This window comes from Pistacia vera, unplaced genomic scaffold, assembly GCF_008641045.1.
Source record: "Pistacia vera cultivar Batoury unplaced genomic scaffold, PisVer_v2 Contig78, whole genome shotgun sequence".
NCBI classification, from domain to species: Eukaryota; Viridiplantae; Streptophyta; class Magnoliopsida; order Sapindales; family Anacardiaceae; genus Pistacia; species Pistacia vera.
The window spans coordinates 2,064,795-2,136,883 of NW_022196645.1; the positions used below are offsets into that span (position 1 = coordinate 2,064,795).

Consider the following 72,089-nt stretch of genomic DNA (forward strand, 5'->3'; position numbering starts at 1 on the left):
AAAAAAAAACTAAACAACATCTACGGTGAAGAGACTCCGATTTGCCAGACACCAAACTCTAGAAATCCCCAAAATTTACTCCTGCAAGCGAAGAACAAAATGAATCTGAGCCTCCCAGATTGATGCCATTGACAACGTTAAAACAACAAAAGTGGTAAGCAATGGAAGGGATTTGAAACAGTCTGATGAGCTTGTCAGTGAAGAATATCAAGAATATTTACATGGGTCATTGGCCAAGTTTATCAAAAATTGAATGAAAAGTGAAAAACTTCTGAAGATGCAATAAGAGCAGAGTAAAAGAATTGCTATATTTGATCCGTATTCAAAAAAAAAAAAAAAAAAGTGTTTGTCATTGTTTCCTGAAAATGAATTTACGTTTTTTCAGTCATAAAATATTTTCTTTTAACTGCTTTTTTTTTTAAAAAACTTTTGCAAAGGAAATGAGAAAACTGTTAATAATAGATTTCATAGTGTTGAAAGATTTTTTTTTTTTTTTTTTTTTTTTTTTTGGGTATTTTCATTAATCTTTAACTAGTAAATAAAAATACGAATAAAAAATTATTAGTAACAAATGTCTAAGAGTAACTCTTTTATTATCATCCAAATAAATTTTATATCTATAAATTATGTAAAGTGAATGAATGAATACATATTAAAAATTAATTTATTAAATGCAGATAAATGGTGTATCAATAAAAGAATAGTACCATGTCAGCTTCTATATTTATTTTGTATGTAATATTACTATTATCATATTGTTTTCAGGAAAAAAAAAAAAGAAAATTTAAGAATCTTGAAAATAAAAAAAAATCAATTCTCTGTAATCAGTTCCCCAATTCATTTACAATTTTAGATAAAATATTCAAGGCGTGACTGCAGGTTCTAATAATTAAATTGCATTGCAGGCCTGTTANCAGTTAGATTTAATGGTAAAAGTTTACGCCAAGGGAGGTAATTTGACAATTCGCATAACCAAGGGACCAACGGTAATTTCAGAAACTACAGGGAAGGTAAATGTTATAAATCCAAGAAAATAATGTAAATTTCTTTGAATTTTCATAATATTTTCACATCTTAGTTTACAACTTCTGCATTTTTCACTATCCTCAATGCCTCATCCTTTATTTTTCTTGGAAATTTATTGAAATTTAGTTTGGTAATTTAACTAAAACAATTAAGGTTCTCCTGGTAATTAAACAGAATATGATAATTGAAACATTGCAAGAATTCATCAAATTCTTTTAGTTCTCTGGCTTTGTGAAACACGTGAATTGTTAACATTGCTTTAAGGATGCAACTTTTCTCTTTTATTATATTAAAGTACAGCATAATATTCTTTGTTTATTTTATTTTTATCGATTCCTTTCTTAGAATGTAATTCATTGTTTATTCATGAATTCTTTGTTAAGAAAAGAATAACATTGCTTTATGGTTTTTCTTCACACTAAGCCATAAATTTGTCCTACACCAATGCTTGAAGTCCTACGCGTAATCCTTATTCAACAATTACAAACACAGAGAAAATGGACAGCCTGTTCGGTGCAGCATCCCATCGGCTTGGTTACAAGCGCCATTACATGGACAACATTGAAGAATTAATAAAGCAAACTGAGGAACTCAAAGCTACTAGAGATGGATTACAGCAAAAGGTTGACGCCGCTAAAAGAAATGGAGAACTTATCCCACGTGGTGTTCAACACTGGATTGCAGAAGTTGATAAAATTACTGCAGAAGTTGATAAAATTAATGTTTTGGAAGATGAAGCCAAAGCAAAGATGTGCCTCAATATCAGTTCACGTTACAAACTGAGTAAGGAGGCGACAAAAAAGGCTCTCGGGATTTTCCAACTCCAAGAGGTGGGAAAACTTGTAGTTGGAAAATTCGATAATCTGTCTCTCCTTACTCCTCCTCAACCTCAATCATTACAAGGTTCCATGCCTAGCCACAATGATCCTCAAAGCGAGGAGGTAAAATCACTCTTCTTATTTTATAGCTTATTTATTCATTTAACACTTGGATACATATTAGTTCTACTTAGTACTTATAATTCGTTAAACATATGTGATGTGTTTATTTTCTAAATTGATGATGTCTAAATAGGCATAATTTGCAAATCCCCAAGGGATTGGTGCCTACTAGTTTAAAAAATTGGATCTTAACCCTTATTTTGTTAAACTTTACTGTTTTAGTAGTAAAACAGTAAAGTTTAATGGAATGCTATTATTTACCTTTTGCATTCATTAGAAAACCCTTGTCTTTTTTATCTTGTTCTTGCTTTCTTCTTTCATTTTTTCCCTTTTCACCCTTTCCTTCTTCCCCACCATTTCTGTTACCAAATCTGGCCTCTTCCAGCTATGATGAAGCAAGATCTAGCCATACTGGTTGGGATGAGGCCGAACAAGGCCTCTTTGCAGTTGCCCAAGGCTAAAAACAACCTCCTCGCAACTATCAAAGGCTAGAAATGACCTCTTACAACCGCAATGAGGCTGGATTGGCCATCTAAACCTCTTACACCCGCAATGAGGTTAGACTGGCCTTTGATGGATTCAAATAGCCCAAAACTAGGGGTCACCCAATTTTTTTTTCTTCTTTTTTTTCTTACTCTTTTTTTCCTTATTTTTCTTCTCCCCCACCATTTTTGTTACCAAATCTGGCCTCTTACAACTGTGATAATGCAAGATTTGGCCATGCTTGTTGTGACAAGGCTGAACAAGGCCTCTCCATAGTTGCCAAGGCTAGAAATGACCTCTTACAATTGCGATGAAGCCGGACTAGCCGTCTAAACCTCTTACAACCACAATTAGGTTAAGATGGCCTTTGATGGCCACATACAACCAGAAATTGAGGTTAATTACATTTAGTCTATGTGGTCTTGGTTCACTAATTTGGGGTTAATTACGTTTAGTCTATGTGGTTTTGGTCCACTAATTAGGGGTTGATTACATTTAGTATATGTGGCTTTGGTTAACCAATTAGCGGTTAATTACATTTACTCTATGTGGTTTTGGTTCACTAATTAGGAGTTAATTACATTTAGTCTATGGTTTTGGTTCACTAACAGTGAACATCCCATTAATTTTTTACTTTCAAATTCGTCACTTGATAAACATTGGTCTAAAATAAATGGGTAAGGGGTAAATGTGTCTTGTCAACGATAAATAGAATAAATATTGCCCTCTTTGGGGCCAGGCCCTCATGGGTTTGTTTTTGGGTTTCACGCAAGTGTCCTTTACTCAAAACGCCTCCTGATAGTTAAGGAACTTACAAGTTATATAACTAGCTTTTACCCCTCTTTTCTAGGTGATATGGGGTGTCACAATATTTTTACACCTTGGCCCACTGTCAAGATATTGTCCACTTTGAGCCTAGGCTTGCACGGTTTGCTTTTGGCTTTCATGAAGACATCCAGCACTCAAAATGCTTCTTGATAGATTAGGAGATCATAGGTGATGTGGGACGTCACAATTCATCCCTTTCAGATCTAGGGTATTCCTTTATCGGCTACTCTAAATTATCCTCACATTTTCGGTTGGTTGATTTTGACTTTGATACCAGTTGTTGCACTCTAATCCATTGTCAAGATATTATCCGTTTTGGGCCTAGATCCGCACAGGTTTACCTTTGTGCTTCGTCATTGTTCTTCATCCAAAATGCTTCTCCTTAGTAATGAGAACCCAAGCCTTATAAATTGAACCCAAGGTTCATTCGCTAAGTAATGTGGGATGTGACAAACTCCCATTCTATTAGGTAGTGAACTAGCTTTGATACCTTGTCAAATCATGGGTCCAACTAAGTAGAAATTGTTCGCTTTGGGCCTAAGCCCGTATGAGTTTGCTTTTGGGATTCTCATGAGCGTTCTACACCTAAAACATGTCTACTTAGTAATGTAGACCCAAGCATTATGCTCTCCGAGGGACTCAAACCTGTGACAAGGCTTTGACATTGTTAGGATTTAATCAAAGAAATAGGCAGTAGAAAACAAAAATTTATCGATTAAAACCCTAGAAGCCCCAAAATCCATATATGAGAGTTACGATATTTACATGCTTTAAATCATCCAAAACTCATACAAGGTTCAGATTCTTACACATGTTTGGAGGCTCCATCGTTTTTCTATCCGAAGAAAACGCTCACACTCCAAGGATAGGAGTGAACCAACAATATCCACACAAAGGCAAGAATCAACCCACAATTAATATACTAGTTTGATTTGTGAGGTTTAAAGAAGATAGTGTAAGTGAGAAAGTTGAGAGAAAAAATTCTCTCAATGAATTTCTCTTGGGCGGCCAAATGAGCTCTTTTAAAGAATTTAAGGAAAAGTGCCATTTTATAGGCACACCCTAATATCCCTTGACTAATATATTTAAAATATACCCTTCCACTAATTATTCAATTAGTATTCATGATTTCCTAACAAAATCCTAAGTATTAGGCCATTATTATTTTAATATTCTAATAATGATTTTACAACATTTAAAACATATATACACTAATATATATATATTTAAATAATGACGGTTTATTTATTTACTATATATACGACAATATACATATTTAAATAAATAACTAATCTTACATATTAAATCCAATACAGGATTGGATCTAGGCAAAAACCTTTCCAGCAAATTTAATTGCTCCATTAGATTTACCAAAATACCCCTTTGTCAACAAATGATGAAAATGCCCCTCACTAGTTATCTTCTTTAAATTGTCTTTTCTATGTGTGACCTAAAGGCTCCTCATCATGTTGGTAGTGAGTAATATTGCGATCAACACTATTAATCATCTCATTAGACACAGAACAAGATTGACTTCTAGTAAGGCATCATAGCTACCTGACATATTTGGATTTAGCGTATTTGCTACCTGTCAACAGTATCGTTATCGTGCAATCAAATCATTTCATCTTCTATTATCTCATCAAGGTTTAAAGCATAAAAGTAATGTCAGCTTCAAGTATAAACCTCCTTGACATATTCAAATTCAGTTATCAGGCCAATCGACCAACTGAGCATCAACTCAATTCCACTGTGGCCATAAATTCCAAAGTCGTTATCCTTTACCACAATCTCACAAAGATAATTTCTTCTGAACCCAGGAGTAATGAATACTCTGTTGAAGCACCATAGTCATGATGTACTTCTCAATGTAGCAAATCACTGTCATACTGATAACCCTATCAAGATTACGTTTGGCTATTGTCAAACTATACCAATAGGTACACACGACACTCCGATGATCTCAAGTCTAAGAACCACATGCACCACCATCTGTTAAAGGATGTATTCCATGAACATAGGGGTTACCATCTATATGGAATCCTTTGATGGGCCAGTCTGGTGAACTCATGAATAACAAGCACCTATGCATCGCACCAAGTTGTCACCAAACAATCTTGACATATGAGATCTGTCATTACCTTTCGATATGGTCGTTCAACGCTATAATAGTCTTATCGTATTATCTATGCCATAGGTCATGATAATACTAGGGCTATAGACATTTCTAGAATGGTCACCATAAGTGATCATAGAGATCTCACAATCAAGACTTATCACTACTTGATTCCCTCGTCACGGTTCAATCACTCTAAGGGCATATATTAATACATACATATGAAATATGCTTTACATAATATAAACGATGGCTTTCATATATTAAATAATCATGATCCATGGAGTCAACATACAATAATATGATTGGCTCAGGGGAACCTATTCTGAAAGATACCACTTGTTAGGATCAAGTGCTTACCACCAAGCCAAAAGATATAACTTGTAGTAGAGATGCAACTCTATGCTCTTATACCATCAGCCTTACACTTACGACTTAAGGTGATTCGGCTTACCGACCTCCGCCATGGTAGGATGTTGGGCCACCTAACCAAAACAAGCCTTACAAACTAAATCCCAATCTCATTCGCTAGGTGATATGGGATGTGACATGTAAACATATCACATTTGATTATGCTAGACCATACTAGACTTGATAATTTAACATACTGATTAAACATGCTGAACCATGGTAGACTTAGTAGTTTAGTACATTCTGACTACTTTTGTACCTGTTATTTTTTATTCAGGACAATTACGTTAACTCACGTGATTTTATGGCTAAAACTGTCTTTAAAACAAAATCTTTGCATTTTGAAAACTATAATTATTGATAAGACTATACAAAGGCACTTCTTATAAATATATATCAATCAGCTCTCATTTAATATTCACATAGATATATATTTATCATATAAAATGAGGATATTTTAGGTAAATTAATTTAAGAGTTAATTAAATTTAGAGTTTAGATATAGTTATGTAGTTTAACTTTTCCTATTCAATGTTTTTTTATTTGAAAATAAGTGTAATTTGGCAAAAGAACGTTGAAGTTTTAATAAAATGTGGAATGGTTCAAACCAATGTTCTAAAACCCAACCCGGCCCGACTAGTTGAACCGGTTCAAGTGGGACTTGGGGCTTTCACCGGGTCGGGTTACCAATTTCCCTATTCACCCAAAACCTTATAAGTTGGTATGATGATCGGCGAACAATTGAAGGTCGGGATATTGGGGCTTTTGAAGAGGAAGGGCTGATGAGTGTAATGGTGGTGACGGAGGTGACTTCCGATGAGTGAATCGACTAGAAATCGAAAAAAACTGGCGACAGCAACAATTGACTTTTGCTGGCGATTGGCGATGTAAATGGGGTTGGGGTCAAATGGGTTTTGGTCGGGTGCATGAGACAGTATTTTTGTGGTGATGGGGAGGGTTGTCGACGTCGACAGTGGTGAGATCTGGCTGAAATCGGTCGACGCCAGCATTGGTCAAATCTGGCCGAAATTAATCGATTTCGACCATATCTTGGGTAGATTGTTTTACGGAATGGACTCAAGGATTGATTGAGATTGCATTTGGTGTGTCGCCGTCGCCAACCAATCGACGGCCAATTTGTAATTGGGGTGTTGTTTGCTAAATTTCAAACCTCTAGGAACTTAACTGTAATTTTTAGGGGTGTATTCGTTTAGTGAAACCAGGACTCGAAAATTTTGCTGGGTTTTACCTCGGTTATTAAAACATTAGTTCAAACTTCAAAGATGTATATGTTGAAAAGGCAGTTTAATGATGTATAGGGTTATTATCCCTCACCTCCACTAAGGTTTCAGATTCAGTTACTGACACCCAGAGGTATACAAAATTCTTCCTAAGCTCCCTTCACGTTTCATAAATTATCTAATGCCTCTGCCTAGAGTTAGGGGGCCAAACCGAGTATTTGTTGGCTCGAGCTCAGCTCGTGAGCTACAATTTCGAGTTCGAGATCGAGCTTGAACTCGACACCCAAAATGTATAATTGAGCTCGAGCCTGCTGAAACTCGTGAGGTGCTCGTGTATGGAGGAGCTCCAGATGAAGATGGTTGGAACTTGGGGGAATACCGCTATACAAATTCATTTTCAGAGCAAATTCGAACACCAGGCTGTCCAAATTACCTACCGTATGTCTCTCTCTGTCTTCTTCCCCTTTCTTCACTTCCTGCATAACTGCTTGTTATGCTAACCCTTATTTCTTCTTCTTCTTTTTTCCTTTTTCCAAAATAATCGAAAAAATAAGACTCTCTAGTCTCTGCACACTCCTGGAAACAAAATAAAGGCAACTCAAAATCTGGATTTCTTTCTATTCTTAGTAGTCACCATGTTTCCAACAGAGATTAGAGATTAATAACTGTTCCTCAAGATGTTTGTAGAAATGATCGAATGAAATTTGAAACTTCATCTTCAACTATGGTTGTTCCATCATCTCTAACACTGACTAAACCTTCAATAACTTCTTGTTCAGCATCTTCTTCGTCCACTAAATCCCAATGAAAGAGGAGAAATAAGGGGAAAAAAAAGAAGAAGAGAACGGGGAGAAAAATGAAGAAGAAGAGATTCTCTTTTCACGATGAAGAAGAGGGACAAAAGAGAGAAAGAAGAGATATGGCCCATATGGGGGAGGGAAAAAAAAAATATATTTATTTTATGTTTTTTGACGACTCGGCTCGGCTCGTGAGCTTGATGAGCCGAGTATTTGGAACATCGAGACTCGGCTTGTCTATTGAGCAGAGTAACGCGAGCTTTCCTCGTGAGCTGATCGGCTTGGCTATCACCTCAGCTTAGAGCTGTTTGTTTATGCCCTGATGGTAAGGTTCACAGGGAATGCAACATTATATATTTGCCCTCTATTAACCTTCATAAATGGCAATTACCATTTGGCCCTTAATCAGGCATCTCCTCAGACGACGAAATGGTGTCATTCAACATATCTGAATGGTGATAACCATGATTCGTTGGCGTTTTTCGCCAGAGTTCCATTATTGTTCGGCTTATAAGTTGCGATCGGCAGCTCATTTGGCGACAAAACTAGCATCGGTTATCAAATTCAAACGTGGAGACTTTAGAGCTGGTGGCGGTACGCTGACGCTTGTAAAAAAAAAAATCGAAGAAGTTACTTTGCAATTCAGCTTTTAGGCGGTGGGTTAGGCTGTTTCCGGTCATATTTTTCGTCGGAGATGGTGTTTATTAACTTTACGACATCGCTTACATCTCTTACTCACGGAGGTGAGATGAATAGAGGCGGTGAATATGGCAGAGCACTATGGCATGCGACTGATTCTACGGTAGTGCACCATGGGTTGCAGCTTCTCTCCTCTTGGAAATTTTACGCACTCGTTTGACCGTCACTTAATGGCTTTGAGGGAAGGTATTAGGTAATTTCTGAAATGTGAAGGGAAATTAGAGAATTTTTTTATACCACTGCGGTGTGAGTGACTAGGAATTTTGTCAAACACTTTATAGACAAATCGTACTTCTTTGAGATACTCATATCACCCAACAGGTGTAATATCATTTTCTTTTTATATTCTCCTTCATTTTCTTTCTTTATCACGTCAAATTTTCAATGTAAAAATCAAAATTCACTTTTTTGTTTTTTCTGTGTTAATATCTTCTATACGCATGTACAAAAGATTCTATTGGCTCTTTCGAATATGAATTTCTTTGTCAATGTTAGTTCCAACACAATTCTTTGTTTTTTAGTACACTACAAAGCAAGAAAAGGACTTGCAATTTTTTTGTACAAAATTTGGAAACTATAGTTTGAAATCATTTGTATTATAAAATTTTAGTTTACTCGCAGATTTAATACAACTTTTGTCAAACTTAATGAAATTAATCTTGTTGTGTTTTAATTGGTGTGTCTCATCCTTCTCTTCTACAGGGATCATCTTTGGAATTTTCAGACACTTTGGAATCAAGACGATCAATAATGAAGGAAATTGTGAGGTCCTTGAATGATGATAACGTCAGCATAATTGGAATATATGGGATAGGAGGCGTGGGTAAGACCACGATGGTCAAAGAAATTGGCAAACAAGCAAAAGAAAGGAAGTTATATGATGCAGTAGTGATGGCAGTTGTGACTAAGACCTCAAGTATTCTTAATATTCAAGGGAATATTGCTCGCATGTTAGGTTTTAAAATTTCGAATAACAATGCCACATCATCAAGAGCACATTCCCTGAAGAAAAGAATCATGGAAGAGAATAAAATCCTTGTTATATTGGATAACATTTGGGGAAGAATTGAATTGGATGAGATTGGTATTCCTTTTGGGAGTAACCATAGAGGTTGTAAAATTATACTCACCTCACGAAGCAGAAATGTTTGTGATGAAATGGTTTGTCAAAAGACATTTTCTGTTGAAAGCTTACCAAATCAGGAATCATGGGACCTGTTCAAGAGCATTGTTGGCTTGGATGTTGTAAATTCTGATATCAACCAATTTGCTAAAGAGATAGTTCATGAATGTAAGGGTTGGCCAATTGCAATTGTAACTTTAGCAAGAGCATTGAAAAATAAGAACAAGCATTTGTGGAGCGATGCAGCACAACAACTTAAAATGTTCTCCCCAACAAAGATTGAAGGGATTAATGAAAAAATAGTTACAGCTCTGGAGTTAAGCTACAACTATCTAGAATGTGAGGAAGCAAAATCAATGTTCTTATTCTGCAGCGTATTCCCAGAGGATTTCCAAATTCCAGTTGAAGATTTAGTTAGCTATGGGATGGGTCTACGGTGGTTCAAAGATACGATGATGGTGGATGTCAAAGTCAAAACACATAATGTTGTAAGTACCCTCACCTCATCTTTTCTTTTGATCAATGACAATGAATGTGTTGAAGAAAGTGTAAAAATGCATGATGTTGTTCGCGTTATTGCATTAACATTAGCACATAAATACAATCACACATTCATGGTGAAAGATGGCATTATACTAAAAGAATGGCCCAGCAGAGACACAAATAAAGATCTTATGGGTATGTCACTGATATCACATGATATTCAAGAAGTACCTGAGGAGTTGGAATGTCCAAACTTGCAAGCCTTATTATTGCAGCAAAACTCTAAATTGGTGGTCTCCAACAATTTCTTTCAAAGAATGAAAGATCTAAAAATTCTAGACTTGAGTCAAACCTCGATTTTTTTGCTGCCTAAGTCACTTTCTTTACTTGTAAATCTTAGAACATTATATCTTAAGTTTTGCAAGTTGGGTGACTTATCTGTAATCGGAGAGCTGAGGAACCTGGAGATTCTTAGTTTTTTTGGTTCTAATGTTAAAGTGGTCCCTACATCCTTTAAACGATTATGTAATCTGAGGTTGCTAGATCTGAGACAGTGTAGAGAGCTAACACTAATATCACATGGTGTCCTATCTTGTCTTCATAAATTAGAAGAGTTGTACATGATTAAAGGTTTTAGGCACAACAATTTTCAGGGTTCCAGAAGAGTTTCCGCTAAGCTTGATGAGTTCAGGGCCTTGTCTCATCTAACAAGCTTGCAAATTTTTATGCCAAATCCCATTTTGTTGCCTGATAAAATGCCGTTCCAAAACTTATCTAGCTTTATCTTAGAGATAGGTCTGGAAGACGATTATTGGGATGCAGATAAGTACTCAAGAAATTTGATGCTCTCACACATGAAGAATGTTGACAAATTTGATTGGATTAAAAGTTTGCTAAAAAGAAGTGAGAATTTATTTTTTAGTGAAATTTCCAATTTCGATACAGTCTTCCGTGACCTAGCTAAAGAAGGCCTCAATGAATTGAAGTCTCTTGCTATCAAATCTTGTGAGGTAGAAAGCCTGCAAAATACACTGGAATGCGCAGGAAATTTAACTTTCCACAATTTGGAGGAATTGCATATCAATAAAATTCCCAAATTGGTTGAAATATGTCATGGTCCATTGCCAACAGACTCCTTTAGTAAATTAAAATTTTTGGAGGTGAAATGGTGCGATCTGATAGTAAACATTGTTGCAAGTCATTTGTTACAGAGGTTACAAAATCTGGAAACTTTCAAGGCATGTGCCTGTAAATCAGTGTTAAATATATTTGATTTTGAAGGGCTTGAGAATGCAACTGGAGAAACAAAGTTGTTCTCATCATTGAAGGATCTAGAATTAATCTTACTGCCTAAGATGACACATATCTGGAAGGGTGACATTCAAAATGTAAGCTTGCATAGCTTGAAGAGAATAAATTTGGAACATTGCCAGAAGTTGGTAAAACTATTTTCACCAGCTCTATTGCAAACCCTTGGTTGTTTGGAAAAATTGGAGATAAGTTATTGCTGTAACTTGGAGGACATCTTTGGAACAAATGATCAAGCCACAACCTCTCCAAGTTTGGGAAACCTGACATGCGTTGCCATAAGTTATTGCAAGAAACTGAAAAGGCTTTTCGATCCCCCCATTGTCAAAAGCCTAGTAAAGCTCAGAAAACTGAGACTATCACATTGCTCAGCAATAGAAAAAATAGTCACAGATGAAGGAGAAAAAGGCGGATCAACAAGGAAGATTGTGTTTTGTCGTTTGTATTGCATGGAACTTGAAGATCTGGACAGCCTCACTTGTTTCTACTCAGGGGTCAATGCTATTGAGTTCTTAGCTTTGGAAATATTAATCATCTGTCGATGTCCAAAAATGAAGACTTTTGGTTGCGGAAACCAGGTGACACCCAAGCTCCAGAAAGTACATGTGAAGAACGTTGGATTAAGAATTTCAGCAGAATCCGTTATTTCTTCAATGGACAGGTATGTGAAGTATTGTTTAAAAGTTACCATCACTTTAAATTCTTGAATTGTTTACATCAATCTCTTGTTTTCTTTTTCTGCGCTTAATTTTTCATCAGAATTTAAACTACTATTATTTTTAAAATTAATTTTTTTTTTTTTTAAACAATATCATGTTAGTTTTGAACCTTAACCCTGATAATCAATTTCTCTTACAATTCAATGCATCTTTATTAGGCATGAAATTTTTTGATAATATTTAAAGGTAATTCACAGTTTTCTTTTGTCTTCCTTTATTAATTCTTTTGGTATATATCCAAAATCGATCATTTTGTGAATTTGTATATGTTGAATACGGATTGTTGATGAGCTGGCATTTATGAAATTTAATTTGTAAAGGTAATTATCTATTGGGAAACTGTTCTCTGTTCTCCAGCAAGTGTTTTATGCAAGGCAGCTTGAATCTTCAATTTGATATTTTGTGATTGTGAAATGCACTCTAATCAAACGCTGAAACCAAGATAATATTTTTGTAGAGATGCTTATGAGGATGCTGATGCTAATGCTGATTATGAAAGCATGGAGATGCAGGATACTGGTATGATCTGTCTTTCTTACGTGTTTATAGAAAGTTAAAATGATTTTTGTTTCTCTTTTTTGTTAATTTAAATGGCTTTTCAACTCCAAAAAAACTTTTTTTGAAACCATTCTAATATCTATATCTTGATAAACAATTGGCAGAAAAACAATTCAAGTACGTGATCCTTGGTGGTGGTGTGGCTGCTGGATATGCAGCTAGAGAGTTTGTTAAGCAAGGTGTTAAGAGAGGAGAGCTTGCAATTATCTCCAAAGAAGCAGTGGCTCCATATGAACGTCTCACACTTAGCAAGGAATATCTTCTCCCTGAGCGACCTGCTAGACTTCCAGATTTCCATGTGTGTGTTGGAAGTGGAGGAGAGAGACAGCTTCCTGAGTGGTACATAGAGAAAGGAATAGAATTGATCCTTAGCACAGAAATTGTTGAAGTAAAGCTTACTTCCAGGGATCTTGTTAGTGCATATGGCGAAGTCTTCAGGTATCAAACATTGATAATTGCAACTGGTTCCACACTAGTAAAGTTGAAAGATTTTGGTGTACAAGGAACTGATGCAAAAAATATCTTCTACATGAGAGACATTGATGATGCTAACATATTGGTTGATGCGATTGAGGAGAAGAAAAATGGGAAGGCTGTGATAATTGGAGGAGGATACATAGGTCTTGAAGTCAGTGCAGCTTTGAGAATCAACGGTTTTGATGTTACTATGGTTTATTCTGAGCCATGGTGTGGGCCTTGGTTCTTCACTGCTGGTATTGCTACTTTCTATGAGGGTTATTATGCCAATAAAGGAATCAAAATTATTAAGGGAACAGTTGCTGCTGGATTCACAATTGACTCCGAGGGAGACGTCAAAGAAGTGACACTAAAGGATGGCAGGGTGCTAGAAGCTGACATTGTTTTTGTTGATGTAGAAGCTAGACCTTTGACATCATTATTCAAGGGGCAGGTTGAAGAGGCGGAGGGTGGAATAAAGACTGATGCATTTTTCCGGACAAGTGTTCCTAATGTTTATGCTGTGGGAGATGTTGCTACTTTCCCTTTGAAATTGTACAATGAGATGAGAAGATTTGAGCATGTTGACCATGCCTACAAATCAGCTGAGCAGGCTGTGAAGGCTATCAAGGCAAGTGAGAGAGGCAAAACAATTGAGGAATATGACTATCTCCCTTACCTTTTTTCTCGTTCTTTTGATCTCTCGTGGAAGTTCTATGGTAGCAATTTTGGAAGGAGTTTACTGGTTGGAGACACTGATCTCGCAGCAGGAAATCATAAGTTTGGAACGTTTTGGATAGAAACGGGCAAGATTACTGGAGCTTTCCTTATGAATGGGACTTCTCAAGAAAATGAGGCCATTGCCAAAGTTGCTAGGCACCAGCCTCCAGTTGATTATTTGGATGTTTTGAAGGAGGAGCTGGGTTTTTCCTCTAAAGAAGAAGACAGGTGAGAAAATATAAATATAATTAAAGGCTGATATACAAATTTGGAAAAGATAGAAAAGATAGTATTACTCAATTTCAATATAAATATTAAAAAAGAAAAAAATTATCTCAATATGGAAGCTAGTTTTTAATGTCCATCAATCTCGAAAATGAAAGAAAACTATGTTTTTGATTCCTCTATATTCATAAAAACTAAAATTAAGCCTAGAATACAATATTCAATAATCCATTATGAATTGCATAATAGAAACATAGAGGACACAGTCTTGTATTGTTTTAGTTTTAAAGAAATATTGCATTATATATGAAATACTTTTTTGAAATCAAGAGAAAACAAATCCTGATAATCTTGTGTTTCAAGCATATATGATTGTATTATAGACTCTGTGTTTGTATAATTGAACTAAGATCCAAGTAGATAACTCTTAGACTAGGATTAGGTCTCTAGACTAATATTATCTCTTTTTATTTCAATCGCTTAAACAAGATAAGACTTAGATAATTCCTAAATTGATCATATTCTAATCTAGAAATCCTAGACTCCCCCTTAAGCTGGTGAATAGATATTTATCATTCCTAGCTTGGAAACTAGATTATCAAACAACTGTCTAGGCAGTCCTTTTGTAAGAATATCTGCTGTTTGCTGACTTGTAGGCAAGTAGGTAACACACAACAACTTATATTCTATCTTCTCCTTGATGAAATGTTTGTCTATTTTAACGTGCTTAGTCCTATCATGATGACTAGATTGTTTGCTATCCCAATCACAGCCTTGTTGTCACAGTACAACCTCATAGGCTTCGCACTTTTGATTCCAAGCTCTCCCAAGAGTCTTCTTAGCCATATTAGTTCACAAATCCCATGAGCCATAGCACGAAACTCATCCTCAGCACTACTTCTAGCTACCACGTTCTGCTTCGTACTTCTCCATGTTACTAAATTTCCCCAAACAAAAGTGCAATAACCTGAGGTCTATCTTCTATCATCCACAGAACCAGCCCAGTCCACATCCGTAAATGCTTCTGCACACCTTTCATTCTTTTTGCCAAAAAACAGCCCCTTCCTAGGGGTTATTTTAAGGTACCTCAGAATCCTACTCACTGACTCAAAATGCTTCTCCTGTGGGTTATGCATATGTTGACTCACTACACTCACCCGAAAGGCTATGTCAGGTTTAGTATGAGACATATAATTTTCTCTTTACATGATGATAGCACTGATAGCCTTTTTGTGTGGGAGAATATCCGAGGAAGATACATTTAGTGGCCCTAGGGTCTAGCTTTCCTCTATTAGGAGACATAACATGTACAAAAGCAACACATCCAAACACCTTTAAGGGTAAAGTATTTAGGATCCTACAACTAGGAAAGATCTTTAGCAAAGTCTTAAGAGGTGTGTGAAAATCCAGAACTCTAGTAGGTAACCTATTTATCAAATATGTAGCTATTAAAATCGCATGACTTCAAAAATACTTTGATACATTCATGGTAAGCATTAAGGCTCTAGCTACTTCTAATAGGTGCTTATTCTTTCTTTCAACTATCCTATTTTGTTGCGGGGTATTAGCACAAGAACTTTGATGTACAATCCTATGATGTAGCAGGTAGTTTCCTAGGATAGAGTGAAAATATTCCTTACCATTATCAGTCCGTAAAACCTGGATTTTTTCTCGAAACCGAGTTTCAACCATTGAATGAAAGTTTTTAAACAATTGACCTACTTCAGACTTGTTTTTCATTAGGTATACCCAACATACTCTAGTGTGATCATTGATAAACGCAATGAACCACTTAGACCCTACAATATTTGTAACTCTAGATGGCCCCCAAATGTCACTAGGAATTATTGAAAAAGTCCTGGAGCTCTTATGGTTAGGAGTTGGATAAACAGACGTGGTGTGTTTTGCAAGTTGACAAGTTTCATAACTTAAAAGAAAATAAACTTTTATTTCTAAATAACAATGGATACAATTTTTGTAAATAAGGAAAGCTAGGGTGTCCTAGTCTACGATGCAATAGCATAATTTCTAAATCAGTTGAAGTAGAGAAAGAATTACACCTAGAAACTATGTCTTTATTTCCACTGTTATTCTCAGATTATGCTTTATCAAAGTAGTAGAGTCCCCCTCTTGCTCTAGCATTGCTAATCATCCTTCCCGATGAAAATCCTGAAATTCACAGCAAGTAGAGGAAAACTGAGCTACACAATTCAGTTCTTTAGTGAATTTGTTAATAGACAATCAGTTACAAGTTAAATCTGGCGCATGGAGAGCTGAATTTAAAGATATATTTCTTGAAAGCTTCACTGTGCCTTTACCAGCCACCTTTGCCATTGAGCCATCAGTCGTTTTCACACTCAAATTCCCATAACATAGGGTATAATATATAAAAACATTTGAATTACCAGATATATGATCAGAAGCTCCAAAATCTATTACCCATAGCTTAGCCGTTTCAAGATCTACACGTAAGGTTGAATGAGAGTTATTTGTTTTAGCAAAAGAACATGAGTGCCCAACCAAATTAGATTGATTGAGAAGTTCTTGCAAATGCTCCAATTGTTCTCTACTGAATGGTAAAAACTCCTTTCCTTCTGAATTCTGGACAATATTTCCTTCAACTTCAGCAATAAAACCTTTCCCTCCATTCTTATTAGCCTTCCAATTTGTAAGCTTTATTGGCCTGCCGTGTAATTTCCAGTAGGTCTCCTTAAAGTGCCCTGGTTTACGGCCAAAATCACACCATTTCTTCTCTCCTTTCCTCCACAATTTTTGATCTTCCGTTGAATCCTTCCAACCCTTAGATGCTAGGGCTGAACCTTCTGACCTAGGTAACAGACTTTAAAATACCTGAAGAAGCAGATCCACCCATCATTACTTTCCTCCTACTGATCTCTGCACACACCTCTCGAATAAAGGGGAAAGGATCCTTGCCTAGAACTCTACCTCGTACTTCATCAAGCTCCTTATTCAGTCTAGCCGAGAACTCAAAAATTCTTTATTTCTAACATCTTTCTATATTTAACGCTGTCCAGAGTACAACTCCAATTAGACTCCACAAACATGTCCAGTTCTTGCCATAATTGAGCTAAAATACTATAGTACTGAGTGACCGACATACCATCTTGTTTGGTCTCCCTCAAGCTTGTTTTTAACTTAAAAGCCTGCGTTGAGTTTCCCATGTCTTAATATGTCTCTTTTGCCATCTCCTAAATGTCCTTCGTTGTGGGAAGAAATAAGACGAGCCGTCCAAACTCCTCTTCCATTGAGTTGATCAACCAAGTCATAACAATGCTATTCTTGACATCACTTTCTCATATGCCGAATCATCTTCTTCTGGAGCTTTAACACTTCCAGTTAAGTAGCCCAACTTTCCTTTCCCTCTTATCATTAATTTCATAGCCTGAGACCATGGTACATAATTTCTACCATTCAGTTTATGAATACTAATTTGAATGGAGTTCTGGTCCACATTATTATGAACAGTTAGATGACGCTGATCCTTGCTGCTTGAGGAGGATCATCAGCTTGAGGAGGATCCTGAACTTGAATCCCTTGGAGGACTCTTGCTCCTTGGAGGACTTGGACTTCTCTCCTGTCTTCTACCGGTCATAGCAGTCTTCGCCATTATTAATTTTTCCGGCCAGAGGAACCTGCATATATGATTGTATTACAAACTCTATTTATATAATTGAACTAAGACCCAAGTAGATAACTCTTAGACTAGGATTAAGATCTAGACTAATATTATCTCTTTTTATTTCAATCTCTTAAACTAGATGAGACTTGGATAACTCCTGAATTGATCATATTCTAATCTAGAAATCCTACATTTTTTTCATTTTTAAAGTTTTATATTGCTAATTGTTCCTTATAGGCAGAAGGGATACTGGACATTTTGTTTTTGCTTCGTTTTTTCAGAAATTATGCAATTTAGAAATGTAAAGCATAACGAAGTACTCTTGGTGGAACAGACTACCCTATTTTTGCACATTCATTTAATAGAATTTCATCAATAATATATATATATATATATATATATTATATATATAGATAATCACATATCATATCCTCATCCATTAAAATCTGCAATAAATGCATTGATTTTTTGGCCTCTATGGTAATAGTTTTATTTTCTCAATAAATATTCTGTGGTAAGATTCTGATGGATTGACATTAATGATGCAATAATCTATAAAGATTGATAGAATTTAAAAAGCTTCAAAAGCAATCCACAGTTTAAAAATTAGACCATGAGGATCAGTGAAAAACGCCTTAAAAGAAGCTATGGTCTTAAAAAAAATAAAAAAAAAAAAAAAATTAGACTTTTATCTCAATGACGTATATCAATTTGTGCTGAACTGTGGGTTATGTGTTACTGTGTTTATACTAGGTAATTTTAGTTAGTATTGAAGTTGTGAACTCAAATTTGTATGACAGATAGTGTCATATTTACGAGGCACAGTACCTTATATGGTGTTTTTATTTTCAAAGCTAAATTCTCTTCTTCAAAATTTGGATATGTAAAAATTTATCGTGTTTTGGAAACAATATGCTAATTATTAGTGTTCCTTCTCCGATCAATCTCAGAAATGAAGGTAAAACCTCTCTTCTGGATAATGAACATCCACGGTCTCTGGGTGATTTAAGTCTTAGTTTATGCATCGTTACCTTTTTAATGTTAAAAGTTTCCTTTTATTAAACTAATTCCCTTGCTTATTCCTTTGCTTGGAATGACCACTTTGGTCAATGAATAAATAGTTAAATAGTGGTGTCTTTAGAACTTTATCATACAAAAGAATGCATCTTCCTTAATAGTATATACTCAAGTGTATCTTGAAATGAACTTTTGTGATTAAGAAATATCATCTGTTTGAATGCTAATTTGGATATAATCTTTCACAGAGCTGCAGTGCTGATCATGAATTCTTCAAGTATGTGATCCTTGGTGTGGGTGGCTGCTGGTATGCAGCTAGGATTTTGTAAACAAGGTATTGAGCAAGGAGAGCTGGCAATTGTCCAAAAGAGATGTGGCTCATATGACAGTCCCAAAATTAGCAACGAATATCTTCTCCCTGAGCCACCTGCAGACTTCCATATTTCATGTGTGTGTGGAAGTGGAGGAGAGAGACAGCTTCCGGTGGTACATAGAGAAAGAATAAAATTGATCCTTAGCACAGAAATTATTAAAGTAGATCTTGGTTCCAAGGCTCTTGTTAGTGCGTCTGGCCAAGTTCTCAGGTATCAAACATTGATAATTGCAACTGGTTGCACACCGATAAGGTTGACAGATTTGGTGTGACAAGGAAAATGATGCAAAAAATATTCTTCTACTTGAGAGAAATTGATGATGCTGTAAGTTGCTGGAAGCGGTTAAAGCAAAGAAAGAAGAGGAGGCTGTGGTTATTGGAGGAGGATATATCGGTCTTGAGGTTAGTGCCGCTTTTCGATCAATAATTTGGATGTTACTATGGTTTATCCTGAACAATGGTGCATGTTTCGACTCTTCACTGCTGGTATTGCTGCTTTCTATGAGGGTTATTTGCTATAAAGGATCAAAATTGTTAAAGGAAACACATCTGATGGATTTACAGCTGACTTAATGGTGATGTCAAGAAGTTAAACTAAAGGATGGCAGAGTGCTGGAAGCCGACATGTTTTTTGTTGATGTAGAAGCTAGACCTCTACATCGTTATCATGGGGCAGGTTGAAGAGGAGAAAGATGGAATAAAGACTGATGCATTTTTTAGGACAGTGTTCCTGATGGGTATGCTGTGGGGAGATGTCTCTACTTTTCCTGTGAAATTGTACATGGATGAGAAGAGTTGAGCATGTAGGCCATGCCTACAAACAGCTGGCAGGCTGTGAAAGCCATCAAGGCAAGTGAGGAAGGCAAAAACAATTGAGAATATGACTACCCTCCATACTTCTATTCTCGAGTCTTCGATTCTCATGGCATTTTTTAGGTGAAAATGTTGGAGGCAGTGTTATTTAGAAACAGGAACAGCATGTTCAGTGCGTAAGTTGGAACATACTGGATAAAAGAGGGAAGATTGTTGGTGCTTTCCTTGAGAGTGGAACCTAGAAGAAATAAGAAGATGCTGACATTGCTAGGCTTCAGCTACTGTTGATAATTAATGAGTAATAAAGGAGTTGGGTCGTCCTCGAAAGCAATATACAGGTGAGAAATTATATATGGATCAGTAATAATGTAAAATGCTAATGGGATATGAACCATTCATTGCATCTAAGTTTTTATCTATATCACTGAAACAAAGAGGTCGAAATCAAGCTTAGGAAAGGTAGTATTACTGAAATTCAATATACATACAAAAGAAATTCGCTGTCTCCATTCCTAAGCTATTTTTTTATCTTAGTGATACAAAAATTGAAGTAAGCTTGTTTGATACCTCTATCTTGATGATCCATTCTTTGTAATCTTCTCTGGTTGGATTTCTCTCTGATTGACTTGTGTTATTTTCAAACTTGTTGTTCGAATAAATTTTCTGAGTTAAAGATAATTAACAAATATTTTTTTCTTTCATTTAACTTATGTCTTGATATATCTCTAATCAAGCCTGTGCTGAATTTCCATGGGTTTGGATGTAACTTGCATTAGTTGCAATTGATATTTTACTTTTGCTCTCTATTGTGAAACTTTATGTGTGTACTACTAGCTTACTTCTGAAATTGATGATGTTTGATTGACACATCATACATGATCCTTGTTGGTGGCGTCCTCTTGGAGTACACTAGGGAGTCATTATTTAGACACGCATTGGAATTGTGAAACAATATCAAATTAAAAAATGAAAAATAAAAAAAAGGAGTGATATTTTGTGTTCTAAATTTTGAAATTGCAACTTTACTGTTTTTCGTAAAAATATCAAAAAATGATGTTTTAAAATGTGTCTAGTGTGAAAATATGAATTTTTAATGAAGCTGAGAATGAAACATCATGGTTTATCTTCTATATTTTAAATCTTTTAGTCATATATGTATATTATTATTCTTTTCTTTTTTGTGTATTTAAAAAAAAATGACAAATTTGCAAATGTTGCTATTTTTACATAGAAAATATAGAATGAAAACTTAAAAAAAAAAAAAAAAAAAGCGACAAGTTAATGGATCACCATAAACGTTTTGATGCCACATTGTTCACAAATATTATCCAACTACTTTGCCTGCATCTGTTTCATTGAGTGGGCTACATGGTACAAATAAAATAAAAAACTGTGTGTCACAACTTTCATTGAATGTCATCATCTATGTTTAGTTTGAGTTTCTTTTATATGATTCATCCATTCACTTATGACACAAGTTCCTATGAAATATTTGTATATCTAGTATTATCCGTTCTGTTTTTTAACTCTTGTTTGCTAAACTGATGATTCTAGTGAATGTGATTTAGTAAACCTTTTCCGTTTAGTTATGATATTATGTATCTTGAACTTTAATTTTGTGACTGAGAAAAATCTATCTATGTAATGCTAAAACCAATATCATCTTTTGTAGATGGGCTGATGCTGTTATGAATTCAAGTATGTGATCCTTGGTGGTGGCGTGGTGCTGGATATGCAGCTAGAGAGTTTGTTAAGCAAGGTGTTTAGAAGAGGAGAGCTTGCAATTTCCAAAGAAGCAGTGGCTCCATATGAACATCTCACACTTAGCAAGGAATATCTTCTCCTGAGCGACCTGCTAGACTTCCAGATTTCCATGTGGTGTGGAAGGGGAGGAGAGAGACAACTTCCTGAGTGGTACAATAGAGAAAGGATAAAATTGATCCTTAGGACAGAAATTATTCAAGTAGATCTTGCTTCCAAGCTCTGTTAGTGCGTCTGGCCAAGTCTTCAGTATCAAACATGATAATTGCAACTGGTTCCACACCGATAAGGTTGGCAGATTTCTGGTGTACAAGGAAGTGATGCGAAAAATATCTTCTACTTGAGAGAATTGATGATGCTGATAAGTTGGTGGAAGCGGTTAAAGCAAAGAGAAGAGGAAGGCTGTGGTTATTGGAGGAGGATATATCGGTCTTGAGGTTAGTGCCGCTTTACGAATCAATAATTTGGATGGTACTATGGTTTATCCTGAACATGGTGCATGTTTCGACTTTTCACTGCTGGTATTGCTGCTTATGGGGTTATTGTGCTTATAAAGGGATCAAAATTGTTTAAGGAACACATCCGAGGATTTACAGCTGACTCTAATGGTGAGTCAAAGAAGTTAACTAAAGGATGGTAGAGTGCTGGAAGCTGACATTGTTTTTGTTGATGTAGAAGCTAGACCTCTCGCACGTTATTCATGGGGCAGGTTGAAGAGGAGAAAGATGGAATAAAGACTGATGCATTTTTTAGGACTAGTGTTCCTGATGTGTATGCTGTGGGAGATGTCGCTACTTTCCCGTGAAATTGTATAATGAGATGAGAAGGGTGAGCATGTAGCCAGCCTACAAAAACAGCGGAGCAGGCCGGAAAGCCATCAAGGCAAGGGAGGAGGCAAAACAATTGAGGAATATGACTACTCCCATACTTCTATTCTCGAGTCTTCGCATCTTCATGGCATTTTTATGGTGAAAATGTTGGTGAGGCGGTGATATTAGAAACATGATCAGCATGTCAGTGCGTAAGTTTGGAACATACTGGATAAAAGAGAGGAAGCTTGTTGGTGGTTTCCTTGAGAGTGAACCCTAGAAGAAATAAGACGATTGCCAAGTTGCTAGGCTTCAGCCTGCTGTTGATAATTTAGTGCGTAATAGAGGAGTTGGGTCATTCCTCGAAAGCAATATACAGGTGAGAAACTTTATATACGATCAGTAATAACTAAAAATGCTTGTGGATGAACTATTCTTTGCATCTAAGTTTTTGAGTGTACACTTGAACACAAAGGCCGAGGAAGTACTTAGGACAGATAGTATTACGAAATTCAATAGACACTACAAAAGGAACCGGTCTCTATTCCTAAGCTATTTGTTCAATCAGTGACAACAATACCTCTATCCTGATGATCCATTTATTGAAATCCATCTTGGATGGATTTCTCTGATTGTAACTTAGTTAATTTTTCAAACTAGTTTTATGTTTGAATAAACGTCTGATATAAGGATAATTAACATATATTTTTTCTTTCATTTAACTTATGTCCATATATCTCAAATCAAGCATGTGGTAATTCCATGGGTTTAGATGTAACTTGCATTAGTTGCATATGGTATTATAATTGCTCTCTATTGCGAAACTTATGTGGTAAATGCTAGCTCAATCCTGAAATTGATGACACTGATTGACACATCAAGTACAGATCCTGTGGTGGCATTGCGGCGGATGTACAGGTAGTGAGTCATTATTTTAGACACGCATATGGAGTGAAACAATTCAATTAAAAAATGAAAAATAAATAAAGGAGATTCATTTTGTGTATTAATTTTGAAATTGCATTTACTGTTTCTTGAAAACAATATCAAAAAAAAGAATACATTATTTATTAATGCTAGTGATCAATATGAAATATTTTAATAAAGCTGAGAGAAACATAATTATTTATCTTCTCTATTTTAAATCTTTAGTCATGTATTACTATATTCCTTTTTATTTGTTGTTATTATTTTTTGCAAATGTGCAAATGTTTGCAATTGTCACAGATAAGATATGAATGCAAACGAAAAAAAAAAAAAAAAAAAAAAAAGATAATGGACTACCTTAAACTTTTCGATTCCTCATATTCACAAACATTATTCCTGCTACTTTGCCTTGCATCGTTTTCCTGTTGGTGCTATATGTACAAACTAAATATACAAACTGAGGTGTCACTACTCTTTATGGATGTGATTCATCTATATTATAAGCAATCATTGAGCTGACTTTATATGCATTCATCTAAATCACTTTATGATAAATAAGTTCGTGTGAAAGAGCTGTACATCTAGTATTATCGTTTGTTGTTAATCCCTGTTTCGTAAACTGATGATTCTGGTGAATGTGTTATAGTAAACCTTTTCTCTTTGTTTATAATTTATGTTATCTTGAACTTTTAACTTTTGTGACTGAGAAATATTACTTAGAAGCTAAAACCAAATCATCTTTGTAGTACTGATGCTGATTATGAATTCAAGTATGTGATCCTTGTGGTGGGCGTGGCTGCTGGATATGCAGCTAGAGAGTTTGTTAAGCAAGGTGTTATGAAAGGAGAGCTTGCAATGATTTCAAAGAAGCAGTAGCTCTATGAACGCTTACCCTTAGCAAGGAAAATCTTCTCATGGACAACCTGTAGACTTCCAGATTCCATGTGTGGTGTTGGAAGTGGAGGAGAGAGACACTTCCTGAGTGGTACTAGAGAAAGAATAAAATTGATCCTTAGCACAGAAATATTCAAGTAGATCTTGCTTCTCAAGGCTCTGTTTAGTGCGTTGGCCAAGTCTTCAGGTTCAAACATTGATAATTGCAACTGGTGCACACGACTAAGGTTGACAGATTTTGGTGTACAAGGAAGTGATGCGAAAAATCTTCTCTGAGAGAAATTGATGATGCTGATAAGTTGGTTGAAGCGGTTAAGCATAAGAAGAAGAGGAGGCTGTGATTTGGAGGAGGATATATCGGTCTTGAGGTTAGTGCAGCTTTAAGAATCAATAATTGGATGTTACTATGGTTTACCTGAAAATGGTGCATGTTTCGACTCTTCACTGCTGGTATGCTGCTTTCTATGAGGTATTATGCTTATAAAGGGATCAAAATTGTTAAAGGAACACACCTGAACGGATTTACAGCGTGACTCTAATGGTGAGTCAAAGAAGTTAAAACTCAAGGATGGCAGAGTGCTGGAAGCCGACATTGTTTTTGTTGATGTAGAAACTAGACCTCTCACATCGTTATTCATGGGTCAGGTTGAAGAGGAGAAAGATGGAATAAAGACTGATGCATTTTTTAGGACTAGTGTTCCTGATGTGTATGCTGTGGGAGATGTCGCTACTTTTCCTGTGAAATTGTATAATGAGATGAGAAGGGTTGAGCATGTAGACCATGCCTACAAATCAGCTGAGCAGGCCGTGAAAGCCATCAAGGCAAGTGAGGAAGGCAAAACAATTGAGGAATATGACTACCTCCCATACTTCTATTCTCGAGTCTTTGATCTCTCATGGCATTTTTATGGTGAAAATGTTGGTGAGGCGGTGCTATTTAGAAACATGAATCTAGCATGTTCAGTGCGTAAGTTTGGAACATACTGGATAAAAGAGAGGAAGATTGTTGGTGCTTTCCTTGAGAGTGGGACCCTTGAAGAAAATAAGACGATTGCCGAAGATGCTAGGCTTCAGCCTACTGTTGATAATTTAGAAGTCATAATAAAGGAGTTGGGTCGTTCCTCGAAAGCAATATACAGGTGAGAAACATTATATATGGATCAGTAATAATCTAAAAATGCTAATGGTATATGAAATATTCTTTGCAAATAAGGTTTTATATATATCACTTGAAACACCAAAGGTCGAAGTACAAACATAGGAAAGATAGTATTACCAAAATTCAATATACGTACAAAAAGAAATCTGTTGTCTCTATTCCTACTCTATTTGTTCATCTCAGTGATACAAAAAATCAGGTAAAGTCTCTGTTTTTGATACCTTTATCCTGATGATTCATTTCTTTGTAATGCATCCTTGGATGGATTTTTTCTGTGATTGTAACTTTGTTACTTTTCAAACTAGTGTTAGATTAGGATTAATTTATCTCTTATTTAAAGATAATTAACTAATATTTTTTTCTTTCATTTAACTTATGTCCAAATATATCTCAAATCAAGCATGTGGTGAATTTCCATGGGTTTAGATGTAACTTGCATTTGTTGCATAGTGATATTATATCTTTTGCTCTCTATTGTGAAACATAATGTTGTATACTATTTAGCTCAATCCTGAAATTGATGACCTGTGATTGACACACGAAGTACATGATCATTGGTGGTGGCATTGCTACTGGGTGTACAGTTAAGGAGTCATTATTGTAGACATGCATATGGAATTTTTGAAGCGATATCAATTAAAAAAATAAAAAATAAAAATGGAGGTATTATTTTATGTTCTAAATTTTGAAATTGCAATGTTTAGTGTTTTTTGTAAACAATATCAAACAATGTTGAAAACATTTTATTTTATTAATAGCTTGTGGTAAATATTAAATATTTTAATAAAGCAAAGAATGAAACATCTTTACTTATCTTCTTTATATTTTTAATTTTTTAGTCATATGGGTAATTATAGAATGAAAACCAAGNTCCATATCCTCATCCATTTAAAATCTGCAATAAATGCATTGATTTTCTTTTGCCTCTATGGTAATAGTTTTATTTTCTCAATAAATACTTATGTGGTAAGATTCTGATGGATTGTACATTAATGATGCAATAATCTATTAAAGATTTGATAGAATTTAAAAAGCTTCAAAAGCAATCCACAGTTTAAAAAATTAGACCATGAGGATCAGTGAAAAAAGCCTTAAAAGAAGCTATGGTCTTAAAAAAAAATAAAAAAAAAAAAAAAAAAATTAGACTTTTTATCTCAAATGACGTATATCAATTTGTGCTGAACTTGTGGATTATGTGTTACTGTGGTTTATACTATGTAATTTTAGTTATGTATTGAAGTTTGTAACTCAAATTTTGTATGACAGATTATGTGTCATATTTACGAGGCACAGTACCTTATATGGTGTTTTTATTTTCAAAGATAAATTCTCTTCTCAAAATTTGGATTATGTAAAATTTTATCGTGTTTTGGAAACAATATGCTAATTATTAGTGTTCCTTTCTCTCGATCAATCTCAGAAATGAAGTAAAACCTCTCTTCTGGATAATGAACTTATCCACTGTCTCTGGATGATTTAATGTCTTAGTTTTATGCATCGTTACCTTTTTTAATGTTAAAAGTTTCCTTTTATTAAACTAATTCCCTTGCTTATTCCTTTGCTTATGGAATTGACCACTTTGGTCAATGAATAAATATGTTAAATAGTGGTGTCTTTAGAACTTTATCATACATAAGACATGCATCTTCCTTAATTAGTTATATACTCAAGTTATCTTGAAATTGAACTTTTGTGATTAAGAAATATCATCTGTTTGAATGCTAATTTGGATATAATCTTTCACAGAGCTGCCAGTGCTGATCATGAATTCTTCAAGTATGTGATCCTTGGTGGTGGCGTGGCTGCTGGATATGCAGCTAGGGATTTTGTTAAACAAGGTATTGAGCAAGGAGAGCTGGCAATTGTCTCAAAAGAAGATGTGGCTCCATATGAACGTCCCAAAATTAGCAACGAATATCTTCTCCCTGAGACACCTGCTAGACTTCCATATTTCCATGTGTGTGTTGGAAGTGGAGGAGAGAGACAGCTTCCCGGGTGGTACATAGAGAAAGGAATAAAATTGATCCTTAGCACAGAAATTATTAAAGTAGATCTTGGTTCCAAGGCTCTTGTTAGTGCGTCTGGCCAAGTCTTCAGGTATCAAACATTGATAATTGCAACTGGTTGCACACCGATAAGGTTGACAGATTTTGNATTATGTTTTGTTTAATCTCTTTGTTTCTTAAACTGATGATTCTGGTGAATATGTTATATTAAACCTTTTCTCTTTTGTTATATGTTTATGTTATCTTGAACTTCAACTTTTGTGACTGAGAAATATTATCTATTAGTATGCTAAATCCAATATCATCTTTTGTAGTACTGATGCTGATTATGAATTCAAGTATGTAATCCTTGGTGGTGGTGTGGCTGCTGGATATGCAGCTAGAGAGTTTGTTAAGCAAGGTGTTATGAAAGGAGAGCTTGCAATGATTTCTAAAGAAGCAGTAGCTCCATATGAACGCCCCACACTTAGCAAGGAATATCTTCTCACTGAGACACCTGCTAGACTTCCAGATTTCCATGTGTGTGTTGGAAGTGGAGGAGAGAGACAACTTCCTGAGTGGTACATAGAGAAAGGAATAAAATTGATCCTTAGGACAGAAATTATTCAAGTAGATCTTGCTTCCAAGGCTCTTGTTAGTGCGTCTGGCCAAGTCTTCAGGTATCAAACATTGATAATTGCAACTGGTTCCACACCGACAAGGTTGACAGATTCTGGTGTACAAGGAAGTGATGCGAAAAATATCTTCTACTTGAGAGAAATTGATGATGCTGATAAGTTGGTGGAAGCAGTTAAAGCAAAGAAGAAGAGGAGGGCTGTGGTTATTGGAGGAGGACATATCGGTCTTGAGGTTAGTGCAGCTTTACAAATCAATAATTTGGATGTTACTATGGTTTATCCTGAACAATGGTGCATGTTTCGACTCTTCACTGCTGGTATTGCTGCTTTCTATGAGGGTTATTATGCTCGTAAAGGGATCAAAATTGTTAAAGGAACACATCTTGAGGGATTTACAGCTGACTCTAATGGGGGTGTCAAAGAAGTTAAACTAAAGGATGGCAGAGTGCTGGAAGCTGACATTGTTTTTGTCGATGCAGAATCTAGACCTCTCACATCGTTATTCATGGGGCAGGTTGAAGAGGAGAAAGATGGAATAAAGACTGATGCATTTTTTAGGACTAGTATTCCTGATGTGTATGCTGTGGGAGATGTCGCTACTTTCCCCGTGAAATTATATAATGAGATGAGAAGGGTTGAGCATGTAGACCATGCCTACAAATCAGCTGAGCACGTTGTGAAGGTCATTAAGGCAAATGAGAAAGGCAAAACAACTGATGAGTATTACTACATCCCATACTTCTATTCTCGAGTCTTCGATCTCTGATGGCATTTTTATGGTGAAACTGTTGGTGAGGTGGTGCTATTTAGAAATCCAGCAAGTTCAGCGCGTAAGTTTGGAACATATTGGATAAAAAAGGGAAAGATTGTTGGTGCTTTCCTTGAGAGTGGGACCCTTGAAGAAAATAAGATGATTGCCAAAGTTGCTAGGCTTCAGCCTGCTATTGAAAACTTAGATGTCATGACAAAGGAGTTGGGTCATTCCTTGAAAGCAATATACAAGTGAGTAACTTTATATATGGATCAGTAATAATCTAAAAATGCTAATGGAATACGAACTATTCTTTGCATCTAAGTTTTTATCTATATCACTTGAAACACAAAAGGTCGAGAGACAAATTTAGGAAAGATAGTATTACTGTAATTCAATATACATACAAAAAGAAATCTGTTGTGTCTATTTCTAAGCTATTTGTTTATCTCAGTGATACAAAAAATGAGGCAAAGTCTCTGTTTTTGAAACCTATATCCTGGTTATCCATTTCTTTGTACTCCATCATTGGAAGGATTTTCTCTGTGACTGTAACTCTGTTATTTTTCAAACTAGTTTAGGTTCGAATTAATTCTCTGATTTAAAGATAATTAACAGATATTTTTTTCGTTTATTTAACTTATGTCCCGATATAGCTCAAATCAAGCATGTAGTGAATTTGCATGGGTTTAGATGTAACTTGCATTAGTTGCATAGTGATATTATATCTTTTGCTCTCTATTTTGAAACTTTATATTGTATACTATTTAGCTCAATCCTGAAATTGATAACTTGTGATTGACACATCAAGTACATGATGCTTGGTGTTGGCATTGCTGCTGGGTGTACAGCTAGGGATCCATTATTTTAGACACGCATATGGAATTTTTGAAGTGATATCAATTAAAAAAATGAAAAAATCCCCAAAGACTTGAAGCCTGGTTATCGAAGCAAGAAAAAAATTATGACTTCACCAACCACTTCGGCCTAATCATCCCACTTCTTTCCTCAATAAAAATGTAGGTATTATTTTATGTTCTAAATTTTGAAATTGCAATTTTTAGTGTTTTTTGTAAACAACATCAAAAAATGATGAAAACATTTTATTTTATTAATAGGTTGTGATAAATATGAAATATATTAATAAAGCAAAGCATGAAACATCATTTTTTATCTTGTCTATATTTTAAATCTTTTAGTCATATATGCACTTACAGAATGAAAACCAAAAATAAAAAAATAAAACGAGCGATAATGTATCACCTTAAACTTTTCAATGGCACATTATTTACAAACATTATTCCCAACTACTTTGCCCACAGACTGACATGTAACTACCCTTTCATTGACTTATCATACATCTACATTTATTAAAGAGTTATTGATTGACTTTTTATATGCATTCATCCATTCACTTTACGACACATAAGTTCGTAGGAAGACTTTGTACATCTAGTGTTATCTGTTTTGTTTTTTGAACTGATGATTCTGGTGAATGTGTTATAATAAACCTTTTCTCTTTAGTTATATACTTATGATATCTTGAACTTTTAACTTTTGTGATTGAGAAATATCATCCATTAGAATGCTAAAATCAATATCATCTTTTGTAGAGATACTGATGCTGATTATGAATTCAAGTATGTGATCCTTGGTGGTGGCGTGGCTGCTGGATATGCAGCTAGAGAGTTTGTTAAGCAAGGTGTTAAGAGAGGAGAGCTTGCAATTATCTCCAAAGAAGCAGTGGCTCCATATGAACATCTCACACTTAGCAAGGAATATCTTCTCCCTGAGCGACCTGCTAGACTTCCAGATTTCCATGTGTGTGTTGGAAGTGGAGGAGAGAGACAGCTTCCGGAGTGGTACATAGAGAAAGGAATAGAATTGATCCTTAGCACAGAAATTGTTGAAGTAGAGCTTACTTCCAGGGATCTTGTTAGTGCATCTGGCCAAGTCTTCAGGTATCAAACATTGATAATTGCAACTGGTTCCACACCGGTAAGGTTGAAAGATTTTGGTGTACAAGGAACTGATGCGAAAAATATCTTCTACATGAGAGACATTGATGATGCTGTCAAATTGGTTGATGCGATTAAGGAGAAGAAAAATGGGAAGGCTGTGATAATTGGAGGAGGATACATAGGTCTTGAAGTTAGTGCAGCTTTGAGAGTCAACAGTTTTGATGTTACTATGGTTTATTCTGAGCCATGGTGTGGGCCTTGGTTCTTCACCGCTGGTATTGCTACTTTCTATGAGGGTTATTATGCCAATAAAGGAATCAAAATTATTAAGGGAACAGTTGCTGCTGGATTCACAATTGACTCTGATGGAGATGTCAAAGAAGTGACACTAAAGGATGGCAGGGTGCTAGAAGCTGACATTGTTTTTGTTGATGTAGAAGCTAGACCTCTGACATCATTATTCAAGGGGCAGGTTGAAGAGGCGAAGGGTGGAATAAAGACTGATGCATTTTTCAGGACAAGTGTTCCTAATGTTTATGCTGTGGGAGATGTTGCTACTTTCCCTTTGAAATTGTACAATGAGATGAGAAGAGTTGAGCATGTTGACCATGCCTACAAATCAGCTGAGCAGGCTGTGAAGGCTATCAAGGCAAGTGAGACAGGCAAAACAATTGAGGAATATGACTACCTCCCTTACCTTTTTTCTCGTTCTGTTGATCTCTCATGGAAGTTCTATGGTAGCAATTTTGGAAGGAGCTTACTGGTTGGAGACAATGATCCCACAACAGGAAATCATAAGTTTGGAATATTTTGGATAGAATCGGGCAAGATCACTGGAGCTTTCCTTATGAATGGGACTTTCCAAGAAAATGAGGCCATTGCCAAAGTTGCTAAGGTCCAGCCTGCGGTTGATTATTTGGATGTTTTGAAGGAGGAGCTGGGTTTTTCCTCTAAAGAAGACAGGTGAGAAATATAAATATAATTAAAGGCTGATATACAAATTTGGAAAAGATAGTATGACTCAAATTCAATATAAATATTTAAAAAAAAAAAAAAATTGTCTCAATATGGAAACTAGTTTTTAATGTCCATCAATCTTGAAAATGAATGAAAACCTATGTTTTTGATACCTCTATATTCATAAAAACTAAAATTAAGCCTAGAATACAATATTCAATAATCCAGTATGAATTGCATTATAGAAACATAGAGGACACAGTCTTGTATTGTTTTACTTTTAAAGAAATATTTCATTATTCTTTTTAAAGTTTTATATTGCTAATTATTCCTTGTAAGATTTAGGTATACTTGTAGGTGTCGGCTATGACAAGTTCTGTCTCAGCTATGATGATTGGCTGTACTGATTTTCTACAGTTTTATATTGCTAATTTTTTCTTATAGGAAAAATAGGAATACTTGACATTTTGTTTTTGTCTTCTTTTTTTGGGAATTATGAAAAATCTAGAAACGTAAAGTATTTAACAAAAGTACTCTTAGTGGAACAGACCTACCATATTTTTTGCACATTCATTTAATAGAATTTCATCAAATATATATAAATTTGATCATATTATCACATTCTCCATGTGCTCATCTATTAAAAATCTGCAATAAATGCATTGATTTTTTTTTTTTTTGGCTCTATTGTGATAGGTTTATTTTCTCAATAAATGCGTATGTGATGAGATTCTGTTGGATTGTGTTAAAGATTTGATAGAATTTAAGAAGCTTCAAAAGCAATCCACAGTTTAGAAAATTAGATCATGAGGATCAGTTTAAAAAGTCTTAAAAGAAGCTATTGATTAAAAAAAAAAAAAAAGGCAGACTTTTTATCTCAAATGATGTATATCAATTTGTGATTGACTTGTGGATTTTGTGTTACTTTGGTTTATACTATGTAATTCCCCTGCTTATTCCTTTGTTTCTGGAATTGATCACTTTGGTCAATGAATAAATATGTTAAATAGTGTTGTCCTTAGAACTTTATCATATATAAGACATGCATTTTCCTTAATTAGTTATATACTTATGCTATTTTGAACCATTTATTTGAATGCTAAGTCGGGTATCATCTTTCGTTGAGCTACCAGCACTGATCCTTGGTGGTGGCGTGGTTTCTGGATATGCCGCTAGGGAATTTGTTAAGCAAGGTATTAAGTGAGGAGAGCTGACAATTATCTCGAAAGAAGACATGGCTCCATATGAACGTCCCACATTTAGTAAGTAATATCTTCTCCATTAGACACCTGCTAAACACCTGCTAGACTTCCATAGACCAGTCATGAAAAGCAGTTCTAGCTCGGTGGATGAGTACTCATTATGTTATTTTGTGGTGGCTGTCCTTATACCCATATAAATGATTTGATTTTGCTTTTCATGACTGAGTCTTTATGAATTCCTTAAAACTCTGTTTGAGCAGCAAATTTGATTTCCTATTTTTCTATGTTAATGCCAGATTGTCTCGAATCCTTTCTGAAACTTATAATTACTATTATTATTCTTCTTCTTCTTCTTTTTTACGTATCATTGGTACTATAAAATTACAGCTTGGAAATTGGTACTACAAAATATTGATATTGATAAGTAGGAATCAGCAGAATGTAGAGATTCCTGTGTAAATTTACTTTGTCATCTGATACATTTGTTTATATGTAGATTTGTTTTGTAACTCTATTTACAAATGCTTAACAAAAATCATAGTTGAACAACATACGCACCTTTAGAGTAGAATCCTTAATAAATTCACATATCCTATGTCAAGTGAAGCTGAGCTCTACTAGTGAGATCAATCCAGGGACGTAGATATATATCACCTCACCTGCTCACCAAAGGCCAATGGGGGAGACTCGAACCTAGAACATTGGCGAGGTTGAGTGAGCTCCATCTCACGTGAGCCCACCTTTGAAGACACAACAAATTATTTCGCAGAATAAAAAAAAAAAAAAAAATCTAATCTACATTTATTTCTTGTTCTTGTCATGTAGAAGTAACACTTAAAAAGAAAATAACGGAGCTAATAATTAATGGTCTTTCAATATTCCTCCATTTTATACATTTTTTTTTTTTGTAGTTATAATCATTGTTTTAAAACCCAGATTGGAGGGTAATCCGTTCTGCTCTTCGGTTCACGGGTTAACCGGTCCAACAGGTTAGACCGTCGGTTGGATCGGTGATATCATCACATCAGCATGATGACATAGGCACATAAAAAATCATTTTTTTTTTTTTTTTTTTAAAGGATTTTCATTTTTTTAATAAGACAATAACAATTTAATTGTTACCAAGTAAATATTATGAAATATAATTAGAACCAGCAATTTGAATTGAATGATATGTTTGCCAATGACACCAACTTTTTCCTTTTTTTTTTTTTTTTTTCTCTCAAATGAGCAATGACTAGCAATGCTCATGGTACAAAGAGCATGGCTGGTGACCTAAATGGTCTATTATATTTTATTGGTAAAAAAATAGTATTACATCCGCTTAGCGAAACAATCTCCAACAACTGCAAAATGGCATGGTTGGGAAAAACAAAGTATCGGCAAACGCTTTAAGATGGTGGATTGCTTCAAGTATGCAATGAGGTGGGCACGATCATGTGGCTTCTTCAAACCAGAGAAAACCATCTTTGTTCCAGGAATGTACTGCATAAAGGTTTCAAAAGTGTCAGGAAACTCAACATGACATACTAAGAAGCAACTTTGGTACAGAAGAAGTTTAATTTCTGTCTAGGATTGATCACACAAACTGCCCCTCTTTTTTTTCCTTATAATATAGGGATCATACCTTCTTGGGGTTGAGCAAGTAGTCGTACAATGTCTTTTCCTCCCAATTCACAGCCATGTTCTTGTTAGCAGCAGAGTAGGAGTACCCAGGTGTTGTACCAGATTGCCTTCCGAACAGTCCATTAAGATTGGGCCCTGCAAATGACATCCATTTAGACAGAAGCAAAAGCACCTTCTAAGTTGCTATAATACCCTAAAATGTCAAGTTTCTCAAATAACTAATTTCAATAACTTTTCTGACTCTATTAGCTCAACTCAACATCAAATTAAATTACATATTTATGGTTCCCAACTATGTTGTTGAACACACTACTGACATTGAAGAATCCCTTGGGTTAAGGAAAAGTCACGGGCAAATCCTCTGAGAACCACATATCCATACCACAGTTAAAAAAAAAAAAAAGACAATCTACACGTCCATTTTTCTTTTCCATCTGCACCAATGATAATGAACATAGAAATTGGCTATTCTGATTCAGTTTACAAAAAAGTTTTTAACCTTCTATTTTCATCTCAGCTACATAAATTACTTTTAATTAGAGCTACAAATTAAAGTTAAAACTTGACAATATCACACCATAACGTGTTTAAATAAGATTGCAACAACTAAGGATGTTCAAAAGAATCGGTTGGAACCGGAACCGGTGGGTATCCTGGGTTTGGTTTCGGTTCTTATCCAGAACCAGTCGTTAATGGGTAGGTTCCGGTTCCAAATTTTTGGAACCATTATTATGCGGTTCCGGTTCTGATTCCTATAGTTAGGAACCGGAACCAGGAATCGAGACTAATATAAAATAAAATTAAAGATTAGGGCGGTTAATAAAATTTTTTTGTAGAAAAAGTAATGTGAATACATTTATATTTATATTTCATAATATTTAAAGTAAGTTGGTTTAACTTTTGAGAATCTACCTTTACAAAGTAATGGAGTTTGTAATTTTGAATTTATAATTTGTAATTTTATTTTTGTTAACAAGTGCCAGGTGGGGGGGTATTTGTAAGTTTTTAAGGGTTTTTTTTGCTATTTTAAAAACTTTTGGGGGGTCATGTAATTATACAGGGTACCCAGAACTAGAACCGAAACCGTTGTTACAGGTTCTGGTTATGGGTACCTAGGAACCGGAACCGTCGGTTTCGATTCTGGTTCCAAATTTCAAGGAACCGTCGGTTCCGGTTCCGATTCCGATTCTGATTCCGGTTCCGGTTCCTTCAAAAAGTGTAGGGTACCCGGAATCGAACACCCCTAGCAGCAACAAAGAAACTACATAGAATTTTACTTACAAAATTACTATTAGCTTTTAACGTTCAATTCATAAACTTTCTAAACCATTGGATGGCTATAAATCAATGTAACAAATTTAAGTTAAACTTTCAATCAACCTACCACACCCTAATTAGTCTGTTGAACCCTAAAACCTGTGCAAAAATTACTCTTCCCGAAATCTATCGAACAAATTATAACAAACATCCTCCAATTCCAACATTCAATTAAAAATTTAACTCACCGTATCCTAAAATATTTTAATCAGTTTCTTGAAGCTAGACCCTCATTTCATAAAAATATAGTTAAGACACAGCAGCTTACAACACATTACTCCTGAGGATTAAAGAGAGCCTTTATTTCCGTATTATTGCACTCTAAATGATAGAATAGCTTCAGCTTAAAAAGATACCCTAAAGAATTGAGGCGAAAATTATTGTGAAGATGTCCCAAAGGAAACAAATACGTTTAAACAAACAATGTGTACTTTTTTAAGAAAGCTTTAAAGTATAAAAAATATCACAGATTATGCAAAATAAAAACAATGAATCCACAAAAAACATTGCTCCAGATAAAGTTTGCAACGAAATCATCATTATTGAAGCTGGATCGAGGAATGACGTGTTTATTACCTGGATCGAGGAATGGAGCTGTCACTGTCAATTTCCAGCGAGGAACGGAGCTGTCGTCGTCGATTTTCGGCGAGGGAGGAAGACGTCGTCATCGATTTCAGAGAGTTCAATTGCGATTTCGTGAATGGTTGCGATTTCAAACTTCAAGGAGTGGAGCTGATTGCGATTTGAGTGGGATTTTAGAGAGAAATTTTCGTAGAGAAGAAGCTGAGAAACAAAGAAAGGAAATCAGAATTAATGGGCTGCAATTGCGTAGGGTTAGGGATTTTTGAAAATTTTGACCAGTTTATCCGTTGGTCTGATTGGACCGACGGTTCACTGATTTTATCTAGTTTTTAAACGGATTAAAGTGGGTTATTATATAATAACGGTTTTAGTGTTGACTCGAACCGAACACCTGATCGGTTTCGGCCGGTCCGGTCCGGTTTTTAAAACAATGGCTATAATCTCTCAACAATTAAAATAAAGGACATTACTTCAACTGTTGGTTCCATTAATTGTCCAAAACATCACGAATCACCTACTTGATGGTACAAGAAATACTCAGAAACTAGGAATTTTTTTATTTTTTATTTTTAAATGTCATCAATAGAGAAGATGACATTTCTTAGTTTGTACACAATGCAATGTAAAAGTTGTAACCACCATTAGGTGGTCTATGGTAAAAGAGCAAAGAGATCTAACATAGGTTCTTGAGTTTGAGTCTCCATAGGCTCAAATAAGGGTGGCCACTGAGAGGATTTATCCATCGTCAACTTCAGGGGCTTAAAAGATAAGTTAAGGTGCACACAAACTAATCCGAACACCTCCGATAAAAAAAAAATTTATGTTGTTACTTTTGATCATGGAGACCAACACTTGTGATTTTCACTATTGATCTTGCCAGAAAACACGCCTTTATGGGGCCGTTTGGATCGGAGGTAAATAAGATAATGAGGGTAATATTCGTTTACCTATTTTGTCCTTAATTAAAAACTATTTTGGACACAATTGCCCTCAAATGTCTACCAAATAACAATTACCTAACCTCCCTACATTTGAGAAATTAGCTAAAACACTCAAGTCACAAAAAGTTTAAAAGTTAACAAAATACCCTTCGCCACCCAAGACCACCGCCGATCGTGACTCACCTCTGGCGACCGTCAGCGTCAAATCGCGATAATGGTACACGACCAACAAGATCTAGCTGGTCGTGCACCGGTAAGGCCTTTTCCAACCATGGATCACAAATCAATGGCTGGAAACGGCTAGATATGGCGTTTCTATGGCCGTTTAACGACAAAAAATGTGGCCGTGAAATGACCATACATCTGGCTGTTTTTCAGCCATGGATTTGTGATCCATGGCCATTTCCAGCTTTGCCAGCGCACGGTCAACCATATATGACTAGTTGTGTGCCATTTCGTCGACTGCTGACGGTGGTGGCTAGCTACCGGCAGTGGCTTGGGGTGGATGGAGGTGATTTTGGTACAAATTAAAGTTTTATATGGCTATGGTGTTTTAGTAAAATTTTAAATGTAGGAATTTAAAAGAAATAATTCAAAAAATAATAATAAAAAATATTATTATATTAATATTTAAAAAAGAGGGCAATTTAATAATCTATATAATATATCCACCTATTTATCCTCCCAACCAAACTTATTATTTACCAATTTATTCGAACCAACCAAACACATTTTCTAAACATTCTCAATAATCTTCAAGGTGATTTTGCTTTCCGTTAATATAATACACCTTTATAATAAAATATTAAATGATCCAAACGCTCCTTACAAGTATACATACCAATCTTGTCTCCCCAACATAACATTTCCCAAAATAATTATTTATTTGTTTATGGAAATTAAAAAGTTTTATGAGTTTAGGTAATGGGTATTATTATTTTCATTGTAAGAATTTATTAACATAAAAACACACAAGAATTGTCAAGGAAACTTGTTGGTTCAGTCACTCACAAACGTCTGTTAACTTTTAATAGAATGGGGGTATTTTTATCCATTTAGGTAATCCACCTAATGCAAAAATCCCCCAATTTTGAATCGATAACATAAATAGGTGAATCGGTCGCGGGAAGTAGCCTCAGTGCGTACCTTGCGGTGCTGTGCTATGGCCATGCCTGCCATGGTGTCGGTGGCAACAACTGCGACTTGGAATTTAGGTTTGAACATATTATTTTTTCAGTCTTTGTGTTTGATCTACTGGTGATGCAATTTAGGTGTCAGTTAACGCTTATGTTTGAACTTAACCAAAAAATTATAGTTAATTTTGAGTTAGTGCAGTGAAGTTTAGATTCAATTAGAGATGGAGATGTGCTTGTAAATTTGAGATTAAATTTATGTCCCAAGTGAGAATTTTAAATCTCTGTAAAGACATGGAGTTTGACGAAAGTACCATAACGTCCGTTAATTTTAAGTAACCTCCCTTTCTTATGGGTTTGTACATATAGACAACGTAGAGTAAAAGAAATCTGATTAAGAATTACTTGGGGTGAATCTAAGCCTTATTATATAGAACAATGAAGATCACTTTTATAATAATTTTTTGAACCAAACATTCAGATGTTTGTCAATAATTGATAGGTGCTAGAGAAGAACTCCAGAGATGCATTTTTTTTACTTTTATAGGTGAATCAGAATTGTGTATGTAAATAAGAATTTTGGCAAATATTCTTTCTCCGTAACTTTTCTCTTTTGTCATACAACACAATATTCTTTCTTGTTTTTATCTTTTTCTTTCTCTTATCTTACACGCTTACAGTTTAATTGAAAGATTATTCATGAAAAGTGCTCAACAATATTTTCTTCAAATTAAGGCATAAATTTGTCCTAAACCCTTTTGCATACTTTTGTTTGAACAGGCCGAACCCATATTCAAGGATCCCAAGAGATTTCTGGATATGAAAAAGCAATTCCCAGAGAGAAGTTTGAATCAAACAGTTGCAATATAGCAGCCATGTGCCTAGAACGAACCATTGACTCGCCCTTTGATGAGTGATGCTGTGAAAACTCTCAAGTTTCCTTTTAGAAGATACATAAAAGATTTGCCCAAATGGGAATGAGCAAGGGAATTTTTTATTAGGATGGTAAGTATATGGGGATTGATCAGGATGAAGATTATTCGGATGAAGAAATTTCGAAGGGAGGATCTTCTAATCGTCCTGAAATCAACGAAGGAAGTTTTTCTTCGAGATCACACCGAAAGAATAGCAATAAAAGATCAGTGGATAAAAGTGTTTCTTAAAGATCATTTACAGCCAGCAAGATTTAAAGGATGGAAATGCTTCTTTACACACCGAAAGCAGCCCCGAATCGGATGATGTTAGTGTTATTTCAAGTAACAGAAGCAGCAAGGGCCCAGGTTTTGGCATTTCAGGCCAATATGGTAGTAAAAGTTGCAAAGTTCATTAACTTTGAAGCGAAATGGAAGCGATTACTTGAGCAGCGCGAAACAAATTAATAAAACAGTTTCTTTAGGGAAACAAATTTATAAGACAGAATATCAAAGGAGGGAAGTATTGCTTTGAAGTCAAAGAAGCATGAAATTAAAAGATATAACCATTTCTTCGAGGCGTAAAAGCGTCAGGAAATCCTATGAAAGTTTAGATGACACAACAACAGATACACATTCAAGAATGTCAGAAGATTCGATGAGTGAATTATTCTTCTTCATCCATAGCAATAAGCAAGGAATCATAGGGTGGAAAGTTTTATTGAAAAATGAAAATCTCCTAGTGATCACCATCAATGTTTTGAAAATCGGATTGGCCCGGCCGATCAAACTGGTCAGATCGGTGACTGGCGTCCTCTCCGGTCCGGTTTACCATTTTCAACTATTCACCAAATCCCTAATTTGACCGTCAGTGAACGAGGGCTTTCAAGTTTCGAAATTAAAGGGGTTTTATAGAGTGGAGGTTGGTAGTTCAATGGGTGGTGTTTGATTGAATTTTGGACGTCGAAATCAGTTGGAATTTGGTCGAAAAAAATCAACCTAATCACGATGGTAATGCAAGTCACGACCCGTGAACGGGGGGCTACCTAGTGCCGAGGTTAGAGGGGTTTTGTAGAGTGGAGGCTGGTGGTTCAAGTGGTGGTGTCAGATTGAATTTTGGCCACCAGAATCAGTCAAAATTCGGTTGGAAAAATCAAAACCGTAACTGTCATAGGGGTGTGTTAGCATGATTTCAAACCTGCAGGGACTGATGTAGGGGTGTATTTGCAAGATTTCAAACTTTCTGGATCATACGGAAGGTTTATACATGAAAAGTGCTCAACAATATTTTCTTCAAATTAAGCCAAAATTTGTCCTACACCCTTTTGCATTAACAACCACCTTTCAGTGAGGATGTTGAGGATGCCAGAACCCCTTCAGTGACGACGGTAAACTGGTTCTGAGGTCAGAATTAAAATTCATTTGGATTGTAGCTTTTGTTTCATCAAAATGTGCAGTAGTAGTAGCTATTCATCACATGATTTTTAAACAATTAATCATCTGTACCGTTATAATTATAAGTTCGATATTTGGTTTATTAAAGTAGCTCAAGCTATGTATAAGGATGAAACCAAGCAGCCTTGAGAGAAAAGAAAAAGAATGGACGCATTTCAAGATGAATGAATACATATCTTGCTCATATCACTCAATATTATTCCTTGATATTTTTCTTTTCTTTATATTGCAAACTTTTCTTTTCTGTAGATTTATTCTTGCTTTTATGCTTTATTAAAAGAGATTTATTCAATTCTCTTTGCTACTTCAATAAACTGATTACTTCCACTTTCTGAGCAGGGAAGATGGAACTTCTTAGCTATGCAAGACTTGGGACGTTAATATAAGAACTCATCAATTCAGTTGTACATAAATAAATACTTAAAAGAGTGTTGTAAATATTTATAGTATTAGAACAATATTTGGATGTAAGACATTATTTTTTCTTTTTCTGGATTTATGCATAATTTGTAAAATCTTAATGGTATCTCAGATTCTGTAATAGATTCATGATTATTCAATTGAATTCCTAGCTTTGAAGATATTATGGATGTGGGCATGTCCAAAAATATTGGAGACCTTTGTGATGGAGACCACTGACATATCAAACCTTCAGAAAGTGTATCCAAGAGATGAAGATCTTTACTGTATACGTAACCTTAATGCCAGGCTAAAAAAAAAATGGTAAATGGTAAATGATAAAAAATATGATACCAGTTAGCTTAATTTAATACCTGAAGTTTTCCGTTTATTAGTTATTGATTGCTGGCTAGGTGGACTAGCATCCTAACGTGGCAGGAACCAAGGGGCCCAGTCTCGTCACACCGTGGGCACACGGATACAGGGGAAGATTTTTGGCTCGGTGGACCAGCATCCTAACATTGCAGGAACCAAGGGGCCGAGTCACGTCAAACTGTGGGCACAAGGATGCGGGGGGAGAATTTTGGCTACGTAGATCAGCATACCATCGTGGTAGAAGCAATGTTTTAATACTCGACCCGTCTTTTGACCCAGTCAAAAGACCAGATCTCGATTAAATCGGTTAAACGGGTTCGACTGTCGGGTCAGCTTGGTGATGTCATCACACTAATTAAATAAGATTGAATATGATTTTGACGTCCGCAACACATTAGACGATCCATTCCTCCTCTCTCTCTCTCCCTCTTTTTCTCTTTCTCACTCTACCGCTTTTTCTCTCTAGATTATACACAGCAAAGTTCCATTTCAACATCATTTCAGTTTCAAGCAAATCAAATTAAGGTTTGTTGTTGTTGGTGTTATTCTTCTTCAACAAGATCTAGAGCTCATAAACTATGGCAAGAAACAATCTTAGCCGTTTATTTACATCAATCTCATCCAAACTCCTGTCACCATTCCCTATATCTGAATCATCAATCTATTCAAAGGTTTCGAACTCGGTGAGCCGACTCATCAGCTTGTCAACTCAACAACCTTAATAACACCAAAAGAAAACCCCCAATAAAGAAACAGGAGACCCTCAAAGCAAACTCTAAAAGTCAACACTTTTGGTAAGTTTGATTGTTTAAAGTCTGTAGCTTTGACCCTTTTGGTGTTTTTCTCATTTGCTTCAATACCCATTATTTTTTGCAACTCGTTTCTGCTTCTGAATCATTGATTGAAGAATGAAGATTGAAGATTGAAGATGAATTAGCAGCTGGATTGACAATATTATTATTAAGATGAACTTACAAGTGAGATGAAGATGAACTGATGATGAAATGAAACGCGATTTGTGAAGAGGGAAGATTGAAGAGCCGATCGAAAGTTGCAGTGATGATTGAAGAGCTAAGGATGCCAAAGAGTTGAAGATCGACTAATGAAAGTGAAATGGGTTTGGGAATTATTGTAATGCATTGACTGGTTTTGTGTCAAAACCGGGTGGACCGAGGGCTAGTTACAGTAACTCCGGTTTAACCGTGGGTAATACCAGGTCAAATGCATATACCGGGTTTTATCATAACTCGACCCAGCTCAGTGACCGGGTCCTGGTTGAACCTGTTAAACCGGCTGGTCGGGCCAGGTTTTAAAACATTGGGTAGAAGCCTAGGGACTGAGTCATCTCAAATGTGGGCACATGACGTGTTGTTGCTCCTTGGATCCTCTTCACACTGGGAACACACCAGAACAAAGCTTGAGAACCACCCAAGCTTCAATCATTGATGTCAGACACTAGCATCAACAAAGGAACTACCTTCCAACAACCATTCAAACAAGTATGAGATATGGTAAGGGTGTTAGGGCCAAAAATCGTCCTTGGCCCAAATAGGAAAATAGGCGTAACACCGAAGAAACAGCGAAGCCCAATCCTGATGACCTTACCGCATTAAGCCCATTTGGTACAATGTGTAGCTGGCCCGAATCACGTGGGCACGAGTCTCCTAATCCCAGCCCATTTCTCAAGTCTATGGGCGAGTATAGAACCCACGAACTCACCTCCCATTCCTGGTCACTATCCTGTTCGGAGTTCTCCTAATCAAAGTTAAATTCCTATCCAGACGTTGATAAGACAGCTGGTTACGGCCCTGATTCTTCTAGGGTTGACATCAGAGTCACATTAGGACTCCTACTTCTACCAGGATTGGGAGACCAGACAATCACTATATAAGCAGAGGCCAGCCCTCTCACAAAGGACATCGACATTACACCTTCACACCCGAGACTCTTTACTCGAGAGTTTCACTGATTCGCCGTAGTCACAGTCCCCGACTAGACTTCCGGTAATCTCTTATTCCCTAGCCCTCACTATATTAGCATATTTCAACTTTGTTGACTTGAGCGTCGGAGTGCCTACAGCAAACACCACCCGGTGTTTCCTGTCGCTTCACGCGTGTGTTTCTCTACGTGTGCAGGTGCAGCAGATCGCTAGTGGCCTCAACCTCACGGGATCAGACCCCCCTTCCGTACAGGTAGATTTTTACGTCTACAGTTTGGCGCCCACCTGGGGCCTCTAGCAATCATCGGCGTGACGACCTTGCTACGTGAGGAATATTCCATGGCTGACAATCCAGACGACGTTAACTCAGGCCTCGAGGCCAGACTGGAGCTCTGACCGCTCTCATCAACAAAACTTAGAGAAAGTAGCCGTACTGGAGCCGAAAACACATCCATCAGGGTCGAGAACCAGTCGCTCAAAGAGAACTAAGCTGATTCTATGAACTTGAGTTTCTGCCAACCAAGCACCTCCCAATCGGTTCCACACCACTATCCCATCCATGCAACCCCTCTCCACACCAGAGCATCGACCCTCGGATTCCGTAAAGGGCCCGTCAGTTAACGCACTGGCGCTCGACTACTCCGTTCTAACTAACGGAGATAAAGTACAACCGCGCGCGTCCAGTCGATCCATCCCAACCTCATGACCAAAACGATCCAGCAATGAGAACCCAGGATCAACCCATCCCCACCATACCACTTCACCTCCAGTCAACCCAAACACAACCCCATACGCCCGGCTCACCCTCCGCGGTTGAACGGCCAAACCAAACAAACTCCAGCACCTGAGCCCATCCATCCGAAGGACCGAACGACTACCACTAACTCCCCTGACCATTCACGTGGGGAAGAATAATAAACAGTGACAATGGGAGTCATCCAACCTGAAGGGATGAACGAAGACACATGCTACCAAGGAGCCACGACGGACTGATTTATCAGACTACCCCCGAGGGATGACCCCACGAACGTACCAGACCCGTAAGACGGATGACCCATAGTATCCCCTTCCCCTGGTAAACAGTTACTGGCCAAAAGACTGGCCGACTTTGAGGCAGTAATAGGCGCATCCCGGGGATGCCAGTCCCAACCAAAAGAGCAGACCGAATTGTTAGCTGATTCACCCTTTGCGGATGAGATCGCCCTGGCTGACATGCCCCAGAAATTCACTATCCCAACATGAAACCATACGACGGTACCACTGACCCGGATGACCACATACCCTATACAAGCAGCGGTTTCACCGTGGCCAATACCCGACCGCTTAGAAAGCCTGCATGGTGTAAAGTTTCGGTTCTAGTCTGACCGGCCCGACGCTCCATGGTACACGAACCTCCCGAACGTCCATCGATTCATTCGCCCAGCTTACTGACACCTTCGTGGAACAGTTTGCCAGCAGCAAGAAGCTAGAGAAGTTGTCGCCGACTTGTACCGAGTATACCGCAAGGGGGAACCATTAAGAGAGTATGTTAGCAATTCAACAAAGAGAAGATCACTATTCCCTCATGTAACCCCGAGACTGCTATGGACGCTTTCAAAAGGCCTCCTCCCAGATGGAGAAACTATACAAAGAGCTCACAAAGCTGGGCTGCACCACAATGAAGACGCTCTGGCCTGAGCCGTTATCCAATAAGGTGGGAGGAAATGAGATGAACCGGCTGCCCATTCCAGATACGAACCAAGGCGGAGCGACAAGAAGCTAGACCTAGACTGATAGAACACCGCTATCAACCTCCAGCGCCAGTATGGACAGAACCAGAAGACCATACGACCGCCAACCCTTGAGGAATGATAACAGACATTTCGGATCGAACCAGCACAGTACCAGAGTACAACCTCAACGTCAACCAACCTAGTTGTAGCAATAATAAAGGAATGGATCCACGGTCAAATGGCCTGGCAAACTCAATCCCGAAGCAAGGAGAGACGCGACAAAGTGGTGCGAGTTCCACAACGATCAAGGGCACAACACCGCAGACTTATCGCTTTGCGGCTCGAGGTTGCCGCACTTCTGAAGAGGGACATCTCCGGGACTTACTCACTGACAAGGGGAACACCATTAGCCAGAAGGGCCCCACACACTATCGCCCCCTCCGCAGAACCGACACCTAAGGGCTTCTGCTCGCTCATCTCCGGGGATCAGAATCGTGGGGTAAGTTACCGCGGTCAAGCGTATGCTAGAACCAACCACCATGAAATCCAGTCTGTTCATCCGGTCTCGAGGTCATACTCCCATCAGGTATTCAGTTCGAGGATGACGACCAATCACCCTAGCCGCTCCTCACCACGACGCTTTAGTCCTCTCCCTGCAAATAGCCATCCTAGTGAAAGAGTGTTCGTAGATGGGGGGTTCGTCACAATATCCTCTTCCTCGAAGCGGTCAAGCAATGGGGCTGGAGAAGCAAATATCAACAGACGATCGACACTGCTGGTTGGATTCAGCTCGGAACAAAATACACTATCGGGGAGATCATCCTTCCTATCTATGCCGGCGGAGTAAACAAACAGACAGTCTTCCTGGTGACGACTGCCCACCCCCTACAACGTCATTTTGGGCCGCCCCTGGATCCATGACATGCGGGCGGTGCCATCTATCTTTCATCAGACGATCAGTTCCCAACCAAGTGGGGAGTGCGGGAGATCAAGGGCGACCCTAAAGCTTCTAGGGATTGCTACAAGAACGCCTTCAAAGGCAAGGGAAACTCCTCATAGCAATTACAGTCTCATCCGACCCCTCGAACCGAGCCCGATCAACCAACTATTGAGGAGTTGGATGAGTGCAGATACATCCAGAATACCTAGGAGAAAGACACAAATAGGCTCCCGCCTCGAACCCGAGACGAAGAGAAGCTGATAGAATTTCTCAAACGGAACGAAGATTGCTTCGCCTGGTCCCACGCCGACATGACTGGAATCAATCCAGACGCAATGGTCCACCAGCTCAAGGCAGATCCGATCACCCACCAGTCAAACAAAGAGGGGAAATTCGCACCTGAGCGAAACCGGATCGTCAATGAAGAAGTTGAAAAGCTCTTAAGCAATGGCATGATCAGAGAGTCCACTACCCCGAATGGTTGGCGAACGTTGTCGTCGTAAAGAAAAGAACGGAAAGTGGAGAGTCTGCATCGACTTCACTGACCTGAACAAAGCCTGCCCAAGATTTCTTTCCCACTCTCGCATATCGACACGATGTGATGCGCCGCAGGGCACGACTCCTCATTTTTATGGATGCCTTCTCCGGATACAACCAGATTTTGTGCACCCGACGACCAGGAGAAGACAGTCTTCATCACCGAAGGGGACCCTACGGTTACAAAGTAATGCCGTTTGGACTGAAGACCGCCAGGGCCACCTACCAACGTCTGGTCAACAAATGTTCTCCGACCACTTAGGGAAACCATGAGGTATACATCGATGACATGCTCTTCAAGTCCCTGATTGCCAGCAACACCTGACCACCTTAGCCAGGCATCGCCGTTCTACGGAAGTACAACATGAAGCTGAACCCAGACAAGTGTTCATTCGGCTTCTCATCAGGTAAATTCTTGGGCTACATGGTTACTCAGCGAGGGATATAAGCAACCCCGACCAGATCAGAGCGGTCCTCAACATACCATCCCCGACTTGCATCAGAGACGTCTAGCGCCTGTAGGACGAGTGGCCGCCCTGACCGTTTCATCTCCAGATCAGCCGATAAATGTCACCTATTCTTCCACGCCCTCAAGAGTCCAAGAATTTCGACTGAACCTTTCCTACGAAGAGGCCTTACAACAGCTAAGAGGTATCTGACCACACCACCACTTCTTTCCAAACCTGTGGACGGGGAGAAGCTTTACTCCTACCTAGCGGTCTCAGAGACAGCCATCTCGGCAGTACTAGTTCGAGAAGAATCATCAAAGCAATTACCAGTCTACTATGTGAGCAAGTCACTCCTCGACGCAGAAACGCGGTACAGTCAACTGGAGAAACTGGCCCTCGCCCTCGCCCTCGTCCATGCGTCCAGGAAGCTCAACCTACTTCCAGTGCCACCCCATTGTTGTAATCACCTCCTCCCACTCAAGAAGATTACACAAACCAAACTATCGCCGACTCATGCAATGGATGGTAGAACTCAGTGAGTTCGATATAGCCTACCAATCTCGTACCGCCGTCAAGTCCCGCACTAGCAGACTTCATTGCCGACTTCACACCAAGCACCACCACCCAGGCTGAAAGAGAATTACTATGTTGAATGGCGCACCACCCTCAAAGTGGACTCTCCTAGTATGTGATCGAGTAATGCCAATAGAAGCGGACTCGGAATAGTACAATCGAACCAGAGGGAACATCATCCAGCGAGCAATCCGGTGTGGTTTCAAGTGCACAAATACAAGGCCGAATATGAAACCCTCCTAGCAACTTTCCTTAGCCAGAGAAATAGGAGCCAAGCGACTAGATGAAGTCGACTCCCAACTCGTAGTTAATCAATTACAAGGTACGTATCAACACGTGATTCAAAGATGACATCATATCTGAGCAGGGCAAAGGCTGCAGACCGAATTCGAAAGTTTTCGATAGTACAGATTCCTAGAGCCAGAACTACCATGTCGACGCCCTCGCCAACCTTGGCTCAGCACTCCCATGTTCCTCCCTCATCAATTCCCCTTTTATCATGCATGGCCAGCCAACTGAAGGCACCACCCCGAACAAGTCTCCCGAAGAGCCATGGGCTTGAACAAGCCGACTGCTGGATGACCCCAATAATAAGATACCTGGAAGACGATGAGCTCCCGACTGACAAGAACGAAGCCCGCCGACTGAAAGCAAGAGCCGCCAGATTCACCATACATGAGGGCCAACTCCTCAGAAAGTCATTCTCGGGCCCTTATCTGAAATGCATAAGCCCAGAAGAAGCCCACAGTGTTCTAGCCGAACTCCACGAAGGCGAATGTGGCAACCACGCGGGAGGGCGCAGTCTGGCGCAACGGGTGATCACCGCAGGGTACTACTGGCCGACCATACGCACAGACTCAACCACTTACGCAAAGAAATGCGACAGCTGTCAGAGGTTTGCTCACGTATCACACCTCCCACCAGAACGACTCCATTCCATTCTCACACCGTGGCCGTTCATGAAGTGGGGAATGGACATCGTGGGAAAGCTACCAACTGCACCAGGGCAACGAGTCTTCATGCTGGCTGTGACAGACTACTTCACCAAATGGATCGAAGCCGAAGCTTTTGCCCAAGTCAGAGACCGAGAGGTAAAAGCTTTTATCTGCAAGAATGTGATCTGCAGGTTCGGAATAACAAAGGAAATCGTCACCGACAATGGATCCCAATTCATTAGTTTAAGCTTCAGGGATTTTTGTGACAAGTGGGGAATAAAATTGAGCTTCTCAACACCCCGCAACCCCCAGTCTAACGGCCAAGCCGAGTCATCAAACAAGACCATTGTACAGACATTGAAGAAACGATTGCAAAAAGCTAAAGGCGCCTGGGCAGATGAGCTACCCGGAGTCCTCTGGTCATACCGAACGACGGCTCGATCATCAACCAGAGAAACCTCGTTCTCCCTGATATACGGCTCCGAAGCAGTCATTCCAGCTGAAGTGTCAGTGCCGTCCACCAGGCTTCAATGGGCGGACGAGGAATCAAACAACCAGAACCTTTGCCAAAACCTAGACACCGTGAATGAACTACGGGAACGAGCGAGCATCCGCAACGCAGTTTACCAGCAACAGGTCGCCCGACATTATAACCGCAACGTGAGGATCCGTACTTTCAAAATAGGCGACTGGGTCCTCCGCAAAGTCTTCCAAAACACCAAGGAGATCAATTCTGGCAAACTCGGTCCCACCTGGGAAGGTCCCTACAAGATAAACGAAACAGTAGGGAAGGGCGCCTACAAACTCCAAACCCCCGAGGGCAAAGACATCCACAATAGTTGGAATGTCGTTCACCTCAAACGCTACTACTACTAGGTGAACCTTGTCTTTTTTTTTAGAATTTTGTTTTTGTTTCGTTCTCTTTTAAGGATGAGTGGGCCTATCCACCTCCTCTTAGACAGTCGGCCTCATGGCCAAATATTTAATAAAGTATTATTTAGAAATTTTCATCTTCAAATCGACCCCAGTCGACGAATTGCTTACACCTTCAAATCGGCCTCGCTCGATGAACGTTCGGACACCTTCAAATCGGCCCTACCCGATGAACGTTCGGACACCTTCAAATCGGCCCTGCCCGATGAATGTTCAGACACCTTCAAATCGGCCTCGCCCGATGAACGTTCGGACACCTTCAAATCGGCCTCGCCCGATGAACGTTCGGACACCTCCAAATCGGCCTTGCCCGATGAACGAATGGACACCTCCAAATCGGCCTTGCCTGATGAACGAACGGACACCTCCAAATCGGCCTTGCCCGATGAACGTTCGGACACCTTCAAATCGGCCTTGCCCGATGAACGTTCGGACACCTTCCAATCGGCCTTGCCTGATGAACGTTCGGACACCTCCAAATCCGCCTTGCCCGATGAATTACTCACCTTCGAATCAACCCTGCTTGAGTCACGATGACACCTTTAGAGCAGTTTGCTCGATCCAAGACTTGGCACCTTGGAACCGGCTTCATCCGACCTAAGGACTAAACTGAAGATGCAACATCACCCATCCAGGGGACTACACACTCGGCCGGCCGAACTGGATGAATCATTCCTACACGAGTGAGAGCACCAACCCAGCCTAACATACACAAACATAATACACATACAAGAGAAATAAAAGAACAGTCCATTCACCCAAGGAAACGACACTAGAAAACAAAGTAGTTGAAGGTGGGATATATGGTATCAAACGCCCCAGTTCAGAATACAAAAAATGGCACAGACGCCAGACAAAAGGGCATCGCAGGCCCCAAAACATAAAAATAGAAGCGCTAAGCATCCTCAGCATGAGCCTCATCTTCCATCACCAAATCAGTCGCCATGTCCGCACCGCTAGTACTCGGCCCCGTAACATGGTCACTCATGTCTCCAACACCTGACTGCCCCGGCTGACTAAAATCAGGCGCCGACTGCTCGTCCTGCCCCCCGGATGACCAGTTCCTTCTTCCAGCAACTCCTGCATGAGTAGAATATCTTCATCCGGATCCCAATGAGAGGTCCGCCCTTCCTTGAACTCCAGCATGAGCTCGCCTCGGGCCTTGATGATAGCGTCATCAGCAATGGAGATGCACTGCTCCCTGAGGGATTCGATCTCCGCGGTCTTTTCGGACAACTTGCGCCGTAATCGCTCGACTTCGGCTTCACTATCCCTGAGGTGCTGCTGACTCTCCTGCTCAGCCTTCCGGGCTGCGGCTTCCCTCTGGCGCAAACCAGTGTTGGCCTTGGATACATCCTGTATCCGTTTCTCCTGTGCCACGATAGACTTCCTCAGATGAAGACTACTAGTGAGTACCTGCACAACGAAACTCAGCAATGAGAACCAAGTCAAAAGCGGGACTATGAAATTAGCACTGCCATACCTGAACGGCGCGGGATACACCCCAATCAGCCGCAGCGACCGCACCCATTTGGTTCAGGCGCGCCTCGTCTGCCGGGAACAAGAAAGAGTCGGCCAGCTTACTCATAGACGTCGCATCAGAATAAGTCGATGCAGTAGCCGGAATCGTAATAGTAATGGTCCCGGCCTCCTCATCCACAACAGTAGCCGAGGACGACCCGACTCCTACGGAGGGCTGCTGGCTTGGTGGCTGCTGGCTTGGCGGCTGCTGACTCGGCGGCGTCGCCAATACGTCCTCAACCCTCACATCTGCCCTAGCCAACGACTCTCTCCTTCTTTTCTCGCGGCGTCGGGCGATGGACTCGCTCGCGCTCGGGACAGTCAATTTCTTCATCAGCGACTCTGCAAGTGCAAACTCTCCAACGGTTAGTGGGTTCAGCTCGGACTCACCAAAAATGACATGGTTGCAGTATCGACTTAGGAGCACGTCCCAAGTCTGCTTCAGTGTGGGGAAGGGAGTACCTCTCTGGATAGCTTCTACCCCGGCCCAAAGAATGCTGGTCCTCAAGTTAGACTCTGCTAGCACTACTCGCCAGTCCCTCTGCTCTAATGGGATGGCTAACACCCTCTGGGTCACCACGTCTAAGCCGTCCCCACTCTGACCAGCCCGATTGAAATCAAGCTCTGCAAACAAAAAACACAATCAAGATTTTAGTAATCAAAGTACGAAGGAAATAACTTAGTTCTCACCAGTAGCTCGCCAGCTGAACGGGATCTCGCCCGGGCCCCTCTCCCCGAAGACGGCCTGACCCCTCAAGAAGAAGAAGCGGTCTTTCCAGTTCTTATCGCTGGACCGTAGGTCGGTCACCAAGTGAGACCGATCATGCCTCAAGTTCAACAAGTAACGACCCTTCTCTTTGTCGTTCTCCTTCAAGAAGTAAGAGTACAGCAGCTCGTGCAACCCAAACCTCACTTGGTTTCGAACGCAAAGGTCCTCCAAAGCCATCAGCAGTCTCCAAGCATTCGGCATAAGCTGAGACGGGGCAATCATGAAATGGTTCAGCACCTCCCAGACAAGACGAGGCACAGGCAACCTCAATCCGTCGTGAAACCACTTCTCGTAAACACTGACCCACCCCTTCGCCTCCCAATCAACTCGCTCATACGACCGCGGCATCCGAATATCAACAGAGCTTGAGATATGATACAAGGTTCGGATGCGTCACACATCACTATCTTTCAGTACGGGCGGATAATCTCTAGTAAGGATCCCGCTGCCCTGTTGGCTCGGCTCTTCCTTAGAGCCACTCCCAAAAGAAGATGGACTAACAACCCTTTCGGAGACTTCCCCACTCCTCCCGTGCCTGCCCAAGCCACTCGACCCTGGAGCAGCAATACTAACTCCACTCGGCACGCCCGCAAGAACACCCCCCTCGGGCATCATCACTATGGTCGGGGCGCGCTCATACTCATCCCCCGAACTCGCCGCTATCCCGCTCGAACCCGCCGATTCAGAACCCGACATGCTGGCTCAGTCACCCTACCCGACAGACCGATTAAAGGAACTCGTCCCAGGCCGCCAAAACGCTGGGATCAGCCACTCGACCGGAGACGCCGACCGACCAAGATCAGGAAGGTTTGCCACTCGACCCAGAGAAGCTCAAACTATTCCTCGATCGACCCTCCCGGTTGACCGACCCCAAATCTTGATCCTCGTTTTTCTTGGCTCGCCCCAAGTAACCGACCCGGAGAATCTCAATAATGTATTCCTTGGATCGCCCCCGTAGACCGACTGGTTGGTCTAAACAGTAGTCTTAACTCAACCACCCGTCCGGTCAGAACGACCGACCAACTCTTGGGTTCACTGGCACACCCCTCCACTCGGCTGGACAACCCGGACGACCTAACCCCCCAAAATGTCACTACATCTAGTTCGGTCAGGAAGACCAACCGAACGAATCCAAACAAAACCCGACTTTGCCTTCACGAATCCCGTCCAAAACAGTCAAAACCCACCGAAAAATCCCAAATCATCAACTTTTTCGAGAAAAATACGTGACCTGAACATCTCAAACCCCCTTCAAAATTCCCAAAACTTCAAAAAATTCTCTCTTCCCTAAAAAACTCAGTATCTCGTTCCCTCCCACAAACAAAACCAAAACCAAACGTACAAACTAAACAGCTGAAAACAAACAGTACTCACCGTAAACGCGTCCCGGAAACTAACGAAGGAAACCACCGCTGCTCAGAAAAACTGAAACGAAAACGAAAACTGGAAAGGAGAGAGAAAGGACCAAGTTGCAGAAAAAAATATGAATGGAATATGAACGGACCATTCCTCAGTTTTTATATAGAAGAGGCCTGACAGAAACGGACACGTGGTGTCTCTCCACTGTAGGGGCCAGAACGCCTTTTCGTTTTCCCGCCTTGAAAACGAGAAATCAATCTCCACCGAACGCGTGTCAAAAATCTGTGGCACCTAGGAGACCGCGTACCTGTACGAACCATGCTCCGTCGCCCTGTCTTCGCGACCGAACAGGTATATCCTTCTCACCCGGTCGAACAGCTTGCCATCTCGTCCTCCCAGAACAGACGAACGAACATTTAAATGTCAAGGCTCAAGTATTAGTTCCACTCGATCGACCGTTCTTCCTGACCGACTCAACTATTTGAAGCAATCATGGTGTCCTATGCCTCTCCTGCCCAGAAGGTCCGGCCGACTGATCGACAGCTTGAAACTGCACGTCCTGGGCCCCCTTCGAAACCAATAGGCCTCACCAGCTCGTCCTTCCGTTGCGAACGAACTAGAAACCTATAGTCAAGTCCCTTGTACCTCATCCACTAGGTCATCCGCACATACCGACCGAGCATGGTTTTAGATCAATGTTCCTACCCCGCTCCACCCAGCGTGCCGAGCAAGCAACCAGGCTGGGGAATGATCTCTCCTCTCCATTCGGTCGGGGGAACCGAACGATCCCGTGAGCTCCAGAACTTGATTCGCTTACCCTTTGGCTCGTCATACCGTCCTATCATGCCTGCTTCGGATCACGTTTGGATACCGAACGACTCCGGGATAATCATCTGCAGGCTTAGCTACGCCAACAACCAGTCATCTCGGAAGGAAGGCCGAGCACCCGTCGATCACTTCCTACTCTCTGACTCAAGAAACTCTCAACTCAGAGAGTGGGGGGCAAACTGTTAGGGCCAAAAATCGTCCTTGGCCCAAATAGGAAAATAGGCGTAACACCGAAGAAACAGCGAAGCCCAATCCTGATGACCTTACCGCGTTAAGCCCATTTGGTACAATGTGTAGCTGGCCCGAATCACGTGGACACGAGTCTCCTAATCCCAGCCAATTTCTCAAGTCTATGGGCGAGTATAGAACCCACGAACTCACCTCCCATTCCTGGTCACTATCCTGTTCGGAGTTCTCCTAATCAAAGTTAACTTCCTATCCAGATGCCAGAAGATAGCTGGTTACGGCCCTGATTCTTCTAGGGTTGACATCAGAGTCACATTAGGACTCCTACTTCTACCAGGATTGGGAGACCAGACAATCACTATATAAGCAGAGGCCAGCCCTCTCACAAAGGACATCGACATTACACCTTCACACCCGAGACTCTTTACTCGAGAGTTTCACTGATTCGCCGTAGTCACAGTCCCCGACTAGACTTCCGGTAATCTCTTATTCCCTAGCCCTCACTATATTAGCCTATTTCAACCTTGCTGACTTGAGCGTCGGAGTGCCTACGGCAAACACCACCCCGGTGTTTCCCGTTCGCTTCACGCGTGTGTTTCTCTACGTGTGCAGGTGCAGCGGATCGCTAGTGGCCTCAACCTCACGGGATCAGACCCCCCTTTCCGTACAGGTAGATTTTTACGTCTACAAAGGGTTTGACACAAGAACAACAAACCTTTGAACTTTTAAAGAATTTTAGAGTACAAAGAAGAATAAAATATCAAAAAGTCAGATTCAAATAACACAAGAGAAGAATTATATAGAGAATGGTTTCTTGTTCAACAATTTATGCCACGTCGGCCAACAAGGGCTCACGCATGTTTGTCCAAATAAGGAAAAGATTCATTCTTTTAGTTTGGACCACAAACAAATCGTGAAAAAACAACTTTATTCTCTAGGACCACAAATGGATATTTGTCACTTGTAAAGGTCCTAAAATGCTAGCAAAAAGATAAACAAATATCTTTGCTATTTTTTAGAAATGCAACTCGTACAAGGTTGCAAATATCTGAAGCAAGTATGTAAGCACAAACTGTTGTATATGTACAATTGACTTGATGAATTCTTATTATTGAGTATAATAGAGTAAGGGTGTATTTGTAAGTATTGAAATATTTCTTAATACGGTGTTTTTTGATCTGTTATATAATAACAACTGTACTGGCTGTGTTACTAACTCTTCATGCAAAAAATACAAATTTCATCTTTTTCAGCTTTTTTGGTATCACGTGTTTCCTCTGGTTTTTCTCTTTGTTCCTTTTCTGGTTTTTCATCAATAAACTTCATGGTATCAGAGCCATAGACACACGTCAAATGGCTCAAATCAAGCCTGAGTTATTTAATCTTGCTTCGAAATCAGAAGGTGAGCAAACTGGAAATGCAAACGCAAACAGTCTGGTTGCCTATCCTTCACTTCCCACACTTTCAGTTAAGCTTGTGGAAAAGAATTATGGTCACTGGAGGTCACAGATCTTTCCTGCTCTTGTATCTCACAGTCTTGATGGCTTCATCACTGGTGAGAGTATCTGTCCACCTATGTTTCTTGTTGAAAAATTTGTTGATTCAGAGGAAGTAGTAGAGAAACCAAACCCTAAGTATTTTAATTGGAAAGGACTAATCAATTTTTAGTTAGTTGGTTGTTTTCTTTAATATCCGAATCAATGTTCAGACATGTAGCTAAATGTGTGAGTTCATATGAAATTTGGAATACTTTAGAGCTACATTTTCAGTCTTTTTCCAAAGCTAGAACATTACATCTACGGAATATGTTACAAAGCACTAAAAAGAATGATTTAAGTGTGAATGAATATGTCCTCAAAATGAAGGAAATAGGAGATGAATTAGTTGCCAGTGGAGTAAATCTTGGAGAAGAAGAGTTACTCTTGTATATTTTAGACGGTCTTGGCCCTGAATATGATGCGATTGTTGATAGTTTGACATATAATAGCAGTACAACAAGTATTCAAGAAGCTTTGTTTATGCTTCATAAGCATGAGATGAGATTAGAATGTCAAAGCTTTTCTTTGACGAATTTTCATGAACATTTAGCATCTGTTTTGTTGGCTACCAGACAACGTGATTCTCTTAATCCAGTTACGTCACAATTTCTGAATACTACTACTAAAGCAACACCTACTATACCACACTCTCTCAATCCAGAAACTGGTACGCAACATTATTTACCTTCTAGTGTCTCTATTCCAAGCATAACTCATTTTGCAGAAAATAGTGGTGCTCCTATAAGCAGTGGTTATCAAGGACGAGGTGTGTTTGGAAGCTATGATTATCAAGGGTATCAAGGGTCGAATTTCAGACCATTTGTTCATACTTAGAGTTTTCCTGGTGGAACGTCACAGTTTAACAATAACATGGTGAGAGGCAGAGGTAGAGGCCGAGGATACTTCAAACCAAAGTTAGTGTGTTAAGTTTGTGGGAAGACAGGCCACTCTGCATTGCAATGTTACCACTGTTTCGATTAGGAATTTCAGGGCTTTAATGGTTCCTTTTATAGTCACCAACCCTCATACAATCAACAACCACAACAGCCACAGTCTGCTTCAGTTAATAATTTTTCCACTGAAGGATCCATTGAATCTGCTCAAGCTCTAATTGCAGCCAACTTCAAACCAAATCCTGTTAAGTTTGCAAGCACTTCCTTTCTTTGTTTTCATGATCATTCAGCTTCAGTACCTTCTAGCTCTAATAACTATGTTCCCTCTGAATTTTTGTGTCCAAGGAATTATCCAGTTAACTCTGTTGGTGCTACGTCAACAAATTCTCCCAATCCTGTTGGTGATCCATCACTACAAGATGGCTCTGTGTATCAGGCAGTAGCCACTCCACATACTGTTCTTGATTAGTCCTGGTTATGGACTCTGGCGCATCAAATCACATGGTGGTTGATGGCTCAAATCTGGTGCTTAAATCTCCCTATCCAAGAGGCTCTAAGGTGCAAGTTGGTAAGGGAGAATCCATTCCCATTACTCATACAGGTATGTTGATGGTATCTTCATTTGATAACAATAGATTAATTCATCTTAGGGATATTCTTTGTGTTCCACAAATTGCAAAAAACTTGCTGAGTATACACAAATCACTAAGGATAACAATGTGATTGTTGAATTTCACTCTGATAATTGCTTGGTAAAGGACAAAAGTAGTAAAGATATATTGCTTCAAGGCATAGTAAAGGATGGCTTATATTGGCTTGAGCTGACAAAGACTGTTAATCCAAGCATGAAGTCTATCTCTTATCCTGCTGCTCCTGCTGTTGCAAAGTTACTGTCTGTCTCAAAGGAGTTCTGTAGAGATCATTGTCCTTCCACCTCAAAAGTAGTTACTGCTTTTCCTACTACTATATCAGCTTCAAATAAATGTCTTAGTCATAATGCAAACTCAGATTTGCTCACACTGTGGCATGCAAGATTAGGCCACCCTAATAGTAGAACACTTCATGTTATCTTGCACAAGTTGAATGTAAAATCGTTTCTGTTTAGCAATAAAAGCTTCTTTTGTGAAGCATGTCAGTACGGGAAGCTGTAACAATGTCATTTTCCTATGTCAGATTCTAGAACTGAAGCTCCTTTAGAAATAATCCATTCGGATCTATGGGGTCTAGCTCCTGTAAACTCTTGTGAGGGATATAAATACTATATCATATTTGTTGATGATTTTAGCAGATTTACTTTGATTTATCCTTTGAAACTTAAATCTGAGGCTTATACTACTTTCGTACAATTTCATTGTTTCATAGAAAGACAATTGGATTCTAAAATAAAGTGTTTGCAAACTGATTGGGGAGGAGAGTATAGAAGTTTTGCTGGTTATTTGCAGAAACATGGTATTATGTTCAGGCATTCCTGTCCGTATTTACATCAACAGAATGACAGGGTTGAAAGGAAGCACAGATCAATTATCGAATTTGGTTTACCGTTATTGGCATATGCTGGCATGCCGTTGAAGTATTGGTGGTTAGCCTTCAGCACAGCCACATATCTGTTGAACAGACTGCCTAATTCAGCTCTTAATTTTGTATCTCCTTACTTCACCTTGTTTCATCAGGAACCTGATTACACTGATTTGAAAGTTTTTGGGTGTAGTTGCTACCCTTATCTTCGTCCTTATAATAAGCACAAACTCTCTTACCACATTCTTGGGGTATAGCCTCTCTCACAAAGGTTACTTATGTCTTGCTTAGACTGGGAGAGTATATATTGTTAAACAAGTGAAGTTTCATGAGACTAATTTTCCATTTAAATCTGGTTTTAATCAGACTATATCTTCAAATGGCTCAACCTCTTCGAGTGAAATTTGTATCAACTCACCTGCATCTTCTTGGACTCTTCCAAAGTCTGTTTCAAATTCTACTAATTTTTGCTCTGTTTTGAACTCAGGTACTAGTTCGTCTCATACTAATATTGTTTCTGATCATGCACCATTATTATCTCATAGTCAATCGAAGACAGCTACTATGACTACCACTACTCCTATACAACAGGCACTAGTGGATAATCCAATCTCCATGGCTACTGGTCACTCTGAATTATCATCTATGTCTTCACAAGAGTCATATGGTATTACTCCAGAATCTCATAATAATCCATGCACAGAGCATCTGTCCAGCTCCTCTCATTTAGCTTCTCCTCCAGCTTCAAACCTTCCAGGAATTCAATTGGAAGTTGTAATTCCCTGTTCTTCAAACCTAGGCTCCCATAACTCAGCTCTCAATACTCAACTTATGGTCACTCGGTCGAAAACTGGTTCACTTCGTCCAAGAGCTTTTCTGACAACTAATCCTAGTCTCTCAGAACCAAAAACTGTGACTAAAGCTTTGCTTAGTCCCGAATGGAAGCAAGCTATGGATGTTGAGTATCAAGCCTTGTTAAAGAACAACACACGGGATCTTGTTCCTTATGAAGATGGGATGAATATCGTTTGAAGCAAATGGGTGTTTAAACAAAGTTGAACTCAGATGGCTCCTGCAGAAATGCAAAGCCAGGCTGGTTGCTAAAGGCTTCCAGCAAACACCTGGCCTGGATTACTTCGACACCTTCTCACCAGTAATCAAAGTAGCTACCATTCGAATAATGCTATCCTTGGCAGTTCATCACAACTGGAAAATTCAACAGTTGGACGTGAACAATGCGTTCTTAAACGGAGACTTAACAGAAACTATGTTTATGGTTCCTCTGGAAGGTTATTATGATGCTTCTCAATGAAAGAGTTTACAACGAGTGTGTTGGTTGAATAGGGCTCTGTATGGGCTCAAGCAAGCTCCTCGAGCATGGTTTGATAAGCTAAAGGCTGCATTGCTTGAATGGGGTTTTGAAAATTCTGTATCCGATGTAAGCTTATTTTACTATAATCGTGACTCTGAGGTGATGTACTTTCTGGTTTACGTGGATGACATTCTGGTCACAAGGAATGATAACTTGCTCATGTCTCAGTTAGTAGATGATTTAAATGAGAGATTTTCGCTTAAGAATCTTGGTGAAGTACAATACTTTCTTGGTTTTGAAGTGCAGCGCAATGATACTGGTTTACTACTTGCATAGACCAATTATGCTCAGGATTTACTTGTCAAAGCAGGTATGGCAGAGTCAAAACCGTGTACTACTCCTATGGCTACTGGTTTGAAACTTGGAAAAGAAGAGAGTAAGGTTTTTGATCAACCTACTCTGTACAGAAGTGTTATAGGTGGTTTACAATATTTAACATTGTCCAGGCCTGATTTGGCGTTTGCAGTTAATAAACTCAGCCAATTCTTGCAGTAGCCTACGGAAGCACACTGGACAACCTGTTAACGAATTCTCAAGTATGTGAATGGCACTCTTCATCATGGCTTGGTCTTTAACAAACAGAGATCTCTCACCTTAGAAGCTTTTGCGAATGCTGACTGGGCTGGAGATGTAACAGATAGGAAGTCTACCAGTGGCTATGCTGTCTTTCTTGGTGGGAATCTAGTACAGTCGTCTTCTCGAAAACAGAAGGTTGTATCCTTATCATCTACTGAAGCTGAATATAGATCCCTTAGTCAAACAACTACTAAGTTAGTATGGATTCAGAATCTGTTTAAAGAGCTGGGAATTCACATCAATAATGTTCCAGTTATTTGGTGTGATAACATGAGTGCAAGAGCACTCTTTTCCAACCCAGTTTTTCATGCCAGGACAAAGCACATTGAAATTGACGTGCATTTTGTTAGAGAGTTGGTTATAAAAAAGGTCCTGCATGTTCAATACGTAGCTTTTGAATACCAAAAAGCAGACTTGCTCACCAAAGCTTTGCCTGCTGCCAAATTTAACATGCTGAAGGAAAAACTTAATGTTGTGTCAGAACTACCATCCAGTAATTATGTTGAAGTAAATGGTGTTAGTACATGATGGTAGTGATCAGTGTGTTACCTGGGATTATGCAGATGTGAAATGTACAGATGTCCGTGTGTATGCAGTAGTGAAGCAATGGAGTATGCAGAAGTGAAATGTGCAGTTTTTCTTATGAAATGTGCAGATTTAATGATACACTGTTTGGTAGTGTTAATCTGATTCTGGTTGAAGTAGTGAAGAATGTGCAGTTTCGTGTCTCTGGAGAAATGTGCAGTTTTTTCTTATACACTGTTTGGTACGTATATTGAAACTGGTATGAAATGACGTATGTAGAATGTAGTAATTGATAAAGATGGTGTGGTACTGTAGTATTCTGGAAATTCAGGATGCAGATGTGCAATATTTTTTTTTCTAGTGAGGTACTGTAGTGATCTGGAAATTCAGGATGTAGTGCAGATGTGCAGTTTTTCTGGTGTGGTACTGTAGTGTTCTGGAAATTCAGAATGCAGTGCCGATGTGCAGTTTTTCTGGTGTGGTACTGTAGTGTTCTGGAAATTCAGAATGCAGTGCAGATGTGCAGTTTTTTATGGTGAAGTGAAATGTGCAGTTTTTTTTTTTTTTTTTTTATGGTGTGGTACTATAGTGTTCTGGAAATTCAGGATGCAGATGTGCAGTTTTTCTTTTTGTTGATAAGAAATGGAAACTGCTTAAGGAGAGAAGTTGGCAGAAAAGTTTTTCAGACATTGAGAGAGCTTAGTTTAAGGGGGAATATTGAGTATAGTAGAGTAAGGGTGTATTTGTTAGGTTTGGAATGTTTTCAGGTACTGGGAGAGCCTAGTTTAAGGGGAATATGGAGTATAATAGAGTAAGGGTGTATTTGTAAGTATTGAAATGTTTCTTAATACGGTGCGTTTTCATCTTTTTCAGCTTTTTTGGTATCACGTGTTTCCTCTGGTTTTTCTCTTTGTTCCTTTTCTGATTTTTCATCAATAACCTTCACTTATTAACATCCCAAGTCTTTCATAGCCAAGTAGTTCCGTCTTCTCTGCTCGGAAACTGGAAGTAATAAGAACACGAACATCCATATATTGCCCGATGGCAGCCTTCTTCTACAAAGCATTAGCAAATTCAGTAGTCAATAATTGTAACAAAACAAAGAGTAAATATTGACTAAACATTGGTGACAGTTAAACATGATTTATGTTCTTTATATATATGTTGCAGCGTGGCATTGAGGTTACTCATCCAAGGAACTGCATCTCTTGCGGTTAAGCTACACAACCAAAGCTAACTGGAAATTCAATAGTATAGGACCCTGAGCTAAAACAGGTGAGCTCGGGTAGATCTCCAAGTTCCATAATGTACAAACAAGGTAACACGATTCTCTCTGTTGATGCTCCTTCTTCTTTTTTTGTAACTATTTCTGGTATGGTCGAGCAATAAAATAGTTCAAGTGTTCTGCGTTTCACCAGCCTTTTCAGAACGGAGGGGTTGAAGAGGTTCTTCAATATTTAACATGTCGCAGCGACCCACAACTAATTTTTAAAGTTTACTGAAGCTTTGGACTGGAGGTTGACCATGCCACATTTCTATCAACTTGGGATTCCAAAAAATCCTCAACTCCTCAAATTGCTTGATGAATTTTTTGAAGAGTTGCTGCTGGATGAACTTCGAGAATGTCTCAGCGTGAATTTTCATGGTTACTTGATCGAGAAAGCTGCTGCCAGATGAACTTTGAGAAAGCTGCTGCTAGATAACTTTTAGTATGGAAGATTATGGTTGTTCAGAACTGGTTCAAGACAACAGGTCTGATTTAAGGGAGGATGTTGAGACTTATCACAAGTTTTAGCTTAAGGGAGGATGCTAGAGTTATAATCTAAAACTAGGAGACAACAAAGTCAACAGTTAGCTTGTTTCCAAATTGCTATTTTGTTGTTAAGTCTCTGTTTATTAGTTACAGCTTCAGTTAGTAGGTTTCGTTACCTCTCTTCTTCTCAAACTATAAAAGCTGTTGTACCTCTTCTCTTACATTTTAACGGAAATCATTTTCCCAGAAACCTCAGTTCGCAATATTTTTCTCTAAATTGATAGTAGTGAAAAAGTAGGAAAGGGGAAAACTATAAGAAAATTTTAATAAACCATAATATATACCAACACACTCAAGCTAAAACAACAGAAAGGGGAGGAAGAAATGTTTTTCTTCTCATATATAAACTGAGAAACACACTCCTTTATCTATTAGTTAAACTAGGAATCCTAATATCAAACAATTAATTAAACTGAACACTAACATAACAATGTAAAGTGACGGTATTGTAAAATTAAAGTGGAGGTAGTTATAAGAGAAAGGGTCAGAATCAGTTCACAACATTTCTTTGTTTTTTCTTTTTTAAATGCAACTGTGAGGTCTTCTAAAATAATAGAAGTAGCTACAGAACTCGAACACTTCTCGAAAGAAGAGGAACAACACCTTGCCATATGTACAAGCACAATGCTTATCACATAGATATACGCTTCTATTATAATATCCCTACATCTTGGATAGAAAATTTAAGTGATCCGGCTACTTGTAGTCTGGAAATAATAAGAACATCAAAATATGACGAAAACGCAATTACTCTCTTCGGGAAGGTCAACGCATTTAGCTCCAAATCCATTGTTGGATGCCAGCCTTCTTCCAATGAAAATAATAATACCCACTAACTATAATATGAAAAGATACAATTCTCTTTCATGCCTTCTTGTTATGAGATAATACATGATCGAAGAATTTTTTTTTTTTTTGGGTGTGATGCAAGGCCCCATGAGATGAATAGTGTTGACGGTGTCAAAATGTGATGATTTTTCACGAAGCACTCCAAAACGGCCAAACAAACAAAGCTCATGCTATGATCATTTTTTAGCTTTTCAGAGTCATTTTAAGGGGTTTTTGGACGTTTTTATATTTTCAAGGGTGTTTCATAAGTTTCTTGACATTTTATATTTTAGCAATTTTTGCAATGTTGTTTAATTTTCTTTTCCTTCGTATTTTTGGGTTAAGAGTGGAGGTGGTTGAATGAATTATTGAGAACTCTAAGGGTTATTTCACAAAATCCAATATCCGAATCTTAATACGATTCGGTAGTGGTTATCTTATCACTTGTCACCAATATTTTCAGTCATCTCTTTTATTGTTTTAGCATCAGGGTGAGATTAACAGCCATTTTTCTCATCACATTCAAAATAATAATAATAATAATATTAATAATAAATCTGACCACTGTTTACATAAATATAAGTGTTTTGTATTATCAAATAATTAAAAACTTATTTATATCTATCTTATAACTTTTCTTTAAAATAAAGGAAAACCTATTATGGTCATTAAAGAAACACTTGAATTATATTTTTTAAGAGTTATATATGATAATCTATTTTCACCTAAAACATGTTTTCATAAACATCTTCTCAAGCGAAGCTGTAATTAATTAAAATTTTAAATAACATATGTAATCTGCAATTAATTCAAGCCCTTTATTTATTTATTTGCAAAAGCCAACAATAACAAACTAAGAACAAGAATTTACTCTTCAAGATTAAAATGTTAGTGGCAGACACAAATTCTTGTCTCCAGACAGAAGTATGTGTCACTCTTCAAGATTTCTTTCCAAAGTTTGAAGAGAATATTAAACATAGCCTTGAGTTGAGAGCAAAGGCAAAGGCGGTAATCATTTAAAGATAAATTTGAAAAGATTGAAGCGCCTTTTGTACGCTAGTTCAAATTTCATACTTTACTAGGAAATTAAGGGTTTAAACCATTACCTCCCTGTGGTTTTCAAAATTGACGAATTGGTCCCTTGGTTTGGTTATGCGAATAATACAACTACCTTCCCTGCCGTTAGATTTTGACGTTAAATATAACTGTTGACCGACTTTGTGCAATAACAAAATTACCCCTAAAAATATTAAAAAAATATGTAATTTTTTTTTTTAAATTAACTTCACATCCAAAATTCAATAAAATAAAGTAAAATATAAAAAATTTAAAAACCAGAAAAAAAATATAATTTTAAGAAATATTTTGAACTTGGTAGGCTTTTATTAATTTGTCCAAAAATTTTATGATTTTTGTTTTTGTGAATTTAACATATTTTAAATATTTTTAAAGAAAAAATTTCAAATTTTTAGGCTTTTCTTTTGAATTTTTAAAAATATTTTTTAAGGGTAATATTGTCATTAATGGTTAAAATCGGTCAACAATTAGATTTAACGGCAAAAGTTTACGACAAGGAAGGTAATTGGATAATTCGCATAACCAAGGGACCAACTGTATTTGGGAAACTACAAGGGAGCTAATTGGTGTAAACCCAAGAAAATAATGTAAATTTCTTTTAATTTTCATATAAGATTTTTACATTTTTTTGGAATTATATCCAAAATTTGGTAACTCTTACTGAAATAATGTTCTACTAGTAAATACAACAGGATACTTATATACAACATGAACCATTTCGTACTTTAGTCAGAAAATATAGTAATTTCTATGAATTTTCATAAGATTTTCACATTTTAGTTTACAACTTCTGCATTTTTCACTATCCTCTGCCTCATCCTTTATTTTTGTCAGAAATATATTGAAATTTAGTTTGGTGATATAACTAAATAGTTATGGTTCTCCTTGTAATTAAACACAATGTGATAATTGAAACATTACAATTCTTTTATTCTTCTCTTTTATTTTATTTCTTATTTTGTTGGAAGTATATTCTTTCTTATTTTTACTATTCTCGATTTCTTTCTTAGAATGTAAGTCATTGTTTATTCATGAATTCTTAGTGAAGAAAAGAATAACATTGCTTTATGGTTTTTCTTCACATTAAGCCATAAATTTGTCCTACACCATTGCTTGAAGTCCTGCGCGTAATCCTTATTCAACTACAATCACTCAAAAATTACAAACACAGAGAAAATGGACAGCTTGTTTGGTGCAGCATCCCACCGGCTTGGTTACATGGTCCATTATAGGGACAACATTGAAGAATTAAGAAAGAAAACTGAGAGACTCAAAGCTACCAGAGATAGATTACAACAGATTAAAGAACAACACACGGGATCTTGTTCCTTATGAAGATGGGATGAATATCGTTGGAAGCAAATGGGTGTTTAAACAAAGTTGAACTCAGATGGCTCCCTGCAGAAATGCAAAGCCAGGCTGGTTGCCAAAGGCTTCCAGCAAACACGTGGCCTGGATTACTTCGACACCTTCTCACTAGTAATCAAAGCAGCTACCATTCAAATAATGCTGTCCTTGGCTGTTCATCACAACTGGAAAATTCAACAGTTGATCGTGAACAATGCGTTCTTAAACGGAGACTTAACAGAGACTATGTTTATGGTTCCTCTGGAAGGTTATTATGATGCTTCTCAATGAAAGAGTTTACAACGAGTGTGTCGGTTGAATAAGGCTCTGTATGGGCTCAAGCAAACTCCTCGAGCATGGTTTGATAAGCTAAAGGCTGCATTGCTTGAATGGGGTTTTGAAAATTCTGTATCCGATGTAAGCTTATTTTACTATAAGCGTGACTCTAAGGTGATGCACTTTCTGGTTTACGTGGATGACATTCTTGTCACAGGGAATGATAATTTGCTCATGTCTCAGTTAGTAGATGATTTAAATGAGAGATTTTCGCTTAAGAATCTTGGTGAAGTACAATACTTTCTTGGTTTTGAAGTGCAGCGCAATGATACTGGTTTACTACTCACACAGACCAAGTATGCTCAGGATTTACTTGTCAAAGCAGGTATGGCAGAGTCAAAACCGTGTACTACTCTTATGGCTACTGGTTTGAAACTTGGAAAAGAAGAGAGTAAGGCTTTTGATCAACCTACTCTGTACAAAAGTGTTATAGGTGGTTTACAATATTTAACATTGTCCAGGCCTGATTTGGCGTTTGTAGTTAATAAACTCAGCCAATTCTTGCAGTAACTTACGGAAGCACACTAGACAACCTGTAAACGAGTTCTCAGGTATGTGAATGGCACTCTTCATCATGGCTTGGTCTTTAACAAACAGAGATCTCTTACCTTAGAAGCTTTTGCGGATGCTGACTGGGCTGGAGATGTAACAGACAGGAAGTCTACCAGTGGCTATGTTGTCTTTCTTGGTGGGAATCTAGTACAGTGGTCTTCTCGAAAACAGAATGAGAAAACTGATTCTGAAATGATTCTGAGAAAAATAATTCTTCATTCAAGAATCAATGATTTTACAGAATTAATTCCAAGTTACAGTAGCTTAGTCCTTTATATACAATGTGTTTATTAGCTGAGCTGGATTAACGGACTGCTAACTACTAACAAACTTCTAACTACAATTTAACAAACTTAAACAGATTAACTAATTACAGTTATCAGACTGCTAACTAACTTGATAACAGACTAACTAAGTAACAGATTTATTCGTTGATGCTTCAGCTCCATCATGCTGCATGTACTGCATGATTTTATTCGTTGATGCTTCAGCTCCATCATGCTGCATGTGCTGCATGATTTCGTTCGTTGATGCTTCAGCTTCATCATGCTGTAAGACAGAAGGTTGTATCCTTATCATCTACTGAAGCTGAGTATATATCCCTTAGTCAAACAACTACTGAGTTCGTATGGATTCGGAATCTATTTAAAGAGCTGGGAATTCACATCAATAATGTTCCAGTTATTTGGTGTGATAACATGAGCGCATGAGCACTCTCTTCCAACCCAATTTTCATGCCAGGACAAAGCACTTTGAAATTGACGTGCATTTTGTTAGAGAGTTGGTTATAAAAAAGGTCCTGCATGTTCAATACGTAGCTTCTGAATACCAAAAAGCAGACTTGCTCACCAAAGCTTTACCTGCTGCCAGATTTAACATGCTGAAGGAAAAACTTAATGTTATGTCAGAACTACCATCCAGTAATTATGTTGAAGTAAATGGTGTTAGTACATGATGGTAGTGATCATTGTGTTACCTGGGATTATGCAGATGTGAAATGTGCAGATGTCCGTGTGTATGCAGTAGTGAAGCAATGGAGTATGCAGAAGTGAAATGTGCAGTTTTTCTTATGAAATGTGCAGATTTAATGATACACTGTTTGGTAGAGTTAATCTGGTTCTGGTTGAAGTAGTGAAGAATGTGCAGTTTCGTGTCTCTGGAGAAATGTGCAGTTTTTTCTTATACACTGTTTGGTACGTATATTGAAACTGGTATGAAATGACGTATGTAGAATATAGTAATTGATAAAGATGGTGTGGTACTGTAGTATTCTGGAAATTCAGGATGCAGATGTGCAATATTTTTTTTTTTCTGGTGAGGCACTGTAGTGATCTGGAAATTCAGGATGCAGTGCAGATGTGCAGTTTTTCTGGTGTGGTACTGTAGTGTTCTGGAAATTCAGAATGCAGTGCAGATGTGCAGTTTTTCTGGTGTGGTACTGTAGTATTCTGGAAATTCAGAATGCAGTGCAGATGTGCAGTTTTTTATTAATTTGTCCAAAAATTTTATGATTTTTGTTTTTGTGAATTTAACATATTTTAAATATTTTTAAAGAAATAATTTCAAATTTTTAGGCTTTTCTTTTGAATTTTTAAAAATATTTTTTAAGGGTAATATTGTCATTAATAGTTAAAATCGGTCAACAATTAGATTTAACGGCAAAAGTTTACGACAAGAAAGGTAATTGGATAATTCGCATAACCAAGGGACCAACTGTATTTGGGAAACTACAAGGGAGCTAATTGGTATAAACCCAAGAAAATAATGTATATTTCTTTTAATTTTCATATAAGATTTTTACATTTTTTTGGAATTATATCCAAATTTTGGTAACTTTTACTGAAATAATGTTCTACTAGTAAATACAACAGGATACTTATATACAACATGAAACATTTCGTACTTTAGTCAGAAAATATAGTAATTTTCTATGAATTTTCATAAGATTTTCACATTTTAGTTTACAACTTCTGCATTTTTCACTATCCTCAATGCCTCATCCTTTATTTTTGTCAGAAATATATTGAAATTTAGTTTGGTGATATAAATAATTATGGTTCTCCTTGTAATTAAACACAATGTGATAATTGAAACATTACAATTCTTTTCTTCTTTTTATTTTATTTCTTATTTTGTTGGAAGTATATTCTTTCTTATTTTTACTTTTCTCGATTTCTTTCTTAGAATGTAAGTCATTCTTTATTCATGAATTCTTAGTTAAGAAAAGAATAACATTGCTTTATGGTTTTTCCTCACATTAAGCCATAAATTTGTCCTACACCATTGCTTGAAGTCCTGCGCGTAATCCTTATTCAACTACAATCACTCAGAAATTACAAACACAGAGAAAATGGACAGCTTGTTTGGTGCAGCATCCCACCGGCTTGGTTACATGGTCCATTATAGGGACAACATTGAAGAATTAAGAAAGCAAACTGAGAGACTCAAAGCTACCAGAGATAGATTACAACAACAAATTGATGCCGATGAAAGAAATGGAGAAATCATCGAAAGTCGTGCTCGAGGCTGGATTGAAGAAGTTGATAAAATTGCTGCAGAAGCTGAAAATGTTTTGGAAGATGACGCCAAAGCAAAGATGTACCTCAATATCAGGTCACGTTACAAACTGAGTAAGGAGGCAAAAAAGAAGGCTTTAAGGATTTTGGAGGCAACAAGGAAGGCTTTCAGGATTTTCCAAATCCAAGAGGGGGAAAAATTCCATAATGTGTCTCGTCCTACTCCTTCACCTGTATCATTTCCAGGTTCCACATCTAGCCACAGTTATTCAGAAAGCGATGAGGTAAAATCACTCTTATTATTTTCTAGGTGATTATTTATTTATTTATTTAACACTTGGATAGAGATTAGTTCTACTAAGTAATTAATTGGTTTAACATATATGATGTGTTTATTTTCTAAATTGATGTTGACTAAATAGGCATAATTTGCAAATCCCCAAGGGTTTGGTGCAATAATCGAAACCCCCACCAGTTTGAAAAATGGGATCTTAACCCTTATTTTGTTGAACTTTACTGTTTTAAAAATAAAACAGTAAGGTTCAATGGAATGCTATTATTGAACTTTTGCATTAATTAGAAAACAACCTTCTTATTTTTATCTTGTTCTTGCTTTCTTCTTTAATCTTTTTCCTTTTTCACTTTCTCCTCCTTTTTTTATTCCATCTTTTTCTCCCCCACCATTTTTGTTACCAAATCTAGTCTTCTCCAATTGTTATTAATCAAGATCTAGCCATGCTGGCTGCGACGTGGCCAAACAAGGCCTCTTTGCAATTGTGCAAGGCTAGAAACGACCTCCTCGTGGCTGTCAAAGGCTAGACATGATCTCTTATAGCCACAATGAGGTTGGCCTAGTTGTCTAAACCTCTTACAGCCATGATAAGTAGGGCTGTACAAAAGAACCGATAGGAACCGGAACCGAGGGGTACTTGGGGTTTCGATTCTCCCTCATTCCGGTTCCAGTTCCAGTTCCAGTTCCTACCCGAAACTAGCTCTCACAGGGTAGGTTCTTGTTTTAGAAATCAGGAATCACCACTGTGTGAGTTTAGTTCCGATTCCACCTAGGAACCGAAATCAAACACTAGAACTAGGACAAAATTGAAATGTTAGAAAATATAGGGACCACTTTAAAACTTTACGATTCAATTAAAATTTTACCTGATTTCTTCCAGAATTTTGTCTTGTTTTGTTTTCACAACTGGATTTAATTGATCTCCTTACCCCTGTTATTAAAATTAATTCCCCACAAATAACCTTTATTTCTTAATAAAAACAACTTTATTTTTTCCATTCATTTTCTTCTCACCTATACTGAACATAGCAACAAAAAAAAAAAAAAAAAAAGAAGGGAGAAAACATGAAATCCAAATCCAGCTATTTAATATTAACAAATTCCGCCATTTAACAGAAGCCCAAATCTTCATTATTCATACAAAAAATCAATTTAGCATAAAATTCTTCATTATTCAGACAAAAAATCAACAAAGCAAAAAAATAAAGAAAAAATTGGCTAGATATTCAAATTTATTTTTCCCATATTCAAAAAATCAATTCCTGCATTTTTTTTTTTTGGATAAAAAAATCAACAAAGCATAAAAAACATCAAGTGGCATAGATCCTCTTTTGATAAATGCAAAAAAGGAGAAGGAGAAGAAGAAGATAAGAGAAGAAAGGAGATACACAATTGGGCGTTTTTCGTTTTCTCTTGGCTAGGGTTTTGTGTAGGGAAGAAGAAGATAAGAGAAGGAAGAAGAGAACTTGGCTTGTTTTGTTCGAAGATGAAAGGATTAGAGAGATAGATGTAACTTTTAGGCTACCTTGGCTAGGGTTTTGTGTGGGGAAGAAGAAGATAAGAGAAGAAAGGAGAGAGCTTGGCTTATTTTGTTCATAGGTGGCGCTTAGGGTTTTGGCTTATATAAAAGCTTTTTCAAAGTGATTGGTACATGAGTTATAATCCAACGATCAAGATTCGTTGTGATAGAGGGTGTATTTGTAATTTTTTAAGGGTTCCATTTTCAGGAATCGACCAGTTCCAGTTCCGGTTCCATTTTCAAGAACCGGTCGATTCTGATTTCAATTCCTTAAAAAAAGGACGGGTACCCAAACCCTCCCACCCCTAGTGATAAGGTCGGACTAGCTATTGATGGCTTCAAATAGCCTGAAACTAGGGGTCACCCTATTTTTTTCTCTTTTGTCTCTTCTTCTTGCTTTTTTTTTTTTTCCTTATTCTTCTTCTCCCTCACCAATTTTGTTACCAAATCTAGCCTCTTACAATTGTGATGATGTAAGATTTGGCTATGTTGGCTGCGACGAGGCCGAACAAGGCCTTTATATAGTTGCCTAAGGCTAGAAATGACCTCTTACAGTTGCGGTGAAGCCAGATTGGCCATGTAAACCTCTTACAACCACGATGAGTCGAGGTAGCCTTTGATGGCTACAAACAGCCTAGAACTAGAGGTTAATTACATTTAGTCTATCTGGTCTTGGTTCACTAATTTGGGGTTAATTACAATTAGTCTATGTGGTTTTGGTTCATTAATTAGGGGTTAATTACATTTAGTCTATGTGCCCTTGGTTTACTAATTAGGGGTTAATTACATTTAGTCTGTGTGATTTGGTTCACTAATTAGCTGTTAGTTACATTTAGTCCATGGTTTTAGCTTACTAACGATGAACAACACATTAATTTTTGAGTAATACTAGCCTTACAAAGAGGCATACAAAGAGACAAATCCAGCACTTAAAATTCATGATTGCCTC

At 38.1% G+C, this 72,089-nt stretch overlaps 2 protein-coding genes and 1 pseudogene across 2 annotated transcripts; 2 read left to right on the forward strand and 1 right to left on the reverse strand.

Moving 5' to 3' along the window:
• Nucleotides 1–19,100: 19,100 nt before the first annotated feature.
• On the forward strand, nt 19,101–22,827 carry LOC116116649 (annotated as a pseudogene).
• A 579-nt stretch (nt 22,828–23,406) lies between these two features.
• LOC116116650 lies at nt 23,407–33,322 on the forward strand. The gene is given in 8 exon segments (XM_031402703.1): nt 23,407–23,465; nt 24,221–24,346; nt 24,536–24,636; nt 24,639–24,898; nt 24,900–25,507; nt 27,848–29,152; nt 30,515–31,825; nt 32,953–33,322. Coding segments are annotated over 8 exon segments (3,813 nt in total). The 3' UTR covers nt 32,996–33,322.
• A 1,013-nt stretch (nt 33,323–34,335) lies between these two features.
• On the reverse strand, nt 34,336–34,813 carry LOC116116651 (cytochrome c-like). The gene is made up of 2 exons (XM_031402704.1): nt 34,649–34,813; nt 34,336–34,506 (listed from the first exon to the last, which is right to left on the reverse strand). Exons 1-2 carry the CDS (start codon nt 34,793–34,795, stop codon nt 34,336–34,338), a joined length of 318 nt encoding a protein of 105 aa, XP_031258564.1. The 5' UTR covers nt 34,796–34,813.
• Nucleotides 34,814–72,089: the final 37,276 nt, after the last annotated feature.

What these genes read in the sequence shown, in the direction of transcription:
- LOC116116651 (XM_031402704.1), bottom strand. Translation starts at nt 34,795, where the DNA reads ATGTCATTTGCAGGGCCCAATCTTAATGGACTGTTCGGAAGGCAATCT. An exon ending in ACTTGCTCAACCCCAAGAAG is followed by an intron (nt 34,507 to 34,648) that starts GTATGATCCCTA and finishes ACCTTTATGCAG; the next exon opens with TACATTCCTGGAACAAAGAT.